This window comes from Pleurodeles waltl, chromosome 2_1 (genome assembly GCF_031143425.1).
Source record: "Pleurodeles waltl isolate 20211129_DDA chromosome 2_1, aPleWal1.hap1.20221129, whole genome shotgun sequence".
Classification (NCBI taxonomy): Eukaryota; Metazoa; Chordata; class Amphibia; order Caudata; family Salamandridae; genus Pleurodeles; species Pleurodeles waltl.
Window position 1 is genome coordinate 185,812,664 of NC_090438.1, and position 72,089 is coordinate 185,884,752.

The 72,089-nt window shown below is 43.6% G+C and overlaps 1 protein-coding gene across 2 annotated transcripts; it reads right to left on the reverse strand.

The window, feature by feature from the left end:
* Window positions 1-2,646: 2,646 nt before the first annotated feature.
* LONRF3 (LON peptidase N-terminal domain and ring finger 3) lies at window positions 2,647-51,373 on the reverse strand. Of its 2 annotated transcripts, XM_069212365.1 has the most exons (12): window positions 50,405-51,360; window positions 47,886-48,004; window positions 46,843-46,965; window positions 41,841-41,996; window positions 40,612-40,843; window positions 40,213-40,303; window positions 34,096-34,210; window positions 27,521-27,642; window positions 15,103-15,261; window positions 13,214-13,376; window positions 11,082-11,231; window positions 2,647-6,107 (listed from the first exon to the last, which is right to left on the reverse strand). In XM_069212365.1, exons 1-12 carry the CDS (start codon window positions 51,249-51,251, stop codon window positions 5,949-5,951), a joined length of 2,436 nt encoding a protein of 811 aa, XP_069068466.1. In that variant the 5' UTR covers window positions 51,252-51,360; the 3' UTR covers window positions 2,647-5,948. The 2 variants fall into 2 exon arrangements, with proteins under 2 accessions (XP_069068466.1, XP_069068470.1); XM_069212369.1 differs by lacking the exon at window positions 46,843-46,965 and having other exon boundaries at window positions 50,405-51,373.
* Window positions 51,374-72,089: the final 20,716 nt, after the last annotated feature.

Here is a 72,089-nt window from a genome sequence, read left to right on the forward strand (position 1 = left end):
AGGGATCTTTAGAAAATGTCCCTGCATGTTGGCCTTAGTTTCAAAGCAAGATATGCTCACTCAGTTTGAGGAATGATATGTCGGAGGCATACTTAGACACCTCCAACTTGCATCCACAAACTGGTTGGAGTTGGATTTAGCATAGTGAGTGCACTAAAGGACCATGAAAGATGTCTTCCTAAGCCTTATGTGGCTGGCATGGAAGCCATTTGTAAAGGTTCACTAGGCATGCGTTTGGTAATGTCCAGAAAGAAGGAGGCGGTTACTTGCCAGGTAGTAAAATGTAGTCAAGTGTATTCTGTTCACTGGCTTATGAATGTGATGGGCCCTTGCATGGTAGTGGTAAGTTGATGTGTGTACACAAATTGGTTGGATTGGGCCTGTGCCTAGCGGTATGAAAGTCTTGTGTGTGGTGCGTGAATTAGCCATAAAGCGGTTGGTGCCTTGACATGGCTTTATGGCTCACCTTTACAAGTCTATGTTTCAATATTCAGATACTTAGATTTAAGTGTTTGTGCTTTGAAGTCATCACTTCTGGAGGTGCTAAAGCCAACCAGTGTAAGTGGTGGATTAACTTTAACAAATTAGTACCAGTTTCATATCTGCGGCAGTAAGACGGTCGTTTCTAACTCCTTGTTTTTTGTCATTATGGGTAGCTGTGGATTTTGGGCCCTAGCTCAGTCGGCACATAGGAAAACCTGCACATTTTTTTAAACTAGACAACCAGGGAAGTCCAGGGTTGTATGACTTGCGTGGCTCTCACCAGTTTAGTTTTTTGTACCCAGAATCCCCTACAAAGCTCAAACTTTCTCCTTGCACTTCCTTGATAAAAAGTCCTGGAATCTGCAGGCAACCACAAATTTCCTACCACCCAGCGTTCCCCTAAGTTTCCAGAGAGTGAGGGTGGGTCTAATATCCATGACAGGGAAAGGACCAAAACGTATTGTGGAGACATCAAAATTATCTATCACAAAACGACCTGGTTTTGCAATGAGGGCCATGTCCGTTTTTGGTCCTGTACCATTTTTATTGGGAGATCTGGAGGAATGCCAGGTGGAAGGATGTTTGTGGCTCCCCACAAAGTACAGAACGTTTCATCACCGATAAGTGAGGAAAATGTGTTTTTAGTGAAAGTTCGAGGTTGGGTAGAAAAACATGGTGAGAGTTATGCAAGTCTGCCCACCCTGGATACCCCTGGGTGTCTAGTTCTCAGAAATGTACAGGTTGGCTAGTTTTACCTAATGCCGGCTGAGCTAGGGTCCAAAACCTCAAGATACCCATACTGAAAAAAAGGGGTCAGTTTTTGATGGAAAAATACGCTGCAACCAGGTTACGTTTTGGGTTGTTTCTTGTTGCGGGCACTAGGCCTACCCTTACAAGTGAGGTACCATTTTTATCTGGAGACTTGTGAGAACATAAAAGAGTTGAACATTTGTTATTACCAACTGTATTTAATTGCCATGGTGCCTTTCAAATGTAAGCCAGTGTATGAGAAAGATGACATTTTGAAAAATACCATCCAAATCATACACTAGTACAGGTACCCACAAATTCAGAGATATACAAATATCCACTAGTCCTAACCTACATATCTTATGCCCATTTCAGAAATACATAAGTATCCTTGATACCCATTTTTCACTCTGCCTATTTATTTAGCTATAAGATTTGGTCTATGCTCGCTACTCAATGAAAAACCACAGTACAGTGCAGCTCAGTTGTTGGCACTGGGTACCGTGGGTTCTTGGAGAACCTACAAACTCTATATAGTCCCACAACAAGAAGTGGCTAGCGAACATAATGGTATATTGCTTTTGCCAATCGGCCATTGTGACAAAAAGTTACAAATGAGAATGTTGTCACAAATGCCTGTTTTTTCCTTCTTATTTTCATTATCCATTTTAACAGTTATTTTCCTTAGGAAAATCTTGAGGGATCTACACATATGACCCCTTGCTGAATTTGGAACTTTATCTACTTTTCGGAAGTCTATAGCTTTTCTGGATCACCCATGGGTTTTACACTGGCTTCCACCACAAACTGGAGGTCGACTGAGAGCACAAAAAATAGGGAAAATAGGCTGCCTCTTAGAAAAATGCCAAAACTGTGGTACAACATTAGGCTTTTGGATTCAGCTATGCATGTTCCTGAAAACCATTCGTGGATGCCATTTTTAGGTAAAAAACAGACACTCTTATTTGGAGCACTTTTCTCTATTTTTCCTCAAAAAAATAAAATCAAAATTTTGCTATATTTTACCTATTTTCTCAGTACCTCCAGGGGAATCCACAAACTGTGGGTATCCTTAGAATCCCCAGGGTGTTGGACAAAGGACACAAATTTGGGGTGGATACCTTATGTGGGAAAAAAGGTTTTGGCACCCTAAGCTCGAACTACCCCAAATAGCCAAAAAAGGGCTGAGAGCTAGGGGGTGAAGGCCCAGCAGCTAAGGGATTAATGATTACTAACAACCATATAAACAACAATAAACCTCTACCTGCATCATACGTGAATTATAATACTAAGAACTCCATTATACAGCAAAAGTGGCTCAATGTTATCCTGACTAGGGCATAAATTAAGAAATTATTCATTCACACATTTTCAAGTCACTACAAAATAAATATATGAAAGCAACGCTACAAATGTTATTTCCATTGACTTTATTATGTCAATACAAATTATTTTGTATCATTGACAACAATATGAACAATAAGTAAAAAAGTAATAAAAAAACAGAGGTAGCTTGACAACAACACAAGCAGATGAGTTTGATACAAGTTCACCCTAAATGATCATAGGAGCTAGTAAAGCAAATTCACTGAATCGCAATACATAAAGAAATAAATTATCTTTCAAAGATAAAGCCAGTATTTAAGGCACAAAATACAGTATCTTCATTGGATTACAGAACAGACATTGTGTTTGAATTGTATTTCACAATTTCTTGCCCATAAGGAAGTTAATGGCATATCGTGGTGCAAACATTTAACACATTTCACATTTAACTAACCCTGCAAGGAAAAAAGTGTTTGGTTTTTAATTTAATTGGATTCCACTACTCGCATTGGATGTGAAGAAGTGGAATGGGGGCGTGGAAGAGAGGGGACAAAGAGTACTGAAGGGTTCAAAGAATTACCAAAAACACCACGTAGTGCAATAGAGGGGCTTTTAAAACAACATTTAGTTTTTAAACAGATACTGTGTACAAAAAACTAGGACATCATGGGTGACTTCCAGGTATGAATGTGGAAATCTGCATAGTTGTGCCCACCCCATAAATCTGCATAACTGAAGCTGCATAGTTCAGGGTCTGATTGCACAAAGTCAGACCTAGCAACCCGGCCTAGTGTATGCCAGGCTACTTTGGGGTTCAAACAAGGAAAGGTTAGCTCAGAGACCATGGATGCCAATTCAGGAGCACCAGCAGTGAAGTAACAGCTGCTGCCTTTAGTTTGCCCTTTGGTCCCTTCAAAATTGCCATGGCTACTCTTATCTCAGGCAGTAAAGAAGGCAGCAGCAGGAACAGAAAATAAGTAGGGTTCCAGAAGCCATGTTTACCTTATGTCACCCCAACCCTTACTTGAATTAGCTTATGTAGTTTCCAGGCCCTGCTTGCTTTAGTCCCTAGGCAGCATATATGAAATTGTTGAGTGATGAATGGTGAATAAGGGGTTAACCATATGTTATTATCAGTCGTCAAAGAGTAATGCTGTTAATTCCAATTCCACTGGCGTTTTGGTGAATTGACATCCATGACAGTGATTTACACTAGTAAGCAGCTTTCAGCTCCCTGACTCATTGTCCCCCCACTTCCGCTTTTGGACTCCCTCAGACACCATTTTAAAAACATTTAGTTGTGTACAGTTGCTGTCATTTGTCTCAGTTCTACTGAATGGTCCAAAGGAAAAAACTATGTAACTAGGTTGACACATAAAAATTAATATGGTACCCAACTTTACACTTTGGACATGTGCCAGCACAAATCCTTGGTATAGCTGCCCCATGTCAAGACATTTACTATTGCACGTAGTTATATAAAAGTGTGCCTTTTTAAAAAAAAACAATTGCATGCATTTTCTACCAGGGATTTACAGTCAAACACGCAATGGAAGAAAACATTTGCTGAACAGACACTCACATTTCCAACGTGCAAAAACGTGTATTTGTTCTTCAAGTACTATTTAACACTGCATTTTCACAGAAAAAATGGCACCCAAAATAAGTCATTGAGGAAGAAAGTTAACCGTGGAATAATGGAGTGCTACATTCAAACTATTAATATTTCCATATTCCTCATAAATGGTTCCCTTATCTTGTTTTAGCAGCACGTTCACATTTTCTTCATGAACTTTAGCACTGAAAGTTTACTGTGACTCTAAAGTTACTCTAAGAGCATCTAAATTCTAATCCCAGAAGGGAGAACATTCAGTTTTATAACAACTGTCAATAACTTTACCTAAGCAACCCCGGTTAAGGAAAATCATATGCCTACTATAGTAGCTTAAGAGTACGGTTTCAAAGCTTATGAAACACATTGCACATGCATCGTATTAATGCTAAACCTGTAAACGATATCCTACTACATATTGCACAAAAAGAAGTACAACACATATCCCACTGCTAAAGATTTCATAAGAGCTTTACAAATAAGCTACACTTTATGGTTATTTGAATACCATCAGATTCTTGTGTGTACTTTACACGAGCAGTAAATATTTGTTGTATCCTGCAAGGTTAAAATATTCATCTCAGCTTAAACGGGCAATTTGCTGGTTCACAGTTCCTTGTATTCAGCAATCTGGTTCTACATTAATTTCTAATTATCAGGTATCATTGCCATAAAACTTTCTGAGTATCAGATTATCTTCTTGGAGTAATAAGTTAAATTATCTACAACTTATTATTTGAAATATTATGCAAACCTTAAAAGGCTAGCCAACCAAAGATATGCTGCATTTGACATATTGTTGTTTTGTAATTGTTCCAATGCACTATTTCCATTTCGTTTGGCGCCTAAACTGCATATCAAATAAGATGTGCACAAATTAACATAGGACTGATTGTTACGTTGTATAATAGGTTATTTTACAGAGTGCAAAAAAATTCCAAGGGAAATTTAATTAGAGCGAGATCAGTCATATTAGAATGTACGTATTCTATATTTCTAAAAAATAACAGTAGAAGCAGACAACACAAAAAACGCACATGGTTTTAGAAAATGATATTGTGTGACAATGTGAATCCATGCATAAATAATAAATGTGTGAAGTTACTATCATTCATCGGGGTTTCTAGCCAGCCAGATTTTGGCTGTACCAATTCTGACTGTCACAATAAAAAAGTTATCATTCAGCCATGCAAAATCAATATTTGGAATGGTTTGGCGTTAACAATAACAGTTTCTATCAACAGAACAAGCACTGATGAAAGAATGGAACACATATTTGTATTAAGAGTGTTTTCAGTATATACCTCGTACTATAGCTGGTCCTGAATCAAAAGTCAACCAACAAGGAACCTACAGATTAAAGCCGCTAATTTACAATTTAAATAACACATGACTGCTTCTAAAGCGATATCATGATCAGTTATGCAAAAATAAATTACAATATACACTTTCAACAACGATATTTAACTGGGCCCATGCAAAATTTCAGAAAACCCATATGTATAAGAAGGATATCATATAAATTACACACCACTTCGTATTAAAATTAATAAGCAACCTTGCAAAGGTTAGTAACAAAGGAGTGTTTTCGTTATGCTTTTCACAAATTTGAACAAGTGCGAGAACTCAGAGAAATCACAAGTATAAGATAACTTTAGATCTAATTCTAATTTCATTAGAAATGTACATCAAGTCATGTTATGCCACACACAATTTGGCAAATCTTACTGAAACTGGATACCTTTCCTTTGTGAAAGAATAAAACATATTTTCTATATCATCGTGATCGACTGCGCGATATAAACATGAGAACTCGTCGAATGCTGTTCAGACGATCTTTCAGTGATGTCATAGCAAGAAATGGAAGTTGTGCTTTGTTTTCCAAAGGAAGAACAGCCAGAATCCACCAACACCAGGAGGGGCCATTAGGGTTAATCTGTGGCGGTACAGAAATTGCGGTAATAAAATTAGGCTCTGCAGATAGCTTACCATTTCTAAACGTGGCATCTTTACATCTTTTTAAAGCAGACGAGAATGAACTAAGGGCGAAAATGTTGCTTACCTGTAAGTACAGTCCTGCAGCATTGCCAGCTTTAATGGATTCACACACACTAATCATTTCCGAAAGTCAGGTTGGAAAGCTGTGGTAGCTAAGTAAGTGCAATCCTATACCCATACAACAATTACTACCGAAAACAAATGAGCAAATGTAAGTAGACCATATCTAGCCCACCCACCTCATTAGGAGACCTGAACTCCAGCCATGCAGGTGGAACGGCTCCAGGTTGCAACCCCAGTCTGAGGCTTAAACTGCCAAATTTTCATAATTTGTTACCAATTATACATTAACCTTATTAACAGGAGTTGAGAGGGCCGATAAAAGATTCTAATGCTGCAGAATGCAGTTAGAGATTTAAAAAAAACGTTTTCCTCTGCATCACTGTATTGTTCGTAGATTCACATGCCTGAATTATCATTACTAGAGCAGCATCTTATTTTAGTTAAGGTAGGAATGGGGCTCACCTTAGTGAAAAGGTTTGTGCAGCGCCATGTAACCCAATGCAGTTTCACTTGACATCAAAACAGTAATGCCTAATGAGGATGTGGATCAAACACCAGATCGCAGCATTGCAGATAACTTAGAAAGGTACAAATGCAAACAGCACCATGGTCGCCACCAGGCCTCTTTTTGAATGAGGTCCAATCCTACATTTCAAAAATCTGCCTGCTTTCATATAGCTATATGAAATGCATGCAGCGATTGATCTTGAAATGATCTGCTTAAGACAGAGGGTAGCCTTTGTTAGTGTTTCCATGAGAAACAAATTGTCAGTTCTTCTAAAGTCTTGTCTTCTCAAGATATAATTTATATCTAGTGAGTGTGGCGCTTTCTCTGCAGTGGTAGGCAGTTGAGGAAAAAAGGTTGGAAGATGTACTTTTTTCGTTCAGATGGAAAACTGTTGGAACGTTTAACCACGGCTTAATTGAAGAAGCATGAATTTCTCTAACCCTTCTTGCTGAATTGATGGGGAGTAGAAAGCCTTAACTACCCTGGTTGAGAATAATGAAGATGAGATACTTACAAATATCTACTTGGTGCATTCAAATAGAGGTAGATCTTAATATCGTAGTCCTGATTGTGATAAAGTTAGTAAATAAAGTAGAATTTCCTGTGCATGCTCGAAGAGTGGATTGCTTGTATTTGCTAATGTCCGCGTATAAGAGCTAGGGAATACGTTTCAGCCGGTAAATGGGCTCCAGTTGCTTGCAACATCTTTTTATAGCTCAGCAGAATCAACACAGAACATGTTTTACTGATAGGACGATACTGTGTTTCAATCACAGTGCCACAGTTGTGGCGCGTCTTAGGACAGTTGGTTGGCTCCTTCCCTATTTCCAGATATAATAAAGCGTTGTCATGTTCTTTGGTCGTACTTTGACTCTGTTTTGTATTATCATAAATAGGAATGCTTTCAGTGCTAGTCTGACAGCTCTCAGTTCCAGGATGCCGATCGTTTTATGTATGTTTTGTTCTTCTGGTGACCATACCCTTCGAACTGACATATCCATCATGTGTGCTCCCCAGCCTTTCACTGAGGTATCTGTAGTTAGATAAAAACATGTTAAATCTCAAATAGGTGTTGCGGAGCATATAAATTTGTGTTTTGTCACCACTGTGCCTCTAAACCTTCTTGAAGTGGTCAGAATCTACACTATAGTATGCAGGGAGAAAGTATCCCTGGTAAGACTTTGAATTTTCTTACTGCTATCTTGAATAGCTTTTTTCTCCTTTCTTGAGATGGATATGCTTTAAATTGATTTGTAGAGATGTTTGCCACTAAGAACAATATTTTCTGTGTTGGCTGTAGGAAAGACTTAATAATGCTCAGTGTGAAACGTCGATGAGGTTACACATTTTGTCCTCTGGACAATAGAAGCAATTGTGTCCGTCAACAGAGGCTCCTGTCTCATTGTTAAAGCCTTCATCAGAGAGGGTTTGGTGATTGACAACATCTTTATCAGAGGTGCTTTATTCGTTGAGAATGCTTTAGTCAATGACATTAGTTTGCTCATCATTTACATTTTCGAAATCAATGATAGTGGCTTCATCAATGGCAAAGTATCTTCATTGATGAAGACGATTTCCTGAGTGAAGGTGTAGACTTAGTATGCTGAGTCGTCATCAACAGTCATGTCGACAAAACTGAGTAATCTTGGAGTCCTGCAGACTGTCTCTCTTTGGCTGTTACTTTGTCAACAATGGGATGGTTGGCGACGACAGTTTCACTTAAAAATGTCAGCAGAGATACTGCTGAACTTTTATTCAGTCAAAGGAATACAATCCATAGTTGCAGATTGTGGAGGCACTGACCTTGAATTATTTTTCACCTGCGAAACTGCTGACGTCACAGGTAGAACTTCACCACTAACAAAAATATGTCTGCTTGGTGGGAGAAAGACTGGGTTCTGAAGTAGCCCCAATAGCTGCTTCCCCTGATCCACAGTCTTCCTGTTTCTGTTTTTTAGACCTCAGAACGCTGTGTTTCTGAAGACCTGGTGATTTGGTACTTAGAAGGTGCAGAAGCCTACCTCCTCTGTCTGTCAAGGTTTTGGAACTAAAAGTGGCAGATATCTCACAATGTTTGTGACTGGATTGTAGAAAGCAATAAATACATTTAATATGTAGGTCATCTATGTAAACATTTCTGGTTTCATAGTGCTACACAGCTTGTACAGTCTACTTGGCTAATTGAATTCTTCAATTGTTTATTCCCAAAAATACAACAAAACTATACTTCAGGCTTTCATGAAGATGAAGTAGTCACAGTCTTTGACAATTTCTTAGATGGGTTTCTGTCAAAACATCCAGTGGAGAAAAGGAACTTGGTAGAACACGAGGGATTTCTTTGTTATTTGATCAAAGCAGCAGAAAACCTGACAGCTGGAGAATCGGAGGAGAGTTGGAACCCTGAGCTCCTCCACCTGACTGGTCGGACCTCAGTTCATGTAATGAGATGGATAGGCTAGAGATTGTCTACTTATATTTCTCCACTTGTTTTCAATGTTAATTGCTGTATTGGTATACTGCTGTACTACTATTGGCTAAAGGACGCTCCCAGTCTGACGTCGGGAGATAGTTCAAGCAAGTGAATCTATTAAGGATTAGTTGCTACAGGAAATATGTTTACCATGGCATCACCACTTTTAGTCAATCACTTAATCTTTGCATACTTGTAGTTGACAACATTTAGCTAGTGAAATCTCTTTGGGCTTGATTCACAAAATACATTTTTTGGAGGATGAAAGGCAGAGTGATTATAGTACTACTTTGTGTACTACAAAATGCACTTTGCATACCCATGGCAGAGATCTCCACCTCTGCCTCTCCTATACCTCCCATAAGGAGATCTCTGCCCAGGTGGCAGAGATCTGCATACTTAGAAGTGGTGGAAAAATGGAACCAACCGCTACAAAGTAAGTTGGGGTAAGGGAAACTGAAGGAGTGGTTTAGGGAGGGGCAGGCTAATACAAAACACTGCATCCACATACAAGTTATCACAAATGCTATTCACAAAAACACTTCTAATTCTACTACAGACCTAATAGTGACAGGCAGTCTTAAGTATCATACAACTTGGCCTTTAAGTAAGGCAAGCACCACACATCACCAACCACTGGTAAAGCAACCCAGTCTCGTGGAAAACAATGGAGGTAGGCTTTAAACTAACCAGAAACATTCCATAGGAAATAAGACTTTAAGGGCCATACAAATGGACACGGGCTGCACATTCTGATGGTGTTGTCTGGATGACAAACACAGAACCAGCATCAATACTAGTAGAAGGCATTTTCCCCAGCCAGGTGTTGCTCAGCCATGGAGGTTCAGCTGAATCTCTGAACACAGTGGGGGTGAACGTTACTGCATTTTTGGTCCAACACTACATCCTTGGAAGAGTCATTCTTTGTCCTAGGACTGGCCACTCTTGTGCTTGAAGATGTTTGTGGTGCTTAGGGATGGGTTTGCAGAAAATATGTACAGAGAGCATCCGTCCTGGATCCCCTTGCACTTCCAATAAGGATTGAATTCTTTGAACTCCAAAGACTGTGGCACACACAAGGAAGAGGACCAAGCATGCAACCACAAGTATACTCCTGCTACACCGAAATAAAAATCTCAAAGGGAATTTTGCTTTCACATAGTCTAAGGGCAAATGGCTCTAATGCGATTGTGTGGAGTGGACAAAACAGAACAAATGCCAAGATGATGACACACACTGTTAAAACAATGAATGAGTGGCGCTGTGCAATGTAAACAATGCCAAAATAAACATGTTTATCATAGACAAACCGGGGAAACACTTAGGGTGCTGTGAACTTTGTAAGTCTGAACATGGGTGTTGGCATATTGCGATCTTGGGGTACGTGAACCCCCCCCTCCTTATTGCAGAATAATCAGTAACTGCTCTAAGTATGTCTATAATAAATGAAAGCTACAAATTAGCCACACAAAGTGGCTTTTTTCACCAGCAGTCATATTACAAAACAAATAAAATAACTAACAAGTCAGAAGCGTCATGAAACGCCAAAATGAATCTCGTTTGTACGTCAGTGCACTGTTCTGGGTTTAGAACCAAAATATTTCTGTAATCTATGGTGTGTCAATCACTGAAAACAAGCCTTTGTTATTTTCTGTTACGCATACTTCTTTAGCACGGATATAAAGTGAGAGGGGCACAGGCACTTAGTTTTGAAGCTTGAGAAAACCAACTTAAGGCAGCAAAGTGCTTTTATTGCGTCAAATATAGCTACACTTTTAGAGTTTTCATTGGCATTATGTTACTGTGGGAAGAGGCTGAATTGGTTAAAAGATATTCTTCACAGCACGTATTTCAAATAAAATAAAATGTACCTGTGGGTCAGTATCCTTTGTTGGCATTGGACCAAAGTGACCTAGAATTCGACTCTTAAGTGCTTCTTTAAGTGAGTTGAACCATGTATGTGCCTGATCATAAACAGAGTCATGTAAAGTGAGAAGTTCAGCACAATCCAATCCATGCACCTGAAAAAGTAGCAAAACAAATGGTTAGTGAGCTAGGATGCTTCCAAGATTTTATCAGGATTTTTCAAAATATTATTAATCAAAATAGGTCTGGAGCGCAATAATCTGTGCAACAAGATTTTAAATTTTAATGGACAATCCCAAACAAGATAAATAAACTGAAAATAAGATAACACAATTACCTTCACACAACAGAAATACCTGCCACATAAGAGGCAGTCTTAGAATTACTGTAGAAGATTTTAATGAACTTCTGTTTTTCCTCTCTAGTTTCAAGTGTTTTTCACAATTTTATTTAATTTTTGCGATTCAATGAACATTGCAAGAGTACAGTACAATCACGGCAGCCGCGCTCTGACATTCTTTATCCTCCTGCTGTAGCTGATACAGTATGGTTTGCTGTTGGCAACCATAAATTGGTGAAGCGGTTTATTGCTTGTGAGGTATTGCAGTGTAAACAAAAGACACAAAGTACTACAGTACTACACAATGACAAACGTGGTTAAGTTATAAACACACGGGGGACTGAGGGCCAGTCACTGAAGGAATCCTGCTGCTTAGCATACCGAAGTCCATATGTAACTAATTCGAAGGGCCCCCAAAATATAGTGACTTGGTTTCCACAATAAAACACCTATTCCAATGTTCTGGATTTCTCATCAGATAATGGAAGGTAACATGGGTTTCCTTAAAAGTTCTAAATTCCTGTCCCACAGAATTTATAACTATGTGGTGAGGCAAGGGGTTGGCGGGCCACAAATATGCTTATGTACACTTTCAAGTGTTGCAACATCTATTTCTTTACTGTCCCCAAAGGGAATTGATGTCACCAGCACGGGAGGGGGCATTTCTATGATGTGTTGGAGATTTAGGTTTGATTGTGGTTATCACATCTAATTACCATAAGTTTCCAAAGGGAGTGAAAGGGCAGTAACAATAATTACTAACTACATTGTACACTCTGCCATTTGTCTTGTTTCCAGGCACTGATAACATGTACTTATTACCCAACTCAATAGCACTCATTTTGTCGATCACTGAAGGATGAAAGAATGAGTGCATTCATGGATTTGAGCCTGTGACTTTCTCCAAAGTGAATGTATTTGTTCAATGCCAGCCATAAGAGTCTGTGAAAAGTGGGGTGCTCAATGAAATAAAAAATGAATATTGTGTTGCCACTATATAAATCACTTAAAAGTCACACCTTGAGTATTGTGTATAGAGCTGGTAAGCATATATGCAAGAAGATAAAACAGGATTAGAAACAATCCAGATGAGCATTACTGGGATGGTTCACGCCATCTCTGAAAATGATATGAGCCGTTCTGGACTTAAACCTTTTGAATACAATATACTGTAGGAGATACAGAAACATTTAAATATAGCACAGGAACTGAATGTGCTCAAGTAGTGGCATCGTTTTAGAACGGCAACATAAAAAAGCATCATGAAAAAAAATATTTCCCAGAAGGGTGCAAAATGCATGAAAATGCCATTCGGCAGCAGGTGTTATGGCAAAATCTGCAACAGAATTCACAATTGAGACAGAAATGCAGGCTATGAATGTTTTTAATAAATTGCCCAACAAGGCAGGTTAAATATCTAGTTTAGGGGTCCTGTGAATGCCATATACTTGTGGACATTTTTTTCTTCTAGATGGAGGGCAACGTTATGTTGGCTGTGACATAATAAAAGGATGGAATATGTAATGTGGTTAATAGACATTAATGACATTTTAAGAGTATACATTTGCATGTATACCGCATAGCGCAGGTTTTGATACCCACAAGGTTGACAGGCCTCTTACTATAAAGCCTTCTGATCGTGTAATCAAATCTACAAATAACTTATAAAAGTCACATGAAAATGTATGACGTGAAGGTTCTCTACTGTAAAGCTTTAGAATGATGTAAACACACGTTCTTTCTGTTATGTAAAGTTAAAGATATAGCTCATGGTTTGAAACATCTTTTTCTACTCACCTTCTCGTCTTCAATGTATTCGATATCTGCTGTATTATAGCCATCACGCTGGCTATGCTGTATTACTTTAAATCTCCTTTTCCCAATGCTGTCTACAACTGAGCGACCATCACTGAAGAATTCTACATTTCTGATCTCCAGCATACAGCCATAATCTGCAAATCTATTGAAATGCAAAACAAACAAGAGGGATCAGTTAATACCTAAAGAATGCAAGGTCACAAAATAATTAACGCTGCAAAATAAAGTCACTTATTTTAGGACTGTGAATGGGGCGAATATCATATTTGTAGACTTGTCTTAACTTACTTAGACAAACTTTCTAAAGCACTATTGAGAGTAGATGATTGCCACATAAGAAAATTGTGAGGCGCGAAGAAGTATTCAAAAGAGGGGGAAATAATGAGTGTCATCGGAGAACAAGAGTAGTAGGTGAGCCTTTCCATATTCCTGCTACTGTCACAGAAAGGGTATTGTTTGTAGTCCTTTCAAATTAGCAGCTAGTTGTGGATTTGGAGGTTTGTAGTTTGTGGTTGGGAGGGTAACAACCTACAGTGCCTATGTTTGAATATGCTGCACATCTGGTTACATTGCTTATGATTTCATTTCGAGTTACTTTTACAACAGTGTCCCAAATATGGTAATCTTGCTTGAGCGCTAACAATTAGGTAGCACAACAAGGTACCTTACATCACTGGTACACCACCAAGTGTAGGGCTGAGTGGCAAGTAGCATGTGTGTGCAAGTACCACATTAGGACAGGAGCTGGGGAAGTGGGATAGACAGATAAGGAGAAAAGGAAGAATGAGAATTAAAAATCAAGGTGCAATAGATTTGTGATCAGTGAAATACAGAGTAAGGTGAAAAAAAGATTATGGTGAAAAGCTGCAAGTAGGTGGGGCACGTACAGTGTTGTGCTGGCCTCCTGGGCAAGTTTCATGATTTATAAATGCCCTCAATAAAATAAAATAAGGATAAGCGAGCGAGAAGGCAGCAATAGGGTGCCAGAGAGAAAAGTGATCAAGGGGATAGATAGTTTGAGTAAACGAAGTAGGGCGGGGGTGTGCACTAGAAGGGATTTAATTAAATAGGAGGTGTGAACGAGTTTAAGAAAGAGAAACGTAGCAATAAGCATGAAAGGACAAGATGGTGTCAATGTAGACAGCACTCTGCTATAAACAACCCCTTTGTTACCACCACCTGTACAGGGTTCTCACTTACTCAGACTTCCACTGAGCGAGGGCCACTTTATGGTTGCATCGGCAACCTTTCACATTGGGTGTTGGTTCCTCATTTAGGCTTTACAGTATTACAAAAACGTGCTTTGCTTGTACTTACAGCCTTGAGAAAGCCCCAGACTTTCAGCCACCAAAGGGACGAAACACATGTCTGCTTGCTGTCTTTCTAGAACATCTCAATAATTAAAAAATGTATCTGGATTACAAGTACGATTTTGACTTTTGATTGGACAAGCTGCTTCTCATATCTTGTACTCAAAAGCAAACTCTACATTTGAATCTAGGCGGGCTCACCCACTTATCTATATTACAAATTAATTTAAGGAACAAGTGGTCCAAGCCTTGCGTGGTGGCCCACTGCCTCGTTGAATATGGGCATTATCTGATGGAAGAGGAGAGCTGGACTTTTGGAGCAATTCATCTCCAGTACAACAGCTGGATAAAAGTTTGAATCTTCTGGAGAAAATGCATGAAGTTTCAGGCTATTTTTAATGCACAATTTTTACCTCATTTACTTCAGCAGTGCAACGTGCCACTACGGCAAATACTTTCAGCAGACTCATTCACAGTATTAAATGAGGCTTTGCTCAGCAAAATAATGTGGTACAGCAAAAAAACTCAGCAAATACTAAATAATGGAAAATAACTCACCCCTTCACAGCGTCACTAATACACATCCCAAACTGCTTAGTGCCAGTCTCCATACATCTTCGAATCATTAGCCGGTAACATGGCTCAAATATGTGCAGTGGGCATGGCACAGTGGGGTAGGCCATCGTGCAGACAAATATAGGCACATTTGTATTTAAGCTTTAAAAAAAATATAAAACAAATATCTGTCACTATACATCTACTTTCACATCAACCTACAAGTGTGGTACCATTTCACAAAAACAAATTACATTTCTACATTATGGGATTTCTTGGAAATGCCCCTTTCTGCAGGATTATCCCCAAACTCTTCCCCTTTCTCCTATATTTCGGACCATCTTTTTGTTGACTTTGGGACTCTGGGCACCGTACCACTGCTAATCAGTGCTAAAGTACATGTGCTTTCTCCCCTAAAACTTGGCATGGCTGGCTTACACCTGTTTGGCATATTTAATTTACCTGTAAGTCCCTTGTAAAGTTGTATACCATATACCCAGGGCCTGTAAATTAAATGCTACTAGTGGGTCTGCAGCACTGAGCGCGCCACTCACACAAGTAGCGTGACCTGAAAGTGCTAACTGTTTTTGATGAAGTAGCCTTCCAAACCTGTCTCAGGCCTGCTACCGCAAGGCCTGCATGAACTGTTTACTGCCACAGTGATTTAGCATTTCAAACTACTTGCCAAGGCCTAAACTCCCCTTTTACAATACCCAAGTCACCCCTAAGGTAACAGAGCTAGGTGGGCATGGTGCTGTGTATGTAAAAGGTAGGACATGTACTATTAGGTTTTAAATGTCCTACTATTGACAAACAGTCTATTTCATTTTTCACTAGTGTGAGGGTTGTTTCTCTCATAGGTTAGCATTGGGAGTTCCTTTATATTTTAAGGGGTAATTTCTGATCTGAAAGGAGCAGCATTGCCATGTTTGGTATGTTTGGAATGGTAGTCAATACTCCTGCTTACTGGTCTAGTTGGATTTTACATAACTATTTTAGAAATGCCACTTTTAGAAAGTGGAAAAATCTCTGTGCTTATGACTCTGTGTGCCTTGCAGCTTGACTCAAATCCATGTCTAGGGTTCAGTGACAGTTACACTTTGTGCATACTTTCCAGACAGCCACAACACAGAAGGGGCTGGGTGTGACGAGAGGCATCTGCATCCATCTCATACAATCTTCCTGAGCTGGGAGAGAGGGAGGCTGGGCACACTTACATTTGTATAGGCTGTGTCCTGCCCTCACACAAAGGGCTGATTTGCCCCATGCTGATGTCTACAGCCAGGGCTGGGTTGAAAGGGGTTCTGTTAAACTTGGAAGGAGCCCTTTGAAGTCACCCCTTGAACAAAGACATTTTGGAGTATAAGTACATGTGCTCTGACCCCATGCTCTTAGAACACTTTTGGAACTGGGACTTAACCTCTGACAGAAGGATTGCTGTGCAAAGAACGCATCTTGACTGCCCTTCTGATGTTGTCCTGCTGCCTACTACTTGGTGGGTGGCACAAAGAACTCACTGGATTGCCTTTCTAGTTGTTGCCCTGCTGCCAGCTGCTTCATGACACTGGGGTACTGCTAGGAGTAACCACCCTTTGGACTACTCACTTTGTGGTGCTGACCTTCTTACCTGATAGGCTGCTGTAGAGACTGCCACTCTGCTCAAATTGACTAAGTGTGCTGGCCTGCCTGCCTGCTGCTCCCCGTGTGCCCAGTGTTCTCAAGGGGCTGGTTGGCTAGCAACCCCACACCCTATCCTCCAATCTCAGGGCCACAAAAAGATTGCTCCTACGCACTAAAAGCAGAGTTGATGATTTAGAGAGATCTAGATAAATTACACCATATGTATTCCACAATGTTACAAATTGAATGTCTCAAAACAGATTAAAATGCTACTCATTATGATAATGAATGACAATGGCGATACTTCCACATATGTGCATTTGGTCAAAGGCATCCAAAACACATTGCTATATAGGTGGGTCTTATAAGGTTGTATTGCACAGTGCAGTACAGCATTTGAAGCTGTTTGGATGTGAATTAAATTGGACACTTAGGTAGTTTGTGAGAGCTTGGTTGATTGTACTAGATAAGCTATGACAAAGGCCCAACTTTAATGGGCCAGGTATAATGTAAGATGAAAGAAAATTTGGTGTTTATTCGGAAAGGCATTTATGACTATGTGAAGTAGTATTATAGGAGTACTAATTCATGTACTCCAATGCCTTTGTAAGGAGGGCAAGAAATGTTCAACGTCTCTATTAGTAAAAGTGCAAAGAGGGCACAGTTATTTCTAATTATACTAACTGTAGATGTATATTCCCAAATATTCACATTTTATATGTCCTAGGGTCAATTCGCAAAGGCATTTAAGTACATGTGAAATATGAATACAGATATACTACTCCACATACTCATGGCTTTGTGAATCCGCCTCATGGTTTCCATGTTTCAAGGATGAAACAAGCATTAGATGCCATGCTTAGGGGACCATACCGATGAATGAAACTGTGAAGTATGAAATTCTTTCCTAATCCTGCTCAGAGAACTGATAGCATTAGGGGTAATTCTGTGAAAAAAGGAGACCTTCTAGTCTAATTTTGTACAAATTACCAATATATTATTACCTTCATCTCATCTCTAAAATGTTTTATTTTTTTAAATATATATTTTTATTTAGTTTGACACATGATACAACAAGCAATCATATAGAAGCACAACAAACTGGTACATGTGCACTTAAGTATTCCTGAGAGAGCACAGTTCAAAGATATGTCTTAGAGAATATATCATGGTACATACACAATAATAGTGGGGGCATGGGGATTGTTCAGGAGGCTCCAGGAAGCATAGAGCATTGACTGCGGGTCTAAAGGACGAATACAAATATAGTAGGCCGGGTTAAGGATATTGCGAGGAGAGCACCCACCTTAGGGATTGTAAAAGGCAAGCTGCCCTTAGCACAATGCGGAATCGTCAGCAGTTCTCCACATCAGAGATGGGATGACTGGTTGACAGGTGAATTACCGCTCTAGGATGTGGACCATTAGGGATTGGGGACTATTTTGTCGTTCAGGGTGGATAATTGTCATTCTTAGCTTCCACATTAGGAATATATGTATCCCAATATCCCATCCCAGTCTTCAACAGGCCCCTGTTGGGCAGTACTTGCAGTGTATTGGCTTTGGCTCGAAACCACAACAAAAGGGACCGCAGCCATTGCTTTATGTCCAGTGCCGTTGGGGCTTTCCATGTCATATCTATCAGATCTTTAAAAAGGACAAATGCTAGGTCAAAGAATCTGTTGTTTGGATCCTTTGGCCTTGGGTCTGATTCCCAAAAAGCAAGATTCAACGGTAGGGTGTAGGGTATGGCCCGCTATTTCAATTGTGTGTGTTGTCACTGCTACTCAAACTCTATTCAAAGGAGGACACTCCCACACCATGTGGTAAAATCCCGCATCAGATAGCCAGCATCGAGGGCTCTCAGTGTGCGTGTCTGATAACATGCTGCCAATTAGGTGCAGGGATCGGTATGTCTGATGTAGAAAACTGAATTGAGTGTATCGGAATCGGGGGTTGTGGGAAACTTCTCAGACCTAGTGGAGTGCCTGTGTCCATGCTGCATCTGTGAGGGGAAAGTTAAATACATTATCCCACCTGGTCCTAGCCCAAGCTCGTGCATTGGGTGACGTGGTCATGAGGGAGGAATGCAACATGGACACTGCCGTCTGTGCGGACTCCCATGTAAGAAATGTATGTAAGGCAGCCGACATCACAGGTTCCTTCTCTCCTGCCCACCAAGTCAGCTGCAAAAGGCCCTTGATAGCATAGTAGAACAGTCCAGGATTGACACTGCATGCAGTCCTGATGTGTTGAGAAGATAATAATGAGCCTTCCTGCAAAAAACTTCTCATGTCAATGAATCCTGCCGCACGCGTTGGTGTAAATTCGTGCTGGCGTAGTAGGCGACGCATACTCAATATATGGTCTATTGGTATGAGAGGGGAGTATGGGGCAAGAGATCTCTTTCTGTGTGTATATCGTAGATAAGAATGCAGGGCTACCTGCATCTGGAGCTACTCTTTCTGGGGACAAGATTTGCAACCTGCCAGCCAGATAAGCACAGGTGCATTGCCCATCATGTCTCTAGCCGCCGCTTGTTCCGGAGTAGTGAATGGAGAGAGCCAACTTATAGGCCATTGCAGCTGTGCTGCGCCAGAGTATGATTCGAAATGATTCGAAATGTGGGGCACCCATCCCTCCCTCCATCAGCGGAAACTGTAGGGTTGAGAGGGCCACCCTTCTTCTACCCGTTCCCCATCCCAATTCCAAGAGTAATCCGTCAAATTCCCGAAAGAAGGCTTTAGGGAGCATCACTGGAAGGGCAGTGAAAAGATATAGTAATCTCTGTAAGATCAGCATTTTGGTAATGGCCGTTCGACCAAGTTGCGACACAGGGAGCAAACTCCAAAAAGGTAGCAAGCCCGGTATAGAGCTGACTACCCACCCCAGGTTACCATCCCGAAGGGCATTCTCAGTATGGTAAATATGTACCATGATGTGTCTTAACAAGTCATGACACCACTGAAGCCTGGAGCTGGGTGCCAACCCTCTATTGTGTTCAGATATGGGTGTGAGTGGGAATAAGTAAGATTTACTCCAATTAATCTTAAAGCCGGACCATTGGCCAAAGTCGACTAGTAATGACATCAAACCTGGTAGGGTCGACTGTATCTCTCTTAGAAACACCAACATATCATCAGCATATAATAATACTATGTGATGGGACGCCAGGTCCATGATCCCCCAATCTAATGCTCGGAGATGTAGGTGAAAAGCCAGAGGCTCCAATGAAATAGCGAACAGGAGAGGGGATAGTAGGCATCCCTGTCGAGTACCACATTGAATAGGAAAGCTATTCCAGATCAAATGTTCCGTTTTAATACAGGCATTAGGATTAGAGTATTAAGTGTGTATCCGCCTCATGAATATAGCCCGAAACCCATATAATCCAAGGTGTTCATTAGGCAGTCCCAGCCAAGGGTATCGAAAGCTTTTTCGATATCCAGGGAGACTGCTACTCCACCATACATTTCAGTTGGAGTGTCTGACCAGCCGCAACAAGTGTCTAATATTCAGGAATGTATTTCGTTCAGGTATAAAACCTGATTGGTCCAGGTGGATAAGGTGGTAATAAGGGGAAGTAAGCTATTGGCAAGGATTTTCCCAGGTATCTTACAGTCGAGGTTCAATAAGGATAAGGAGCGGTATGAGCGAACATTTAGTGGATCGCGATACTGCTAATGTAAGACTAGTATTATGGCTTCCCTCATCGAGGCTGGTAGCTGGGTGGCAGCGTAAGCCTCTTGAACATCTCCAGTAGATGCTGGACAGCACTGCTGAGTAAGCTGAATAGTACTCAACTGGTAGTCATATCAGATTCGGGAGCTTTGTTTCTGGCAATCTGCGACAAGGCTAACTTGATCTCCCCTAATTGGACAGGTGCATCCAAATCAGCCCGTTGGAGGGGAGTAAGGTGGGCAAGAGGGAATTCGAGTGTACCATCTGGAGCAGAAACTGGTTCCGCTGCATAGTGCACGGTAATAGTCTAGAAATTCAGAGTAAATTCCCTGCCTTGTATTGAGCATCCTACCATCTCTACTTTTCAGTGCCCCATCAACTTGTGCTGACTATCTTCTTTGACCAGCCAAGCAAGTGGCCTGCCCGCACTGTCACCCTCCACATTAATCAAAGAAAGATGTCTTCTATAATCGTGGCGGCAAAGGTGTGTCTCCGCCTCTCTATATAGTTTCGGCATGTCTTAGAGACGAGTGGCACCCTCTGGATTACCCACCGCTTCTTGTTCCAATTTGCGTACGGAGCGCTCCGAAGAAGTTGCTTCCTCTGTGAGAGTGCGACGAACACCCCACGAGGCACAAATGTAGTGTCCTCTGACAACTACTTTATGGGCTTCCTATTCCATCGCTCTAGTGGAGGTGGATCTATTATTATTTGTGAAATATTGGCGTATACAACAGGATAAATCTGCCCTGAATGTGGGGGTCCTGTAGCGCATCAGGCTGTAGCCGCCATGTAGGAATGGGCGGGGTAGGTCTTCCCCATTGTAGTTCAACCTGTAGAGGAAAGTGGTCTTACAAGGAGCAAGGTATCTTGCTCACGTAATGGAGGGAATCAGTGCACCCGTGCCAAGTATTTAGTCTAGACATGTACGTAGGTTATAAAATGGTGAAAAAAAAGAGAGAATTCCTGGGCCATTGGGTGGTCTGTGCAAGTGTTGGCGCCACAACCAAGTCCTAAGATGTTGGGATAAGTTGATGCGGGGAGCGCAAAGGGGGTATAGAGCGGTCGAGGTCAATATCTACCACACAACTGAAATCCTCCCACCCCCCAAATAAACTGGGGGTTTGTGAGTCAGTGAATAGTCCTGGAGAAAGGGCATAAAAAAACACAGACTGATTACAATTTGGAGCGTAAAGACCCACCAGTGCGACCGGGGAGCTGCTGAGGTGACCCTCTACAAACGCATATCGTACCTCCGGATTTATGAGGTGTCTAGTGGCTACATATGGTACCCCAGGAGCAATCCATGAGTACTCCCCTGGCAAACACCAAGGACGTGGTGCGGTAAATCTGGTCCCTCTTTGTGGTGCACAATTTAAGTAATTCAGTCACTGTGAGATGTGACTCTTGTATCATAGCAATGTGTGTATGGTAGCGATTAAGGATGTGCGTGGACCCAGTAGCACTTAATTGGTGTGGCCAAACCCCTTACATTCCATGTGATAGAATTATAGCACAGTATTCTATTATCAACTGTGTCAGTCATAGATTAAGTTGGGCCCATGGAAATGAGAAGACAGTCCTGTTGCCCATCATCGAATTAGGACCACGTACCAGGTATCCCCTATGTGAAGGAGTATGACAAATGCTCAATGTGAGAGGGCCCTCTGTATGTAGGAGTGCATGCAGCAACAGTACATAACCCCTTCTGTGCCGCGGACGTAATGGTTACGTCCTGCGGCACAGTGCTCGTGTGCCCAGGACGTAACCATTACGTCCTGGGCACAGAGCCCAGAGGGAGCGCTAGCGCTCCCTCTGTGGGGTTCCCCCCCACACACCCTGTGACATCAGCGCGCGAGCGCGCACTGTTTGTCACAAGGCCTCCTCCCATCGTGCTGGAACCTGAGAGCTTCCAGCGCAATCGGAAGAGAAATGCAAAAGCATTTCTCTTCCGATCACGTGGAGGAGGCCGAGAGACTTCAAAGGGAAGGAAAGTTATTTCCTTCCCTTTGAAGACTCTCTCAGCGTTTTGGCAGCCGGATTGCAAGCAATCCGGCTGTCAAAACGCCCACTAGACACCAGGGATGTTTTTTGGGAAATGAAACTGGCATTAGGGAGCAACCCCTTGGGCAAGGGTCGCTCCCAGGGGGGGCATTTGTTTTAAAGGTCTTTTCTGCAGGCACCAGGGAGTATTTTTATTTTTTTTGTTTTGTTTTTCTGTTGTTTTATATTTTTGAGGTGGGGAGCGACCCCTTAGGCAAGGGTCGCTCCCATAGGGTGCAAATTATATTTAGGCCATTTCGGCCTATTTTTATGAGGCCTATCTGCCCCCAAGGGGGACAGAAACCACTAGACACCAGGGAGTTTGTTTTTTTTCCGCAAATTTCACGCAAGGGGAGCGACACCTTAGGCAAGGGTCGTTCCCCTGGGGGGCAAATTTATTTTATTTTAGGCCATTTCTGCCCCCCTGGGGGGGCAGATCAGCCTATTTTAATTAGGCCGATCTGCCCCCAAGGGGGGCAGAAACCACTAGGCACCGGGGATTTTTTTGTTTGTTGTTGTTTTACAGATGGGGAGCGACCCCTTAGGCAAGGGTCGCTCCCCTGGAGGGGCAAATTGTATTTAGGCCATTTCTGCCCCCCTTGGGGCCAAATCGGCCGATTTTAGGTGAACAACTAGGCACCGGGGATCTTTTTTTTTTGTTGCGCCAATGTCACACAGGGGGAGCGACCCCGTAGGCAAGGGCCTCTCCCAAGAGAGGTTTGGGGGGGGGGCAAATTTATTTTAGGCCATTTCTGCCCCCCTCCCGGGGCTGGCAGATCTAGAGGCCAAAATCCACAGGTAGGCACTTTGCAAAAAACACCTCTGTTTTCTGTGAAAAAATGTGATGTGTCCACGTTATGTTTTGGGCCATTTCCTTTCGTGGGCGCTAGGCCTACCCACACAAGTGAGGTACCATTTTTATCGGGAGACTTGGGGGAACGCTGGGTGGATGGACATGTGTGGCTCCTCTCAGATTCCAGAACTTTCTGTCACCTAAATGAGAGGAAAATATGTTTTTTTGGTCATATTTTGAGGTTTGCAAAGGATTCTGGGTAACAGAACTGGGTCAGATCCCCAAAAGTCACCCCATCTTGGATTCCCCTAGGTATCTAGTTTTCAAAAATGCGCTGGCTTGCTAGGTTTCACCAGGTGCCGGCTGAGCTAGAGGCCAAAATCCACAGGTAGGCACTTTGCAAAAAACACCTCTGTTTTCTGTGAAAAAATGTGATGTGTCCACGTTGTGTTTTGAGCCATTTCCTTTCGTGGGCGCTAGGCCTACCCACACAAGTGAGGTACCATTTTTATCGGGAGACTTGGGGGAACACAGAATAGCAAAACAAGTGTTATTGCCCCTTGTCTTTCTCTACATTTTTTCCTTCCAAATGTAAGGCAGTGTGTAAAAAAGACGTCTATTTGAGAAATGCCCTGTAAGTCACATGCTAGTATGGGCACCCCGGAATTCAGAGATGTGCAAATAACCACTGCTTCTCAACACCTTATCTTGTGGCCATTTTGGAAATACAAAGGTATTCTTGATACCTATTTTTCACTTTTTATATTTCAGCAAATGAATTGCTGTATACCCGGTATAGAATAAAAACCCTTTGCAAGGTGCAACCAGAAGAGTCCAGCCGACGTAACGGTATATTGCTTTCAAAAATCTGGACATCGCAGGAAAAAGTTACAGAGTAAAACGTGGAGAAAAATGGCTGTTTTTTTCACCTCAATTTCAATATTTGTTTATTTTAGCTGTTATTTTCTGTAGGAAACTCTTGTAGGATCTACACAAATGACCCCTTGCTGAATTCAGAATTTTGTCTACTTTTCAGAAATGTTTAGCTTTCTGGGATCCAGCATTGGTTTCTCACCCATTTTGGTCACTAACTGGAAGGAGGCTGAAAGCACAAAAAATAGTAAAAATGGGGTATGTTCGAAGAAAAATGTAAAAATGTAATTGAAAAATTGGGTTTTCCAATTCAACTCTGCCTGTTCCTGAAAGCTGGGAAGATGGTGATCTTGCCACCGCAAACCCTTTGTTGGTGCCATTTTCAGGGGAAAAAACACGAGCTGCCTTCTGCAGCCCTTTTTCCCATTTTAAAACAAAAACGAAATTTTCACTGTATTTTGGCTAATTTCTTGGTCTCCTTCAGGGGAACCCACAAAGTCTGGGTACCTCTAGAATCCCTAGGATGTTGGAAAAAATGGACGCAAATTTGGCGTTGGTAGCTTATGTGAACAAAATTTTTTGAGGGCCTAAGCGCGAACTGCCCCAAATAGCCAAAAAAAAAAGGCTCGGCACAGGAGGGGGAAAAGGCCTGGCAGCGAAGGGGATAAACATAACGGGAATCACATAATGCAAAGGATAAAAAAAACATACATTTCCCCACTGGTCAGTTGACAAACCTGTCTCCGGCCATAGTGCTCCAACAACAAAAACAATAAGAAACAACAACATAAGTTCACTTTGAAAGTTTTGGGGGGCATAGAGTGGTAAGTCCAAGAGTTTGTGCCCGTGATCTGTCACAGGGGATGTCCCATCCCGTAACAAGGGAAAACTTTACGTTACAAGATTCACTGTACCTGCACCCAATTTGTTGACCGTGAGTGTCTGAATCACCTCGGTCACAGGTCATTAGCCAATCTGGGGGTCAACGAGGGACTGTGGAGGGACACTGCCGTAGATAAATCAGACTCCTCCATGTCTGAGTTGGAGTCCATTGGGTTGGGGGTCAAAAGAATTGCCACTGAGTTGTGAAGCTTCCAGTACCGCCCTGGCTTGTTCATCAGCTGCCTGGTCGATGTTTTCCTCCGGGTCTTCGCTTCCGATGGGGTCTGCGAGGAGTCAGCCGATTTCCCTTGGAATGACTTTGGTCGTCTGTATTGCCAAGCCTTAGGCATGAAGCCATGTCCAAACGTCCTCTGGCGAGGAGAACACGTGAGTGGGTTTATCTGCTAAAACTCTCAATTTAGTTGGGAATAGAAGGGCATATTTGATACCATGTTCTCGGAGGTGCTGCTTCACCCTGTAATAAGAATTGCGAAGTTGTTGCACCTCGGCTGTGAAATCCAGATAAGCTGTGATCAAGGCATCCTCGAATCTCATGGGCCCATGTCCCCAGAAAGTTTGGAGCACCAAGTCACGATCATGAAAATTACGGGGCCTGGAAATGATCAACTGCGGTGAAGCCCCTGGGGGAGGGTGTCTGCCTGGTATCCGATGAGCTCTCTCTATGGAGAAGAATTTAAGGGCCTTCCCAGCCACCGTCTCAATCAACCAGTTCTCAACAAAAAGTTCCACACTGGACCCCTTAACTTGCTCAGGAAATCCCAGCAATTGAATATTTGTGCGAAGGGATTTACCCTCAGCATCTTCAGTGTAGCCACCTCCCACAGGATTTCACCTGGGCTTGCAGATCTTGCACTGTGGGGCATAGGGAGGTCAGTGATGATTCTGCGTAATCCACCCGGTCCAGCAGTTTGCAGTGGGCAGCCCGCAGTACATTGGCATCTAGAGAGACAGTCAATTCTTGATTCTAATGATATCTCAGTCTCCAATATCACCTGTAGAATCTTTTCAAATTGTGCAGAGTGTCCCTTGAGGGTTGTCTCCAAATGTTCTAGAGCCTCAGTCGAGTATTCTCTGAAGAGAGGAGTCGGCAAAGAGACAGTCATGTCTGACGTTTTTCTCGCAGATTTCGGTTTCACCATGGTGAGCAGCATGGGTAGGAATCACTGATGTACCCAAGTGGTGTCTGGTGCTCTAAGGGTCACCTGGGTCTGTGATGACACTCGAGCCGGCGGGCCTGATGGGTGGTGAGCAAGCAGGCTACCCCTTGAGACCCTCGTCAAATATATAGAGTAGGGTTGTTCTGCAGAGTGGTGGAGCAGTGTTGTGCCTAGTGCATATTACCTGAATAGTGAGGCCAGAGGCCGCAGCAGCACTAAATATGTGCTCGACATTGCAGCCAAACCTATGTCCACACATAAAGCACCTGTCCGCTGTTGGGAAGCAGTCGTGGTCTGCACTGCGAGGCGGCAAGAAAACGCATACCCTTCTGATGGCAATCCGGCACCAGGCTCCCCTCCACAAAGCCTCAATTCACAGGGCCCACGGTAAGGTCCAAGAGAAGTGGAGGGGGGGTGATGGCTGTATTACTGGCACCTCCAGCTTAGTGTACCCACGAGTTGAGGTCTGTCGTCTCCGAGGTCGGCAGGTCAGAGATCTGTCTCCTTGCAGGCAGCCTTGTGCTTTGGAAAAGAGCGTGCCCCTCGTAGGGCAGGTGGGCCGGGGCCTCCCCTAGTCAGGCAGGAGGCTTGCAAGTGAGGCAGTGCCACCAGGGAAGGCCTCCCCGTGGGACACAACCACGCTCTCGCCAGAAGGCAGTAGGGGCTGTAGCGTTCGCTGCGTCAGTGCTCCAGGTATCCGGGGTCAAGCTCAGGCCCCTCAGTTTGTGGGGAGTATACTCACTGCGCAGCCCCACGTAGTAGCTGTCCAGTCGTCAAGGGAACAAAGGGAGGCACCCCTTGCATCCAGGCCGCAATACCAAGTCCAAGTCTAAACACTGTGTGCCATCAAGTTGATGTTACAGCATCCCAATGGGGCAGTTGCGAAATCTGTGCAAAACTAAATAGGGAGGATATTAAAGGATAATTGGTACGGGCTGGGCATGGAGAGCTTTAAAAAGCATTTGTAACGGCCGCCATCTTACCCACACCCATCCTCATCTCTAACATCTTTACACTAAACCGGATATCTTTTCACTCAGTGCTCAAGTATTAGAAGCGATGGTGGAACCTATGCATTGAATGTACACCCAAAATACGTTTTAAATAGAGAAAATTCTACAGAAAGCACATTATAATAAGGCAATGGTGTATTCGGCAATTAGCTTTTCAGTAACAAATCTGGGTTGTTTGCATGTACGACTAGTTAATACACCTAGCCAACTGTGTTCTTTAATAGCAGTGCATGAACATACCTACCAGCCTCCCACCACCGTTCATAGCATGACTGCATCTCACCATGTATATTATATTACAGCTTTAAAAAGACCAATCTGAATTTGTAGCTTACTTACTTTGAAAGCTCCGCAACTTCCTCTTCATAAACCTTTTGTCTTTCAGTGAGCTCATCTGGCAGGTATCTGGCAATCAGTGCTTCCATCAATTCAGTTTTACAGTATTTTCGTAACGCAAGGTACTGGAATGAGAAATCAATAATCTCAAACTCTTGTAAGAAGATTTTTTTTTTAATGTCTGGTGAAATACTGAGAAACTCAGAATACATCTTTCCCTTATTTAAAGTGTCTTACTATATATTATGTAAACTCAATAAAAATGGTTATTCCTGGTTCCCCATCATAGGAATCTTCACTGAAGTCATAAATTACAGAATAATATGCTGCTGCAAACGTGGAACTCTGCACACTTCATATCAGTACATTTATTCATAGACTGAAAGCAAAGACTGGATTTTTCAATAATTTAGATCAACAAATTCCACACAAAAAACCCACCCCAGTGCAGGGACAGCCCCAAGCTCCAGGAGGCTCCCTTAGGTAGGTTGTGGGCCGAGGAGGGGTCCCTCCATGTGCTTTAAAGGGGGCGGGGGAGCCCGGCCCTCAAGTTTCTTCACCCCACTGTGCTATGCATATGTCTGTGAGTGGGAGTGGGACATTTCTAAGTTATTCTGTGGAGCTGCCTTTCGCCTCGTGGAATGGGCCCTTGTTTTTCCTCAACGGGGTTTACAAGATAGTTGGTAATACATGAATATGCAGGCCACAAACCAGCAGCCGATAGATTGTTTGGATGTAGCTAGATCCTGCTGAATATGTGCATTGTTAATAAATAACTGTCTGGCTTTACAAAGTGTCTTAGTGTTGCCTTACCCTTCTTAAATATAAGGAGTAAAGGGAGCATTCTGCTGCCCTGGGTAATTTAGGAAGTAAGTCAGGAAAGGTAATGGAATGATTAATGTGGGATTCTGATATATCCTTGGGGAGAAAAGATAAGTATTTTTTCCATTACCACTCTGTACATGATACGTGCAGATGCTATTGCTACCAAGAATATTTTTTTCCATGAAAGGTGCTGCAACGCCGCCTTGTGAATAGTCTCAAAAGGGGGGGGGGGGGGGGGGGCATTAATTTGGATAAGAGTAGATTATGTTCCCCTGGAGGAGGTGGACTTCAAGCTGAAGAAACATCTCTAAAAAGTCTTTGGTCACAGGGATTTTGAAGGACACTTTTTTGGAGTCTTGCACATGGCTGTAATTGCAGCAAGGTGTACTTTGATAAATGAAAACTGTAGGTTGGATTGTGTTAAGTGCAAGAGGTATCAGATGATGACTTCCTTGTGACAGGTAATTGGGTTATGGGCATTGTTCTGGAAACATATGCAGAATAATTTCCATTTAAGTGGACAGCAGGTCCTTGTTGATGGGCGCTTAGGTGCCTTCCTTAGAATGTCGATATATGTTGTGCCTTGGGAGGGAGCTAGAGGGCTCATTTAAATGTTCATACCGAGTGTCTGATTTCAGGAGCCAGGCTGGCAAACTCAGTGACATCAAATCCAGATATTGAAATTGTCCCTAAAGCATTGTCTCCATGTTTGGTCTGTATGGCAACCTCTGGTGTGGTATGATAGGCATCTGCAATAACTCTGGGCAGCATCACTCTCTCAGCCAGGCTGGGTCTATGATTATCACTGTCATTTGAGACATGTGGCACTTCAAAACTGCAGTTGGAATCAGTGAGATTGGAGGAAAGGCAAACAATAAAGTCCCAGTGCAACTTATCAAAAAGGGTGTTCCTCTTATCACCTTGCTCTGGAACTCTGGATGCAAAGTCTTGTAATTTTTTGCTTTGAGCTAATGTGAAATGGCCTAGTGATGGAGTTGCTTACTCTTAAGATCACTATCCAAAACCAACTTGTGGCTTTCTTCACATAAGCGGCTCAGAACGTCTGCCTGTCAATTCTGCATGCTCGGGATGTGCACCGCCTTTAATGTGAGACCTCTGGCTATTGCACACAGTCAACTCTTCTGTGCCTTCAGCAACAGTAGTCTCGATCTTGTGCAGGTAGCATCTGGTTGTTGCATTTTCCATCTGAATGAGAATGGTTTTCTTCAGCAGGCAGAAGAAAATCCTTATGAGCCAGAAGCACCATTCTCAACTCAAGAGCTCTCCTCTGATCAATCATCTGGTATAGACAGTTTTACTACATAAACTCCCCATCCCATAAGCGATGCATCTGTGACAATCATCTGCAACTGTGTTTCTTGGTGAAATGGAACTCCATGATAATTTTCTATTTTGCAGTACTATGAGAGGGACTGCTTTGCTATAAGAGCTAGCTACCGTTTGTCGTCTCAGTTGTCGTGCCTGTGCAACCACTAATCGTCTAGGCACTGTTGCAAGGGTCGCTTATTCAGTCTTGCAAGCGGACCAAGGTAATGCAGGAAGCTATGGAACCAAGAAGGGAGGAGATCTGCTGAACTGTTGGACTGGTGCTGTTCAGCAGAAGGTGACATGTGTCTGAGTTATGACAGTAACTCCTCTAAATATTTTTTTGCTTTTACTGTGTCAGTTATTGCCATTATAGGATAGTTTTGAGCAAGTGTTGATACTGATTTCTGCTGACTGACCTGGAGGCCTAGTCTACAAAGCAATAGTGGTGTCCTGATGTTTTGCTTCACCCCAAAGGACTGCAAGCTGTACTTAGTCTAGCTTTTAGAAAAGCAAAGATGCATTTCCCTGGGTTTCATGGTCTTGTGGGTAATCTGCTAGTATGGCCATGGATTTGGAAAATGTGCCCTGGGCAGATTTGAGTCTGAATGATAGAGCTACGTACTGGTAATTTTAATTTCCAACTACACATTTCAAACACTTCCAGTGGTGTTTCACTATCCCATAGTGGAAACAAGCACCTTGGAAATATATAGCACACATCTCATGTCCTTTTTTTATGCAAGGAAGGATCTGATAAAATGTATCTTTCCGATTCAATTGTTGGTTAAGCACATATCCAAAAATCGGCCTGAATTCTAATTTCATGGTGGGTGTAGAGAGATGCTTATCTTTCCCTTGCAGAAAGGCCAGTTAGGGTAGAACCAGGAACATCATGAAGTTGTAAAGGTGCCTGCACTGGAGAGGCAACCCTTCTCCAGGTTTACCACCTCCCCTGCCAGGTTGGCTCCAGACCCACTGGGGGAAGCTACCTCAAAAACTATTTTGACTGCTCACAGGGGTCATCCCCGACAACAACCCTGGGTGGGAACATAGGCTTTGCACAAGGGTGGAAGGGTCTCTCCATCTTGAATTTTAGGAGTAAGGAGCACTGCGAGATTGTTTGCAGTAGGACAAACAGGAATTGCTGATATGTGGCTAGAGTTGCCCCTGGGAACTATTACCCATTAGTTAGGGAGTAGCCAATAGTCACCCCAACTCACTAGCTGGTGGCACCCATAAATGCGGCACCCTCCTCAGAACACTTTCTGGACATGCAGAAGATCAGAAGATGGCTGAACACAGGGTTAGGAGGGAGATTGGGGGGGGGATGTGGGGGGGGGGGGGTTGTGTTGGTTCTGAGGTCATCAGGTTATCACTTCCGGTTAGCAAAGTAACACTAGAAGTCTTTATGGGTGCTGACTTAGTCTTAGATAACTGCCTATGGTAGTGATACATCTGCCTTTACCAATGGTGGTGGTGTTGCTGCTGATAAGATCATAAAGGGGACTAAGCCCTTCAAGGGTAATTTTTGTGCTCATCCGACTTGTATTGTGGCTTTAAGAACCTTTTTCTCCTCAGGCCCTACTGCCATTAGTGTATCTGCCTCATTTTCCATTTTTACAACCTTATTCTCAGTATGCTGACCAAATAAAGTGGATTCTAAGAACGGTAGCTTTGAGATCCTTAGTTTAGCATATGGTTTGTCAGCAGAAGCCATGATGTTCTTGAAAAGTAGAGTCAATGCCAATAATCTGTTGTTGCCCACTCAGCTGAACCCATTGTGGCACGGATGACTTGGTTAGATACTAAGGAGCCCTCTTTGATCATTGCTTTCAAATTTCCCTGTATATGTCAAGGGAGGTTCTATGTAAAAAAAACTCCTTTCCCTTCTAGATTTCTCTCCCGTACCTTCCAAAGAAAGCTGTCATACTGCTTTCTTGCAGTAGTTCTGTACATTTCTCTCCTGTAACATAAATGTTCTTGCTCGCTCTTTCTAGTGGTGGAGTGATCTCTGCAGCAGAGGCATGTGTTCAGCTAACTGGTGTTTCCCACCCAATTTTAAGAATTCTAAGTCTCGTTGTAGTCAATTTTATTATTTTTAAGAAGGCATTGAATTTCCACTTCTACAGAAGCTGGTTTAGGAACTTCTCTTCCATGATCTCAAGAAGGCCTGGAGCTAGAGGTAAGAGATCATGGTCAAACCCTTGGTTTTAGCACCTCAATTATGATGGATACTTCAGCTTGTGGTGCTTCTACTGGGATATTCAATTAAGCAGCACCCCTAATGAATATGTAGTGGATGGTGGTGATTTCACTCACCAGTGACATGTGAATCTGAAGCTATAGGAGACATTAGAGTGTAAGAAATACGAGTATCACCACCATCAAATTGTGACCATGATAGATATACAGGAGATCTGTGTCTTCTGCACCACTCTGGGGTGCACGGATGCACTTTGTCCCTTGACGAGAGACTGGTTCATGCTGGGCTGACCCTGCAGGTGATGGTCCTCTGGGTGCCAACGGCATCTTTCTGACAGGGGACAGCGGACATGAATTGTTTTTTGCTAGAGGCAGGTTTAATGGCCTAAGTTGTACCTGAAAAGGTCCTTTACAGGGGTGGTGGGGCCTGGAGATCCCAATGGAGCAGATACAGTCTCCTGAGGAGACAGTCTCAAGCTCTTCCTTGGTGACAGTCAATGATGACCTTAAGAACGTAGGCATCAATCTTAGCATCATGATGTGGGGGGTGAGAGAGCCCAGAATTGGGATGGGCTGTGTCACCATTGATCAGATGGACTGTATCGATGGCAAATGGGGATGCCGCCGAGCAATTCGTAGTTGACTATGCTGATGTTTCCACCAGTTGGGTTCAATTACATCAGCGATAAAGGTATGTTTCTGTCGGTCAGGACTGCCTTGACACTGAAGGTTTACATGATCTCCAGTTGTGCTGGTGAGCCACCCCCAAACCAGCCTTGGATGACGAGTATAACAGGACCCAGCCTTTGAAGTTGAGCTCTCTGACGTTAATTGGGAATGATGACGAGAATGGTGATGACTCCTTTCCAATTTGCTTGACATCTTCCCCTTAGCTCTCCCTCTACGGGGTTTATAAGAGGTGCTGACTCATTCTGAGGGCTTTTCTGCTTTCTTCCTTATGTTTTCCAACCTTACTCAGCATGACACCATCCCGATCCTTCAAGGTCCTTAGCAATGCTTTACAAAACTCACATCCTTTCACTGAATGTGAATAAGGCAGGGTTAGCGCACATACACCTTGTTGATCAGTACCTGCCTTCTTTCTGCCACAGGAGGTGCACTTTACAAAGAAGGAAGACATTGTGACAGAAAAAAAATTCTGATAAATGAAGAAGTGACACATTTGTTCGGTAGTTAGCCAGTAAATGCACAGAGTGGAACATGAAAAACTCAAAATTTCGTGGTGGAATATTACAGAAAAACCGAAGTTTAAAACTCCAGTGTGTTCTGGGATCCTCTTCACATGAGCCGGAAAAAAGAATCAAGCCTGTGAGGCAACTGCCAGAGCAAAGCATAATGGGTAGTGGAGTCTCCTAATGAGACAGCAGCTGTTTGCTACGTTTCTTCGATGCAAGCCTGTCAGGCTAAATTTTTTTCCTCAGTGCTTACACATTTTGTAGTGTAGATGCTGCAATGAGGTCCTGCGACAAGGTTTTTTCACGTTTGTCAGTCTACATTTTTGGAACAATCTTGCATTAGCAAACTCCAGGGTGTTGTACATTATATGGGTATTCACAACCCATTTGAATATTTATGGATAAATATACTGCTATGAAATGTTCAGGGATCCACACGCAGCAGGGTATTTTGTACTGTTTATAACTATTAATAAAGATCCTACAATGCAGAAAAACATGTTCAATTTGTGAAAGATGTGTCCTAATTATAGAGTGATCACATCTGATAAAGTATTATTGCAATCAGTTACATTCATTTTTAAACTAATTCCAGGGTAAAAAAAGGTGACTTTACTTTAAAAAAAAACACAAATCATCGCACTCAAGAATAAGCCAGACATACTGCCAGCTACTAAGGCAACACCAAAACCCTTCTTTTCTTGAAAAATATGCTAAATTTCAATTGCATTTCATCACATGTTTAGAAATATTCCTTCTTGCATGGCCCTGATAAAACATGTGCTGCTTTTGGACTTGGAAAAATAGTTGGAGCAGAAAGATGGATTTTATATGTTTATATATACAGTGGGAGAGTCATCAGATAGCTAGTTGGGGTTAGGTACATAAGAGCTAAATGTATACTTACTAATGGAATCTAGTAGTTTCCTTTGAACCAGAGGTTTTAGGATGGTGTCCAATGGCAAGTTCTTAAAAAAGCTTCAATGAAAATAACACAATACAGTCATCTAGTTCACTTGGCCATACCTTAGAAAGGTCTTCTTTGCAGAGTGGACATGCTGAGTTGTGATCTAGGCATCGTTCCAGGCACTTGAGGCAGAAGGTGTGTCCACAAGGTGTAGTGACTGGTTCATAAAAAAGCCTGAAGCAAAAAAACAGAAGACAACAATATCTTGCAACAATAAAGAATGTTAGGCTAATGTATAGCCTGCTTGTAGGTGCATCAATAGTTGAACTGCATTAATCAAAGATAAGATATTTATAAGACATTTTAACTACTTTACACTGCACTCTTTTCCATTAGGACATTCTGTATATTGGCACTATAATATGCGTTTATATAAAATTCTTCATCACTATAATCCTAGTTCATATAGTATGCATACTTCAGTTTTCAACACTTGAACTTGTACAAAATTGTTGCAACTGTACATGTAAAATGCTTTATGTATGGTCCCCTGGGTGCCTAAACTAATTGTGGTTGAAAACTGGGTAATGGGGATTGCAAGACAAGATCAAATATGGCTGTTCTCTAAACATGTCTGCTTGTTCCATGTCCAGATGGACTACTGCTATAGGCAAAATATCTTTGCACCGCCTAGCCATAACATGACAAAGTATGTAGGATGTGTGTCCCTAACTACACTAAAATAAGATAAAGAAGACAGAAAATACTCCTATATGAACTAGAATTTCACAATCATGAGAACATCCAAAATGTCTTTGGGACTATCGGATTCTCAGGATTATGATAATCATTTATAAAAAATGATCCCATTGACAAGCAAGAGACCAATGCTAAGAAAATGAGCATGTGCCCCCAACAAAAAGTTATTTGTAACAGGTTTAATGCCATGGGCCCTGGTGCACCAATAAAAAGGTAAAAGGGCAGAAATGTAGTGCTTCGCCAGAATGTTACTTTTTTTTAATTCATCAACACAGCCAGTAGTACTCCTGGAAAGCTGTGCCAGGTGCAAGTTGCCATGCATACTATGTGGGACTGTCATGTGACAAATCCAGCCTGTTTTTATTCCTGCTTTGTGGAATCTTATATGTGTAGAATTCTGCAGAATTCTGTAGCTTACAGTGCAAATGCATGTTTTTTCTTGTTTCCCCCCTATATGGAAAGTATTTTCCCCATGGAGAAAGGGATTTGCCTACACTTTGGCTAATCCATTGTCCTGTCCTTTTTGGAAGGGGAATTGGTCCAGATCGGCCCTAGGCTAGGGTAAACCTCTGACCAGTTCCAGGATGAAAATGCATCAGATTGGAGACTGGAGAATGCCCACAAACTTGCCTTTGAAGGAGTTCACAAACTTCCACGGCAAACCAAGCCTTGGAACAGATTTATCCACACTTGTGGAAGAGAAATCTGAAATAGCAGATGCATTTACAAGTGCTATGAATCCATATCTTTGTGAGTCGGCTTCAAAATATTTATAGAAATATCAATGGAGTCCAACTTCCCAATGTACCTGGTTTACAGAACAGAATTTATGAAAGCAGAGATTGGGTTATATGGCTATATGATACAATATGAATCTATCACAATTGTATGCAAAGTTCCTCAAGGGTTTGTTGTATCTATTTAGTCTACCAATGATTCTATACAGATTCAAGTATGTAATGTAATAGAATGTAGCTTCATTTAAAATGCTTGTATATCTCCGTGGAAATCATTTACAACAACAAAAACATCCTCATGTAGTACAATGTCAAATTTGTTGATAGAAGACTAATATGATTATATGCTACCACATACTATCTGAAGAATGTGCATCTGTCATGTAGGAGACAAAATGGGAATTATCACGAACCATCATAACTCGGGTACCAACTACATGCACCACAAGCAAAGGCATTCCAGATTCTGCTTCATCCTTTGCACTGGAATGTGTGCAAATAATATATGGTTAAACAAAATACTAAAGATGAACAGAAATCAAGAGAGAAGCAATGAACTGTAACCAGCAGAGTAATCCTGGGACTGATTGCAGAAACCACACAAAAAAACACAATAGTGAAGCACATCTACTAACATTACTAAAGCTACAACAACCTCAGGGAAACATCATTGTTGAAAAAAAAAAAGTGTGGATGCGGTTTCCTCATCCATATTGTTTCCCTGAAGTCCTTGTAGCTTTAGTATTGTCCGTTGAACCATCAATCTATTGTATTTTTCGTGTGGTTTGTATATTTCAAGGACTAAGTGCAACAGTGAAAGACTTCCTCTCTTATTGCGGTACGTTGATTGTCAGCAGCCCCAAATGTCCTAAGAGGCGTACCTACAGCAATGAATAACGTTTAGTATTCAGCCCAACCAGAGACCCATTGGCACTTGTCGTTATGAAGGGGGAAGAAGGAGCTGTGTTGTTGTAAATTCTATTCATATTCACACTTGGAACAGTGTGTGCTCCAAAAATGGAAGACTCTGATTGGCAACAATGAATAAAGCAGAAATACATCTGATGCCTCTAGGAAACTTGGGCTATGTCACAAAAACCTCAGATTGATTTGCCACCTATAATGCTCCAGGAACGAAAGCTAAGTATAACCACTCAGGGTAGAATCTGGCCATCTTGATCTCGACAGTGCTCTCAGCTAGTGTTCCGCAACTACCAATAGAAACCTGAATTGGAACATCATAGACATAATAGATATATTTAAGGTTTATGATATGTAGGATCAAAAAATGTTAACAAGGCAGTTTTAGCAACACTTGAGGATGTAATCCTGTCAATAAGCCTTGAAACTGATGATCCTTTTCAGCACAAATACACTAGTGAGCTGTGATTTTAATTACGTTCCTATAAAATATATGGTACCTTTTGAAATTGTGAAAGTATGATTGAGGATCTTGCAGTGGGACCCCAGCTGCTAACATGTCTTAGGGTACAAACAGACATGGAGGGGCTTCCTATCTAAGATGTATATTTGCTTGTGGTCTACCAACTTTGAATGTTCAAAATCAATCAGATTCTCCAGCGAGTAAGAAGCTTAATTCAGGCAAAAAGCCAATTAGCAACTCTGATTTTTTTTTTTTTTTTTTTTTTTACTAATGAAGACTGGGTTAATAAGGTCATAGAGCCATGGCTATAAAGTAAACACACATCGACAGATGGTCCTATTTGGCCCTAGATCACTACAGTTAATGCCATGGTAGGTGGAGTAGATGTTATACCTACCAATACCCGTAGGGCAGAAAACTATGTACACCATGTCCATGTATATTCAAGTCAATAGTGCATGAATTAGAAGACGTGTAGCAAACTGATATTGGCAACCACTGCAAAGAGACTGAACTATATGAACCAATTATTGCGACGTTATTTTTATATTTCACAAACTCCGAATTACATCTAACTATGCAAAGCTTTCTAAACAAGACAAAGTCCTTTGATGAAGAACATGCCCTGCTTAAGGTTAGGAAACATTACGAAATAATGTTAGCCTCCAAGCTATGACAGGTGAGATACAAAGAGTGGGACAAAACTCTAAGATGTTTCAGGAATTTGTCTCTTGGACATATTTAAGGTAAGTGGGACAGAAATGTGTACAGATGCCCATTACTGGGTCACACATTTAAGTGACTGACTCAGGTTAAAAACTTTGGTAGCCCAGATATATCCAAGAAGAAGTAAGACATTGTTTAGTGCATTCGGTTGCAGAAATCAAAAATATTATAGTGAACCAAAAGTTAAACTAAGTGCCTGGTCCAGATAACACTAGAGTGGGCCCTGAGCACACGATATCAGCACTGTTTCTTAGTAAGGTCTTTAATTTTGCTTTTCCCGGTGGTCTTGTCCCTATCTTGAGCCAGTAAGCCACTACTCTTCCAGTTCAAACAAAAAGGATAGCCATGTAAATGTCACCAATAACTCCCAAATTTACTTGGTGAATCGAAATAATAATAATAATAATAATAATAATAATAATAATAATAATAATAATGGGTAAGCTTGACTAAATCATATTCAAGGCTGGGTTGGCTGCAAAGCCATACTCTGCAATTTCGATGGAGGTTTATGAAAGGTGCTGCTGATCAGGCTATGAGGCTTTTTCTGATAAGTAGTAAATAGGTGAAACATAGCAGGGTCCCGATACACACGACTTTCATAGAAATGAATTCTGAGGAGGTCAAATTATGGGTTAGCTTGAACCACCGGGTACGCCATATATCAGTGATTTTGGCATTACAGGGTTTGCAAAGCAGAACGTCCGCTAATGTTTGATACTGGTAAAAACAGAAAAATTCCCAATCTGCGATGGAACGCACAGGGATGTGTACTCGCTCTTCATTTATTTAGTTTATTTTTTTAGTTTATTTTTTTAACAATGTCCAGGTTTGTCTAAACAACTTTGATACTGACACCCCAAAAATATATTTAAGAAAATCCCTATATTGTTGCTCACATAAGCCGATGTTTTACTTTAGCTGATGGAGCTGCCCATGCACTCTCTTCTTAAAACCACTATCCTAACAAACAGTTGACTACTAATGTTCTCAAAAGAAAATGTATGTGCTTGAAGTAATGGCACACCTCAGGACAACATTATTTAGTTAAAACGAAATACTAATCCGTGTTACCTATTTTGACTATTTGGATATCCCTGCAGATTCTAGGCTTCCTTAGGCAGGGCAAATCTGTGTACAGTTTGAAACAAACTGAATGGTCTGCCTTTGATACAGAAGCAAAGAACTGGTTAGCAGCTGAGTGCAATATTACAAGTTTATTGGATGAAGGTGGGGGGGCCGCATCAATTTAAGGTAGCACAGTACAGCATGCAGAGCATCTGCTCTTAAACCTCTTCATTGATGTCTAGAAGACTCTGGTAGGTTCGTTCTTGAATTATCTACCTCCAAGCTATTTTTCCATCAGAGCCCATATCCCCTAAGCTTTTAAAGCTTAAATATTCCAGTCACTACTATGCAAACAAGAGCTGAAAATCTATAGCCAATGTTAGCAGGGCGGCTGTCAAAACATCCTCTGGCAAAAGGAAAAAACGTGAGCTACACATCCTCCTGCCGTCAAAGAGCGAGATATGCATCCTCAAATTCCTCCTTTATCCTACAGACAACACATTGCAACATGATTTAAGTCGAAACTATCTAACTATGCCACAGATGAAGGATTTTTCAGTGCTAGCACAAAATATATAGCGAATGCCAAAAAATCAACCCTCACCCAAGAATATTACAAGGACAGCAGAATGCACGAGTCGTATGTCAACCCTAATCATAATCAAATGGTTAGACATGTGCAGGAAATGTTCAAAACTGAGAAAGTATTACAGATAATATGCCTATACCGTTATTACCGGTAACTTATTGTTTACCTTGCTGCATGACAAATGCCCTCCCATTATCCTAAAATAGTTCGATACCAGCAATATGGGTCACCTGCATCTTCCTTGTGAGTGCACATTTTCTTTTTTGTTAACATGTTTTTCGTGGCACATGCTTCTGTTAAGGTTTTTTGTGTCCCTAAAATCTTCACTTTTAAGTTCAAATCATTGAGCATTCTGATGTTTTGCAGAGATGAGTGCGCAGGAAAAGAACAATAGATAAGCTTAAATACTACCAGCATTTCTTAACTGGTGTGGGATGGTTCTACTTATTGTGGGTAAAAACATCAAAAAATATACCCAGTACATTGATGGCTCACGGTGTTGGGAATGATGGCAATAAAACCCGTTGCATTAATTCAGGTTGTGCCAATTGGACGTGGAGTATTCAGAATCAACCACAACGTAATATAGTTAGAAACACCTGTCAGAACCCTACATTTTGCAGTAAATCACTTCTGAACTCTCACCTTTGACGTAAGACCATCTATCAAGGTCAAAGTTCTTGTAGGACTGAAAAAACTATAACAATAATAATGAGAAACTGTGACCCTAAATATCGATAAAAGAAATGAAATCAAAACACCCAGCAGTCTGACCTCTCCTGCACATAGTTAATTAATTTGTGATTATTTCAAATATCACATTGCATATTTGCTGCATTAGCTTTACACCATAATCATTGGGCACTGATTGTAAAGAAAACTAGTTCCTAATACCGAATTAATACAAAAAGGAAATCGACTGTGATAGGTGTAAAACACAGCTCAGGGACGCTCAGCGGGCAGAAATTGATACCTCATGCATAATGAACAGTCCAGGTCGGCTGGGTCAATACATTCTGCCGGCATGGGGTGTTCTGTCCCGGAACTTTTTGGACCACATACATCTAAAATGCAAAATTGACAAACCGTTATAATAACAATATTTGAACATGCCCAATACAGTAATATTTTCTAAATTGCCATTTCAAGCATGGCTGCAGCCTCTTAAATCTACATATATGAACACTGCGTTTCAAATATTTCAAATTTTCAGGTTTCAAATATTTACTACTACGCAGATCTACATCATGTTTGGACGTGCTAAAAATCTGCATTCAAATGCCATTGTTCTTGCAAATACATAAAATACAAGCTAATTCTGGGAAAAGAGGCAGAAAGTACACAGAAAGCAACATACATATAATATAGTCACCTTTTCTCATAAGCTTTCTGGGTATTTCTAAGCTCCTCGAGTCATTTGTATTATCAGAGCAGTGTTTTCTTTTTAAAAAGTTGTGACTCGCAGACTCCAGTGGAAAAGACAGTTTCTCTCCAACGTCCGGAAAGCTCCTCTTGTTTTCCTTCGGTACAGATTTCATTAGACCATAACTGGTAGGTGCTGGAAGTTCTTGGCTTTTCGAATCCCTTTTTTGCTCAGTGATAACCTAGATGAAATACACTTTCTCTTTAGGAGATGGTAATTTGGATACAGAGACGCTGCGACTGTGTTCTCTCTACATAATGCATCAAGCATCAAGTCCTCTGATCACAAAGTTGTGAATACAAAATGCAACATTCTACTATTCATTGGACCTACTCACACAATGTCAATAGGCACCAATAAGTGATACTGCCTCCGAAAGAATCAGTTCAAAAATGAAATGGGTTAAACTGCATAGGGTTGGAAAGTAAGGCAAATCTCTCAAGATACTTAAAAGGTATGTTAGTCCTACACCCAGAGTTGAAACCATGGACTAAGAAAGTCTCATCCTTAATTGTATGCTTCCCACACCTAGTATGCGAGTTACTCTGAACATGAAGGCTAGAGAATTAATTGTATCAAAAATACAACCATAAATAAAGCATGCATCTCACATATAACGAGTATAGCTACTGATTCAGAGATAATATAATACAAGTTCTTGCTAGGGTTCTCGTTATTTTCATAGCGCGTTTGCATGCATACCCACCTTGCTTATGTTGGCTAGCAGAGTCAAAACACTAAATGGAAGACTGCTACAAACCCTTCTCCTATCCAGTTAGGAACTGGATGACATGAACCTAAATAAAGCCCTGCCAAGAAATGACAACAGCTACAGCTCTGCAATAAGAGGATATCTCTTGATAAAAGAAGAAAAGAGAATGAAGTATTCCTCCGTTTTAGAAAAAAATATATATATTTATATTTCCCTACTGCAAAACAAATAGGGGATGAATGACCAACGGTAAAACACACACATCCTTATTCCTGGTAAAAATTCAAATACTATAACTAATAATAAGCAAGTGCTACCCATTGTGGGTAATGCCCACAAATATGTGTTGTTTTTCACAGTCAATATACAACACCTATTTTCCTTTAAGCATCCCTCCCATTACTTTGCACAACTGACCAAAAACGGCATGAAAATGGAAAACGGCTAAGAAGCTAATGTGACTTACCTTTAACGAACTAGGTGGATAATTGCTGGCGCCACCAAGTGACCAGGAATTCAAAATATTTCCTTTTAACCTGGAATGATGTGAAAACACCTGCAGGATATCTGGTATTTGCCCTTGAGAAGTTCCAGACAAGAGTGAAATTAAGTTAAGAAGGAGCTGTAAAGAAAAAAAGGAAAATACAACATTTACTTTATCCTAGTATATTAACTGTATATATTGGTCAAATTAGAGGTAAACCTGTGCAGACACTGATAATTTCAACTTGGCCCACCCATGCTGCCTCATTGAACAATATTAAGGCATGTAAAGAATGAGAGAGAGAGACCCTTAGTGCAATCAGGGCCGGCTTTAGCGCTGGGGCGTCTGGTGTGACAATCTCTTTAGGTGCCCCTCGCCCTGCATACCCCTCACACTGTCTCCATAATCTCTCCGCAGCCCCACTGTTACATACATACATACATTTCATTTGTTTTAAAGCTCCGGTAAAGGCTAGTTTTACTAATCCACTCAGCTGTCCATCTTCTCCGCCAGCAAACACGTCTTCTTCAGCCACACCTCTGCTCTACACTGGACCGACCACAGCTGTGTACATTTCACATTCCGACGCGAGACCCGCCACCTTCGCACTCAACCCATCCCTCGTCGACAGTGGAACAAAATCCCCGAAGAGCAACTCTTCTCCGCACTCGCCGTCAACCAACCTACCCTCACCACCGACCCCAACGACGCAGCCCTCAGCCTCTCGAACTGGATCTCCATCTGCGCAGACAACCTTGCTCCCCTCAGACGCACGCATCAACAGGCCACCACCAAAAAACCTCTCTGGTTCTCTGACACCCTCAAAGAATCGAAGAAAACATGTCGTGCCCTCGAGAAGGCCTGGCGCAAGGACCACACCGCCGACAACATGACTGCCCTCAAAAACGCAACCTGTGAACACCACCACCTGATCCGCGCAGCCAAAAGGAACTTTTTCACCGACAGACTGGACAAAAACAGCCACAACAGCAGAGAACTTTTCAGCATAGTCAAAGAGTTCTCCAACCCCAACGCCAACGCCGTCACGCCCTCACACGACTTGTGCAACTCCCTCGCCACCTTCTTCCATCGCAAGATCAGCGACCTCCACGACAGCTTCGGACACCAGACCCAACCAAGCATCACCGAACCCACACCCCGGCCATCACCCTCAACGACTGGACCCACATCAACACTGAAGAAACCAAAACCACCATGAACTCTATCCACTCCGGCGCCCCATCGGACCCCTGCCCTCACTTCATCTTCAATAAAGCCGATGACATCATCGCCCCGCACCTCCAAGCCGTCATCAACTATTCTTTTTCTTCTGCTACCTTCCCCGAAAGCTGGAAACACGCCGAAGTCAACGCCCTTCTAAAGAAACCTACGGCTGACCCCTAGCGACCTGAAAAACTTCCGCCCCATCTCGCTCCTCCCCTTCCTTGCCAAGGTAATAGAGAAGACCGTCAACAAACAGCTTACCACCTTCCTGGAAGACAACAACCTGCTCGACCCTTCACAAACCGGATTCCGAACCAACCACAGCAATGAAACCGCCCTCATCTCAGTCACAGACGACATCAGAACCCTGATGGACAACGGTGAAACAGTCGCCCTCATCCTCCTCGACCTCTCGGCTGCCTTCGACACCGTCTGTCACCGCACCCTAATAACCCGCCTCCGCTCCACCGGGATCCAAGGCCAGGCCCTGGACTGGATTGCCTCCTTCCTCTCAAACCGATCTCAAAGAGTTTACCTCCCACCGTTTCGCTCAGACCCCACCGAGATCATCTGCGGCGTACCTCAAGGCTCATCGCTCAGTCCGACACTCTTCAATGTCTACATGAGCCCCCTCGCCGACATCGTACGCAAGCACGACATCATCATCACCTCCTACACTGACGACACCCAACTGATACTCTCCCTCACCAAGGACCCCACCAGCGCCAAGACCAACCTACAAGAGGGCATGAAGGACGTCGCAGACTGGATGAGGCTCAGCCGCCTAAAGCTGAACTCTGACAAAACAGAAGTCCTCATCTCGGCAACACCCCGTCCGCTTGGGACGACTCCTGGTGGCCCACGGCCCTCGGCACCGCACTGACCCCATCAGACCACGCCCGCAACCTCGGCTTCATATTGGACCCTCTTCTCACCATGACCAAGCAAGTCAACGCCGTGTCCTCCGTCTGCTTCCTCACCCTCCGCATGCTCTGCAAGATCTTCCGCTGGATCCCTGCCGACACTAGAAAAACCGTGACCCACGCCCTCGTCACGAGCCGCCTGGACTACGGCAACACCCTCTATGCTGGGACCACCGCTAAACTCCAAAAACGCCTGCAACGTATTCAAAATGCCTCAGCCCGCCTCATCCTCGACGTACCCGGCAACAGCCACATCTCCGCACACCTGAGACACCTGCATTGGCTCCCAGTCAGCAAAAGGATCACCTTCCGACTTCTCACCCACGCACACAAAGCCCTCCACAACAAGGGACCGGAATACCTCAACCGTCGCCTCAGCTTCTACGCCCCCACCCGTCTCCTCCGTTCCTCTGGCCTCGCGCTCGCTGCCGTCCCTCGCATCCGCCGCTCCACGGCGGGTGGGAGGTCCTTCTCCTTCCTGGCAGCCAAGACCTGGAACACCCTCCCCACCAGCCTCAGGACCACCCAGGACCACTCTGCATTCCGGAGACTCCTCAAAACCTGGCTTTTCGAGCAGCAGTAACCCCGCCTCCCCCCTAGCGCCTTGAGACCCGCACGGGTGAGTAGCGCGCTTTATAAATGTTAATGATTTGATAAAAAACACAGATCTGTTTTTTGCAGCAGGCATTTGCGCTACTTTATGGAGAGTCAAAACTGCCCCTTTGCTCTGTCACACTAGCAGGAACATTTATCACATGAGTTATCTTGACATATTTATTGCCGCCTGAAAGCTGGACGCACAAAGAACTCTGCAGCAGATGCTTTTAACTGTAAGTTATTGCTAAACACAGTGCCCCTCTCCTTGAGGTCGAGGTCAGCGCCCAGTGAGGCCGCACCGGTCCCACTGCCCTAAAGCCGGCCCTGAGTGTAATTAATGTCTTTGGCTGACATTGTTAAGAACTTAAAGTCTATCATTCCCTTCTTAAATATTGCCGATATTTGCCACAGTGGAACATCTCAGCTAGCAAACTAGGGGTTCAATGTACAAAACCCATTTGCACACCAGGGTGTAGTCTGCACATTGACTGGTTTGCAAATTAGCGAGGAGACCTGAGTAGTAATACCTTGCAATGCAAAATGTACATTTGCAGGGAGGTCAGAAAAAGGCACGCCTTATAAGGATTAATTGAGCCAGGTTGAAATGTGTGACTCCCTGTAAATGGCTGCAAATGTACGGATGGTGGCATCCAAGGGACAGCGCACCACCAACCATCCTTGCATTTGCTTTTCCAGCCAGAAAACATTGTATAAAAAAGCAACCTGTGTCCATTGAAAGGAAAGGTGCTATTTTAAAAAAATAAAATAAAAAAATAAAGTTTTTCCATGTGGCAACACATCGAGTGGAAAGGGGGAACACTGGACAGCTGCCTGCCCACCCCCTTCCCTGGTGCTGCCTTACGTGATTACTAAATATCACAAAGGCTTGATACATTCTGCTGCAACTTCCAAATAGGAGGGAAATTCATGGGCCCTCATATTTACGATTTTTTTTGGGTCACAAATCCCCTGGTACAAGTCAGTCTTTTCGGACTCTTTAGAAGGGTTTAGTATATAACAAAATGCTCCTTAGCGGTTGCAAAGCCTGTTATCTTAATTTATGGAGGCTTTGCCATTGCAAAAGAGGTTCATACATGAGAGCCTAGCTTCTCAAATTATTAGTCATATATGTGGGTACAGTATTCGACACAACAACCAATCAAGCAATGTGCCAATTATGCTTTACCCGTGTGTCAAATTGTCTTAATCATAGGATAGTGCCTCGGACAGATACTATGCTGGCAAACAGGGAGGTACAAAAATATCAAAAATTTTCATTTTATTCCAGTGCTAAATGTCATTTCATACTATAACAGAAACATGGATCAGCCATATACAAATGTATTTAATTACACTAAAAACAGAAGAAACGCCACAAGGGCACCATGGCAGAGCAGATAACAGTAAAGGAAACACACTTGTAACCACTGCTGAAGCATGTGGTGTGCAGACACTGCAAATCCGACCACAGGGAACTCGCTATGCATCCAAACTGGCCACCCAAAAACAAAAAAACTGAATTCGAAAAAAAAATGTTGACAGTCAGAAGGTTTGAGGGCATGCACCATTTACCAACAGTCTCACAAGTACATCAAGTAGACAACTGGGCAGCAGCAATATCAGTGACTTCACTCTTGCTAGATTAGAACAATTTCCTGAATGTTTTGTAAGAAGCCACGTGCAGCTAATCAGCAAATCCCAATTACTTATGGTCAGTTACCCTGGAATAAGACTTCAGAACAACGATGTATAGCTCCATTGCTGTGTTGTATTATTCAGTCATAAAATTTGCATGAACACCGGTTGTATGTTGGTATCCTGGGTCCGCTATTTAAACAATATTGTGTTAAGGTTGTTGTCTGTAAATTCATATGTTCTGTAATATTTAATTTCATTATATCGTTTATTCAGCTGTATATTTGCTTTCTTCTAGACACACATTTATTTCAAAAGTGAATGAACATGCAAGCAGGCACTGGAGTAAAATAAATCTCGTGGATACCTCTTATACCCTACACTTTGATTCAAGGTAGCCTACAACAGACGTGCTTCAGAAAGTGTTATACACGGGTGGTAGACTACACATATAAATAACAAATTTCTTACATTCAGTGTGTGTGTTACATCTGCCTACTGAAAGTCCTGGACTAATAAATCCTCTTAAGCTATATAACAAAATGCTAGGAGTTAGTAGCAATTTCTCTACCTTTTTCACTGCAAAAGGGCCAGTGAAAACTCACCTTCTGGGACTCCGTCATGGCAGTCTTGTTACTCATGTCTAAGGCGAGGCAAAACAAATACTCTCTTAGAGCTTCTTCAGTCTTCCCAAGTTTGGCTAATGCTTGACCCTTTCTCATATGACCCTAGAAATAATAATTTACAATTCAAATATATATTTCAATACATGGAGTTTGCAGAGGTGTAAAGGGGAAATCATATATGTGGGTCCAGCAGTCTTTTTATAACATGCTGCAGTTGTTTTTGGTGCAGCACAGATAATAAGCTGCAATTGCAATTAACATTTTGTCCATTACCTTTACAGTGTGGGTATATTAATGCTTTGAAATCAGTCACACAATTGTGCCTCCCTGCAGAATTTTCTTAAGTCTTAAAGTTACCATATTTTTACAGTATTTTAGTGCTCAGTACATAAGATCCCAAAACACTGATTTAAATGGTGATAGAAAGTGTCCCTTGGAGTGGTCCTTTTTTCATTAAATAAGAAGTCAATTAACGTTCTACAAGAACGCACACAACAAATTTCATAGCATAGTGCGTCTACCAAAGGATTAAGAAACGACAGAGAAACTGAAAATTAAATTTTGCATTTATTTCGTTGTACAGGATCTGACCCACTTTTGGACACATGAATTAAAAATTAGGATACTCCCAAAACAACATGTGATCACGGACTCATGATTGACCCATATTGCTAGAACGCTGTGACCTAAATACCCAGATTATGAGGGCACTCCCAAACGGTTTAAAGTACACTCAACAAAGTAAACAGGGACATCAACAAATGTTTAGAGTCAAAGTCTGGCATCATCTCTATGCAAAGATTCCAAGCCACCCCATGTTCCTCCTATTTTGTCCAACTCAAAAACTACTGAACACATTCTGAGTCAAATAGTTCAATGGTTGGACACAACTTTTTTCTAATATGATAAACGTGGAACAAGAGAAAAAACAGGCCTTACAATAAAAAGTGCATACGTGCAGAAAAGGATGATGGTGCCTAGTGATGGCATGGACACGACAATTGTTTTCTTCATGGGCTCACCTTTAACCACAATGGCTGGATTCTGCACACAGTTTCAGCATCATGCAATGCAGCTTCAATACACTTCAGACTCATATTGATCTGGGAACGGTTGCTGTGGAGCACATGGTCATTTGGCGCTACAATGAATAGAAAACATGGAAAGGATTATGCTTGCCTTTACAATACTAAGAACAGCAGATAACGTAAATTCCCGTAAACATATCTCTAGAAAAGACAAGGTGCCACTTCTAGTGAAAGTCACAACACGTCCACTTTGGTTAAAGACAATTCCAAGGAATTACCAGGCATCATTAACCAGTTAACGTTCAAAGATTGCGAAAACATTTTTTTTTCAATAATCTGGTTTAAATAATAAAGCAGATGGGTTCAGAAAAAACTGTACTGCTAGGGCCCACTGTGCAATAATAAGTATCGTACGTTACAGGAGTTGTGTCGTGAGCAAACATACTGACCCAACAGAGGGTTTAAAAGGTCCATGTAAACATCCAGTGTTTCATACAGCATCCTATTTCTAAACCCCGCTAAAACCAACAAACAATGACAGAAGCAAAGGGAGAAGGTTATTCTCATCATTCGGGGATCTTGAGAAGTCTAGTTTCGGTCTGCCTTGTTTCACACCTGATCATTAACCTACTAAGCCACGTGTCTTCCCATTAACCATGGTAATGGCCTTGCCAGTGATATTCGGCGCTTTTACAAAGCATGAAGTCTCCATGTTTTCAAGAGAGAAATGGTACACGTGATGATATCCGCACGCCACTATGAATATAGCGATTTCATTTTGGGTCCCGATTCAGTGTCTGTAGACATTCTATGGAAAGAACAACCGCTCGGCAGAAGACGCGGGTTAGTCGTCATTAAAATGCGGCAGTTTCCCGAGCCTAGCCCATGTGATGTCTTTGTTAGCATGCGAGTTACACAACCAGTTCACAGGCGGGCAGGCAATCCAGAGCAGCTGCTTACGCAACTGGGATGCTGACCTAGTTTCACCTTTCGCTGAAAAGTTATCACTGCGAGCTCCGGGGATGAGGCCTATTGTCCCTCTCGGTTATCATGCCTATTTTTAGAGTCATCCCGCCGTTACCTGACACACTGTCGCATATCATTGCGGCTCTGGCAGGACTATGCCGAGCATGGAGCATCCCGGGACACAGACTGTCTTGGGATTGTTTGCTGTCTACCAGACGCTGCAAACACACCGCAGGGCAGTTTCACACAGAAAGGACTCCTTACGAGTCCAAGTTTATACTTACTAAGTTCTTGAAATTTATATATTTTAGGGATGAACAAAAATCTCCATGTGTAAACACAGTTAAACGCAAGACGAACGTGCTAAAAACGTGTGCTGTGGGTGTTTTTTTTCCACATCCATCTCGCACACCCTCTTTCTGGTACTAACTGTAGATGTGCAAATTGGGTCTGGAAACTATTGGGAAGGTTTGTTTTTGAACAAGTATTATGTTCACCACATTCCAATGTGACCTCACTTCCCTTCTCCTGTGTATAGCCATGTCCCCACTACATAACCCTAAAGTACGGAGCAAGGACAATCTGCTATTCGAGAATATTTTTCACATTCATAAGATGCATATGCGGACATAAATATCTCATGGTAGTCATTCTCTTAAAGCATAGTCTGTCGATTGTGCTCGTAGATGGTATTTTTGGGCGCACTCACAGCAATGTCGGTTGCATAAAAGCGGCGTGAACGTGCACAATGTGTATGGAAAATGAGGGCAGGAAAGAGAAGGGAGCAGTCAAATTTTATTTGTATTGTACAAAACATAAAAACAATAAGCACATCAAACCTTACCGTATTTGGAAATTGTATTCTGCTAGTCCATGTGCCAAATGAGTAAATGCCAGATTTACTCACAAAATAAAAATATTCAAGGTCCTCTTATGTGCAACAATTATGACCATTTCACAATTTTTTTGTCACAGGAGATGTAAGGAGAATTATGTTTCAGTAAACTACGAATTACAGCAACTGAATTCGTTACTGGGTGATTTCAAATTAATATCATGAGTATGGGTTTTGTTTTACTACTGGCAAGAAACAACCCGCATTTACTGCTTGCTTAACATGTGAAAACGTGTGGCAACTGTGAGAAATACTACAGCCCAGCTCCTCTGACTTTAAAATTAAGCATTTGCTGAGTGGCATAGGGCTGAGATAACCAGCACTGGTCCATTAAGGCCATTATTTCGACAACATCCACATCGGAACAATTTGCGTGCAAAGATTCTAAATTGCAATCATTACATGGTTCTTTTGTATTTTGTCCAGCCTTGGTGGACAAACATCGGACACCCCTCTACCTTAGGATCAACTCCCACATTTTGTGGGCGGTTGAAGGAAGCTCACTGTCAGGCCTGACTCAAATGTGAAATGCAGTTTACTGCTGCCTGGGTCCATCACTCTATTATGACTATGGTCAGGTCATGTAGAATGGGTAAGGCTGTAAATGCCCCATACAACTGCAACGTTCATAATAACTCTCCCCAGCATTTACCTAAGTACAAGGCCTCGTCATACTTTTGAAGGGCTGCTGCAAACTCCTTCCGTTTATAGAGAGCGTTTCCTTCGTGCCTGAGGTGCTGGGCCTTCACCCGAGAGGGGAACCACTTGGTCAGCAGGTGGGTGAGAACTACATTGGTGCGGTAGGAGCGGACGGTATGCGGGTTTACAGGCTCCCTGCACAGCGGGCACACACACTGATAAGAATCCGGGAGAGCGCTCCCCTCAGAGTCCTGGGCCAGGGGCCCCCGTGCCAGTTCCTGCACCGCGGGGGCGTGACTTCCCTCACAGTCCATTTCATCACTGGCTAACTCTTCCGCGGGGGCGTGGCCTCCTTCGCCAGGTTGACCATTGACCGTGTGGCTCACCCCTGGGTCGAGCGGCGCGGAGGGTCCTCTTCTAGAGGGGTCTATCTCCACCGTCGCGGGGTCCTTCTCCAGACAGCATCGGCAAAAAGTGTGCCCGCAGGGCAGGGACACCGGGTCGCAAAAGAAGCCCCCGCAGTGCGGGCAGAGGAACTCCGTCGCGCCCGCCAGTCGCTCCCCGCACACGCCCTCTCTGCTCCGTACGCTGTCAGCCAGGGACAGCACCAGCGCCTCCAGCCCGCCGGCTCTCACCTCCCCGCAGGCCGCGGCCCTCTGGTAAAGGGCCAAGGCCTCGGGTACCCGACCTGCCCCGCAGAGGGCATCGGCCGTACGCAGCGGCAGCTCCCAGTCCCAGCCGGCTGCCTCTCCGCGCTCTCTCCACTGGCACTCGTAGATCTCGGCCGCCAGCTCGAAGTTGCCGGCTTGGAAAGCCTCGGCGGCGAACTCTAGCATGAGCTGCCCGTCCTGCTGGCTCATGGTCAGGGCTGCGGTTGGTGCGTGCTAAGGCTCGCCTGTCCTGTCGCGAGGCCACCCCAGCTCTCCGCCGAGCCCCATCCCACCGGGCTACTAAATAACCGTCACTCGCAGAAGGGTTACATAAAAACTCGAGCACGTGACCGGCGGCGCCGCTCGCGATTGGCCTTCGGGGAGCCGCGCGCGACAGGTTATAAAACCACTGGCGGTTCAGCAACAAAGGTGGTGGCGGCGGCTTCGCAGCTGTTTTGTAAGCGGAGTACACAACCACTCAGACCCCCTCGCTCCTCTGCGGTGTGTGTTTAGGTAACCGGTGAGGTAAGCACTGCAGGCATCCCTGTCCTGCCGTTACGTATCACACATTCGCCAGAATGAGCAGGAATTGATGTCGAGCAACACAGTTATGTATGTACATCTTAAAAAATATACATGAAACTTTATGGAGCTCTGGTGACCTATGGGCCAGTTATGTCCGGAGAATGCAATATAAGCATTAAAAAAAACAAATGCTTTAAGTATAAACCTTTCTTGTTTCGTTTTTCATGATTCCTGCACTGTTCCCTACAGCCAGTTGTCGTTAAGGCATCCAGCTGCAGAAAATGGTATTGCTCGGTGTTACACGAGAGCCTAACCCTGAATGCCAGCTGGACCACAATAGCTGCCTGTTGAAAAGCCGCATAGTTCCCCCATAGATGCCAGAATTTTAACCCCTTCGCTGCCAGGCCTTTTTAGGCTATTTGGAGCAGTTCCAGCTTAGGCCCTCATAACTTTTTGTCCACAAAAGCTACCCAAGCCAAATATACGTCCTTTTTTTCCAACACCCTAGGGATCTAGAGGTACCCAGAGTTTGTGGGGTCCCCTGAAGGAGGCCAAGAAATTAGCCAAAATACAATGAAAATGTAAAAATAAAATAGAAAAAAGGGCTGCAGAAGAAGGCTTGTGTTTTTTCCCCCTGGAAATGGCATCAACAAAGGGAATCAGAAAAATCAATTTTTCAACACAATTTTGTCATTTTACTGATACATACCCCATTTTTACTTTTTTTTGTGTGTGCTCTCAGCCTCCTTCTGTGTTCCCCCAAGTCTCTCGATAAAAATGGTACCTCACTTGCGTGGGCAGGCCTAATGCTCGCGACAGGAAACGTAACATGGACACATCACATTTTTACATTGAAATCTGAGGTGTTTTTTGCAAAGTGCCTAGCTGTCTATTTCGGCCTCTAGCTCAGGCTGCACCTAGGGAAACCTACCAAACCTGTGCATGTTTGAAAATTCCTAGGGGAATCCAGGATGGGGTGACTTGTGGGGCCCTCACCAGGTTCTGTTACCCAGAATCCTTTGCAAACCTCAATTTGGCCAAAAAAACACCTTTTCCTCACATTTTGGTGACAGAAAGTTCTGGAATCTGAGAGGAGCTACAAATGTCCTTCCATCCAGCATAGCCCCAAGTCTCCCAATAAAAAAGGTACCTCACTCGTGTGGGTAGGCCTAGCACCCGTGACAAGAAATGCCCCAAAACAAAACATGGACACATCACATTTTCCCAAAGAAAACAGAGCTGTTTTTTGGAAAATGCCTAGCTGTGGATTTTGGCCTCTAGATAAGCCGGCACCTAGGGAAACCTACCAGACCTGTGCATTTTTTAAAACACCTAGGGGAATCCAGGATGGGGTGACTTGTGGGGCTCTCACCAGGTTCTGTTACCCAGAATCCTCTGCACACCTCAATTTGGGCAAAAAAAAACCACTTTTTCCTCACATTTTGGTGACAGAAAGTTCTGGAATCTGAAAGGAGCCACAAATTTCCTTCCACCCAGCGTAGCCCTAAGTCTCCCGATAAATATGGTACCTCACTTGTGTAGGTAGGCCTAGGGCCTGTGAAAGGAAATGCCCCAAAACACTATCTGGACACATCCAAATGATCAAATACAAAACTACCTGTTTTTGCGGGGGGCATACAGGGAAACTTACCAAACCCAGACATTTCTAAAAAACTGGACACCCGAGGGAGTCCAGGGAGGTGTGACTTGCGTGGATCCCCAGTGTTTTCTTACCCAGAATTCTCAGCAAACCTAAAATTTAGCTAAAAAATCTAATTTTCCCCACATTTATGTGTGGGATAACCGAACCGGGACAAATTTCCTACCACCCAATGTTCCCCTCAGTCTCCCAGTAAAAATGATACCTCATGTGTAGGTGGGCCAAGTGCCTGTGACAGGGAAGAGCCAAAAACATGTTGAAATTGAGGGGGAACCAAAGCGGGTCCAAAAGGGCAGTTTGGAAAAAAAACATTTTTAGGCTGACAAGTGGGGTAGAATTCTTATCGGTATAGATGAGACAATGCTGGATGGTAGGAATTTTGTGGATTCCTGCAGATTCCAGAAGGTTCCATCACAAAAATGTGTGATTTCCAGCAAAGTTGGAGGTTTGCAGGGCATTGTGGGTAAGAAAATGGTGTGGGGTGCATGTGAAGCACACCACCCTGGACTTGCCCAGATGTTTAGTTTTTAGATATGTCTAGGTCTTGGATTTTTCTACATGGCAGCGTCCCAAAGTAAAAAAAAAAGTGCAGCCCTCACCATTCCAAGTGGGACGATTTTGAGAGTTAGCCAAGTTCTCATGACCCAAATATAAAACAGATACCCAAAATAATCAAATGTCCTCCTGCTTGCCAAGGGATAAGATATTTTAAGGGGGGGGGGGGCTGAAAGACTGTTACCCCCTTCCATGCCCAGACTAGTTGATAGCCACCACCACTCAATATTTTTGTTGTTGTCAATTCCCAGGAATCTAGTAGACTTTCTGCTGCTCCCCCCCCCCCGGGGTGTGGATCGGGGGTAATTGCCCCATCTGCCCACTGGTGGGCAGAATAACTTTGGCCCCATTTATTTGGGGTGGGGGTATGGCCATACCCGCACCCTCTTATTTTGAAAAAAAAAAATCTTCCCTGGTGGGCTTTCTGGACCTTCCCAAAATAGGCCGATCTGCCCCCAAGGGGGGCAAATATGGCCAACAGTAATGTGCCCCCATGGGGAGTGACCTTTGCCCAAGGGGCTGCCCCCACAAACAAAACACACACATACATACACACCAATCCCTGGTGCCTAAGTGGTTTCTGCCTCCCCCCCTTCCCAGGGGCAGATAGGTCTAATAGAAATATGCCGATCTGGCCCAAGGGGAGCAGAAATGGCCTAAAATAAATTTGTCCCCCAGGGGAGCTCCCCTTGCCTAAGGGGTCGCTCCTCTTGCGTGAAATTGGCGCAAACAAAAATTCCTGGTGCCTAGTGGTTTCTGCCCCCCTGGGGGGCAGATTGGCCTAATAAAAATGAAATGGTCTAAAATAAATTTGCCCCCCAGGGGAACGACCCTTGCCTAAGGGGTCGCTCCCCTTGCGTGAAATTGACACAAAAAAAAATATCCCTGGTGTCTAGGGGTTTCTGCCACAATGGGGCCAGATCAGCCTAATTATAATAGGAGAAAAGGCCTAAAAATATTTTGCATCCCTGGGGAGTGGCCCTTGCCCAAGGGGCCGCTCCCCTCATTCAATAATATAATAAAAAATAAAATAAAAAAAACCCTGGTGTCTAGTGGTTTGTGAACCCCCACCCCCTGGGGACAGATCGGCCTAATAGGCCGATCTGCCCCCGGGGGGGCAGAGATGGCCTAAAAGTAATTTGCCCCCCCTGGGGAGTGGCCCTTGCCCAAGGGACGGCTCCCCTCATGCCAAAAAAAACAAAAAAACTCCCTGGTGTCTAGTGGGCATTTCTGCTGCCCGATCGCATCCCGACCGGGCAGCAGAAATGCTGAGAAATACATCAAAGGAAAGGAAAGGCCTTTTCTTTCCTTTGATTCCTCTCTTGGCCCCTCCACGTGATTGGAGGAGAAATGCAAAAGCGTTTCTCCACCGATCAGTACTGGAAGCTGAGCTTCCAACGTAGAGCGGCAGGCCTCTGATGAGTGATGTCATTAGACGCCAAGGGTGGGTCAGGGGACGCGATTCCCCTTCCATCCCTGCCCAGGGGAGGGGGTTGCCAGCGCTTCCCCAGAGGGCCAGTAGCTGGACGAGGTGGTTATGTCCCTGGTGCCTGAGCGCCACAGCAGCGGACGTAACTACCTCGTCCCGGGCACCTGAGGGGTTAAAAGAGGAAAGTGGGAGAAAAAAAAACCCAAAAAACTATGCACTGTGTAGGCGAAACCTACAAAAAAGTGCATGGGGAACAGCGTCACAAGAGCAAGGGTGGTGAAGCCAAGATCTGGATTATAATCTCCCCATAGTTGCAAGCATTTCAAGATTGCTTTTAAAATGCACTCTTGAAATGCGTGCAGCCACTGGGAGATTAGATAAACAAGCACAGCGTTGTGCTTGTTTACCTAATTTCCCAGTGGCTTCATGCATTTCAAGCGTACATGTTGAAGGCAGTCTTGAAATGCGTGCAGCCACGGACAGACTCAGTAAACAAGTACAGTGTACGCGCTGTGTACGGTAACTCTAAAAATAAGCACAGCGAATGCAGGGTGCAGCACATAAATAAAGAGCACAAGTGCTGTGCAGACAACAACTTTAAAAAATGTCCCATGAAGCAGAAGGAAACAGTATTTGAGGCCTCCGGACACTGATAAGAGCGAACCTACAAGAAATAAACATTGGTAAAGGCAGGAAATATGCTACAGCCAATGGAAACAGAGGCAAAGTAAGTGGCAAGCACAGGAACCAATGAAAAGCAAGGGCGGGATGTAAGCCCATTTTGAGGTATATTTAACACAATACATTTCCCAAGCACAGCGCAAGCACTTGGCAGGCGAAACCTAAAAATTATCGGGAGATCGTATTTCTCCCATTGACTTCAATTGCAGAAGAAGCAATTTCAAGACAGCCCAAATTAAGTAATTTTGGGCTTAAAAAATCGGGTCTGTTGGCGTGTATGTTCCCCTTGTTTGCTGCTGGATGTCCTGCCTGTGACTTGCGGCATCAGGTAAGGCAGGGCACATGGCTTCTTGGAACTGGCAGCATACGGCATGCTCACTGACTTGTGGAGCAGTAGGGAATATTCTCACTGGTGCTACTTTTTATCTTTGAAAAAAAAATCCCAGTTTAGCTCTTCAAAAAGCTGGGAAGTTTAAAAAAATAAAATTGCTAAGGTCCACGTTTTGAAACATCCTACACCCTTTATAAAAGCATAACACAAATTTGTTCATTATTTATCCTCCTTAGATACGCATAAACCTATAGATATTCTGGAGGTATGTAGGAGGCTGGTTCTGTTTATGGTCTAAACCTGTGGTGTGGCACCCTATACTGAGTCCAGGCAACCCTTAGTGATAGAGAATAGGTGTCTAGATACCAAAAGCACTCAAGGGGTAGCTGAGTCGAGAAGCTAAACCTTATTCAGGAGGAATGTAAAGCACTTGCAATACCACAGTAGTCAGGCAATAACTTATAATCACACAAATGTTGCAAAACTTAAGGATACTTTATTACAGCAATACTAGCAATACTACCATTAATGTATCACCCTTTGGAGATACTACATACATCTTACACATAAAATAACCACCAAAAGCAGCATATAAAAATACAGGGCCCTAGGGGAGGGCCAAACCATATACTAAACAAGTGAAATGTAAAAGTGGAAGTCCAAGCAAGGTAAGTGTGGTGGTTAGCTAGGGACTGGGGCCAGTTAGAAACACCCGAGTTAAGTACAGTAGGTGACCCCAGCAACCAGTAGTAAGTCAGTTACCCACCCAGTTGTCCTTTAGGCTAACACAGAAAGCAGTGGTTGGAGTTTGTGGAAATCAGGACCCTTTCCAGCAGAACCCGAGGAACCCAGCAGGCAACAGGATGGATGGAGAGTACCCCTACCCCAGAACACCCAGAAGACAGTGGTACCTACACCAGGGACCCAGATGCAGAGGGTAGAAGGAACTCTCCCAGGACTGTGGATGCCTTGGATTGTCCAGCTGCTGTCACGATCCACTGCCGGTGGAACCCAGGGACCGATTCCAGACGTGGAGGACCTGCAAAGGAAGGGGACAGAATCCAGCACCTGAGGAGGTGCCCAGGCGGTGCAGATAGCAATGCCCACCCTCCTGAAGATGAAGTTCCTGCAAGGCTTTGGATGAAGTTGTCCAGCTGAGGGGCCCAGAAGTTGGGGAAGACTGCCTACGAGCTGTCCTTCAATGGTCGCCGGATTGCAGGAGAGTCAGTAACCAGCCAGGTCACCAACAAGCACTGGCAAGTGCAAATGGAAGCAGAAGCGAAGTTTGCAAAGTTGTGGGGGGACCAGCAAGGTCCAGGAGACTCTATCCCGGAGGTTGTGGGGAATCAGAGCTGGCTGGCTCTCAGCAAGAAGGCCAACAGAAGTCGATGGAGTCACAGCCATTGGACAGGGAGTCACATGGAGGCCTTACCAGCCCAGCAAACCAGAAGTCCCACGTTGGAGGACAGGAGCTGATCTTCAGTTCACATAGTGCTGATGGCCGGGGCCTCTTGGAGACAGAAGATCTCCCAGAGGACGAGGCACCAAGCCTTGGCAAATGCAACAGCTGCAGTGCACAGGAGAGATGGTCCAGTGGCCTACTGTTTCCCAACCCCAACTTGGATAGAAGACCAGCAGGACCCAGAGGAGGCCACAGACTCACCACTTGTGTTGCTGGATCTTCGGATGTCCAGAGACAACAGACCCCAGCAACCAGTCGATAATGCCTTGAGGTGCGTGCGGTTGCAGGGGAGTGACTCCTTTACTCCAAGGGAGATTCTTTCTTGCTCCCTGGTGCAAGCACAGTCCTTGTGGCCCTGGAGGATGCACAGCCTTGGATGTCGCAGAATTCTTGCAGGATCTGGAGAAACAATGTTGCAGTCCAACCAGGAGCAGACTTGTTCAGTTCCAGGCGAAGACCAGCAGCAGTTCCAGAGGCCAGGGGTAGAAGATAACTTGCAGAGAGTTCCTTCTAGAGTCTTGATTGATGAACCTGAGGACCCACCCACGAGGGAACCCTTAAATAACTCTAAAAGGGGGTTGGTCACTCTCTGCAGTGACCTACCCATTAGAGGGGGTCAGGTACGTCACTTGTCTGGCCTAGCCGACCAGATGCTCCCAAGGGCCTCTGCTCATCTTATTTTCAAGATGGCAGAATCAAGTGGCCACCTAGCAGAGTTCTGGGAACCTCCCTAGGGGAGGAGCTGGACAGGGAGGTGGTTACTCCCCTGTTGTTTGTGTAGTTTTGTGCGAGAGTGGGAACCAGGGGTTCCTGAACTGGTGCAAACCGGATTATGCAAGGAGGGCACCAAATGTGCCTTTCAAAGCAGTCTGGTGGCGTTCAGAGGCCACCCCACCTCAGCCCTTAGACACCTAATATACAGGAAGAGGTGGTCACACCTCTCCCTTGCAGGAAATCCTTTGTTCTGCTCCTCTGGCCTGAGCCTGGCTCCTCAACAGGAGAACAGAACAGTGTCTGGGGTCAGCAGCAGCGCGGGCTGGCAGCTGGACCCCCATAGTTTAGTAATAACCTCATAAGTGCGGGCGTTGGCCACTGGAAGACGCCCACACTACCTCCCTGGTGCGGGTCACGACCAGTGGCCAACACCAGGAAGGGGGTTGAAAAATCCTCCGGTCTGTTGCACCGAAGGATTTTTAAAATTTTTATCCCCTATCTGGAGACTTGAAGAGCTTCCGTGTCGCTCCACCCCACCTGCCCCTTTGTGACGTCAGCACGCCACGAGGCGCGCTGACGTCACAATCTGTTTTCCCCACCAGAGCAGGAAGCGGAGGTAGGGCCGCTTCCTGTTCCGGTGAGGAAAATGGGCCCAAACGGGCCTCCTAACCGTTCGGGAAGGCCTCCTTTGAAATGGGAGATTCTCTCCTTTTAAACAAGGCCTTCCTGAAACGGGCCAGGAAACCCCACTAGACACCAGGGATTTCACTTGGTGGGGAGGGGGGTTCTGCCCCCTCTGAAAATGCCCCCCCTGGCATATATTTAAAAAAGAGTTTACCCCGGGGGTGGGAAGGGGGCGCGCAATCGCGCTCCCCCAGGGGTTAAAAACGCCCGTGAGCAGGGCGACCCCCTGTGGGGGCAATAAAAAATAAATAGTTGGATGGTTTCCCCAAACAGCTATTATAAAAATAGATAGATCTGTATATATTTGTGTGTGTGTGTGTGTATATATATATATATATATATATATATATATATATATATATATATATATAGCAAATGAAACCAGAATACATGCAGCACTCCAAACAACTTTGTCTTTAATTTTTCATGAATGATCAACAAAAAATGAAGGGCTTGCTTCTTAACGGCTACGCGTTTCGACCAAACGGTCTTCTTCCAAAGCCTCAATCTTAGCAAAAAGCCCCACCCTATCCCCATTCTCATATATTTTTTCATTACTAAACATAAAAAAAATACTAATAATGTTTTCACTACAAGAAATTAAATCCCCAGCCAGACCTTCTCCAGGACTATTAATTCTTGTCATAATGCAATATAACAAATATCCCTTACCAATTGTTTTTTTTTAAATAAATACCATCCAGGTCAATCTGTAAAAAATATTAATAGAAAAATAAATAAATGGAAATATAAAAGTATGTTACATATAAATATGGTCTAAAGTACAGAATGAAATATAGAGAATAACAAATAGAAATCATAAAATAAAGACCCATATTTTACAAAGTAAGGGCCAGATGTAGCATTATTGCAAGTCGCAATTTGCAATGCAGAACAGTGTCTCAGACCCACCTCATTAATATTAATGAGGTGGGTCGCAAATTGCGGCCCCATAGCGACTATAGGCACTCGCAAACATGGAGGCCTGCTGTAATCAGCAGACCTCCATGTTCGTGACTGCTTTTAAATAAAGCATTTTTTTTTTTTTTAAGTGTAGCCCGTTTTCATTAAAGGAAAACGAGCTGCACTTAAAAAAAAAAACGAAACCTTTAGTCCCTTGGACCACTACCTGCCCTGAAAAAATAGTTTTGGGTCCATTCATAAAGGGGAAGGGGTCCCATGGGGACCCCTTCCCGTTTGCGAGTGGGTTACCATCCACTTCAAGTGGATGGTAACTGCGACTCTATTTGCGACCGCATATGCAGTCGCAAACGGAATTGCATTCCACTGCGAATCGCAAATAGGAAGGGAACACCCCTTCCTATTTGCGATTCGGAAATGCATTTTGCGAGTCGGTCCCGACTCGCAAAATGCATTTCTGCATGGGAAACACTCATTTGCGAGTCGCAAAGTGTTTCCTGCATCTTGCCCTAAATCACATAATCCAATCCATTTTATACTATTTTCCATTTAACCCAAATATTTCCTTTTTCTCTAGATTTCCTCCTATTACTCCATAGCAGACATTTCCTGCCGTATCACCAACCGATGAGACCTGATACTGGCCTGTTTTTTACTTTGTCGTATTATGCTATTTTAATAATGACATTTAAATTATATTTTCATATGATTCTCAGTCCTCAATTCTTGTCCAGCTGGGTGTCGCGTATCTAGGCCAAGTGGCCATTTGCCTTCCGGATTTTATATAAATGGGCATAACCTAAAAACAGAAATTACCAAATACACTTCCCTTCCATACACTAATAATATCAAGTAAGATTCCCAAATCACTTCCCTTAACACAGATGAACAAAAAGTTCCTCGTCCTTATTGAGACCCCATGGATGTTTGCTGTTAATTTGTATTATATACTCTCATCCTTCTCAGTATTTGTTCCCTATCACCCCCTCTTGGTGTCAGTAGTACCCTATCTATTCCAAAGAACACCATATTCTCCACTTTTCCTCCCTCTACTAGGTTACAATGACATGCAATCGAATATGTTGTATCATTATTCTTGATTGCTCGCCAATGCTCCAAGATTCGTTTTTTCAAAGGAAAGGTCGTGCTGCCTACATACTGTAGGCCACATGGGCATCTTATCACATATACGGCAAAGTCAGAATTACAATTCAGAAACTTTTGAATCCTGTCTGACTTCCCTGTGGGTAGAACATATTCTTTACAGTTTGAACTATATCTACAGGCTTTACATTTCATGCACCTGTAAAAACCTTGGTGTTTTCCAACAAACGTCTCATGATTCTTCATTTGATAACTGTGCACCAAAATGTCCTGTAGGGAACTGCTCTTCCTAAATGTCACTTGTGGATTTGGAGTAACTATTTTACCAATAACTTTATCTGCCTGTATTGAGTGCCAATATCTCATTAGGACTTTCCTAATCTGAGATGAACATGCATTATAAGTTGTAATACATCTCAAAGTGTTTTGATCTCTCCCTTTCCTGTTCTGGTTCAAAAGAGCATCTCTCTGTATTTTTGCTACCTTCTGACATGCATTCTGAATGACCTTATTGGGATAACCCCTAGATTGAAATATTTTAATCATTTCAAGTTGTTCACTTTGGAAACTCATCCGTGTGCTGCAATTTCTCTTGGCCCTTAGTAGCTCCCCATATGGTATTCTCCACTTAAGACTTGGCGGGGGGTGATATATATATATATATATATATATATATTGATATGTAGATCTCTCTCTCTCTGTGAACCCTTACTAATCCCAGCAACGCGTTGTCTAAAAAAACACACACACAAGTCCTCAGTGTCTAAAGAAACAAGTTACCATGACTCTAATGCACCAGCGTGTTTATTAAACTTCCAAAACAAAAAGAATCCTGACGTGCCTTGGAGCCTCCGCGCCTTGTTCACAGGTTACAACTGTACAATACACATTCAGTGATTAAATATCCGCACAATACTACATTCTCGGCATAAACAAGAACAACGGACTAGTACAGAGCTACAACCTTATATGTGAAAGTGTCGGCCATCTTTGAATGTATTACATTCTTATTTTCTTACTGTTATTCACTCAGCATTAAAAATAAAACAACATAATTATCAATTTCTAAACACATAGCTGAAAGATTCTACTTATAAATTACATAAATAAAACCTTTTTAAATTTCAACCATAAAATAACTTACTTACTAAAACTAAATACTCATGCTGAGGATATGTAAACATCATGTAGCTCCTAAATGTTATACATACTATGATTTATATCACCTTAAATTGTATACAAAAACCTTAACTTAAAAATTATTTTTAAGTCACCAAATACTGCGCTGACCAGTCCTTCGATATAATAGCTCTTATGCCTTAGTCAATGTGCTTCCATTGCCGAAAAATCATCCTAATAAACAAGAAAACAAACATAAATAATCAAAATTTACACTACTAACTTGAAACTTAATATACATTGTGAAGCTAATCAAATATCTAACATAACTAACGCCCCTGATACATTGAGAAAACCAGTTTCAGAAGAACTAAATTTCTCAAAAGCATATCAAATTTCCAAATTCCAAAATGCAAGCTGATAAAACTATTCAAAAAATAAATATTTATTGCTATTTTTTAAAAGTATTTTTAATATATTTCATCCCAAATGTACTGATAATTCTTCATCAAGAATTAATCCTCCCGGATAAATTGTTGCATATTTGATAATAAACTTTGACTCCAATCGCCTAAGTTCCTGTTCTCAATTTCCTCCTCTTACTTTGGTAGGAATGTTATCTAACACACATAATCTTAGTAAATCTATGTCCTTTTGATTAAATGTAGCAAAATGCCTAGCAATGGGGTATGATCTGTCTTGTTTGGTAATAGCCCTCATGTGTTCGAGCACACGTTTTTTTGCCTTATGAATTGTACTACCAATATAACATTTGTTGCATGGACAACTCAAGGCTTAAACACAATATTCTGTATTGCAATTCAAATGCTTTTTAATTATGAAAAGACGGGTGTGTTGTGATAACTGAATTTGTTGACAGTTCTTACTACCCTTACATGCTTTGCACATTCCACAAACAAAAAAACATTGAATTGGAGATTTTCTGCACTCTTGTGTAGGAAGGATCGGACTAGTACGTAGTTTGTCTTTCAAAGAGGGGCATCTCCTAAATGTAATTTGAGGTTTCTGATGGATACAACTACCTGTGGATTCCTCACCTAATTAATACTCCCATGGCGCCAGCATTCGACGGAAATCTTCTTACTAGTCTCTGCACGTCGACGAGGACGTCACTCTAGCCCACGCGACGCCGTCTGACGTCATACAGGCAATAAGAGGTCCTCGACGACGTGCGGACGTCAGTTCCCTTTTTTCCGGGCATTCAAAACGGTTATCTTCGAGGGAGCAACTGTTACTTTTTTGGTTACAGTGTATTTTTGCTGCGTAGTCTTTCGCTGTGGTAATAATGTCGCAGAGAAAGTCTGGATTTAAGCCTTGTCGTGAGTGTGGAGGCAAGATGTCGGTGACGGATCCTCATTCCGATTGCCTTTGGTGTTTGAGCTCCGACCACGACGTCTCGACTTGTGATTCATGCCAGCACATGAATCCAAAGGCCCTCAAGGAACGTGAGGCGAAGCTGTTTATGGCAAAATCGAAGGAGAAGCATCACAAGAAGTCTTCTTCTCCAAGACATCGGCGTCATCGAGACTCCCGGCGCCGTAGAGAATCTCGGCGTCATTCGAAGGAGACTCGTTCCAGGTCTTCGGATCGGCGCCGAAGGACATGGGAGATCAGTCCCACGGTTACGCCGCATCCTTCGACGCCGTTGCCCTCTCCGGCGTCTCCAACTTCACCTGGACAGGCGTCGGTGATTGAGGTATTGGAGCCTCAGGTGTTTTCTCCGGCGCAGACGTCGAGGCCGGCGTCGGGGTCGCCTCCGAGACAGGCACCTCAGTATCCGGCTTTTCCCACCCCTGGAGCCGATAGTTCCGCATTCTTGAATGCGATGTATGCCATCTTCCAACAGATGGCTCCAGGGGGTGCTCCGGCTGGGCCTTTGGCCTTTTCTTTGGGTGATCCTGCGCCTCTTCGGCCGGCACCCTTTATGCCCTTTCTCCCTTTTGGGAACGTGGGCTCGGTGCCAGTGTCGGTGCCGGTGGCCGCTCCGGTGGCTTCAGAAGGATTGGCCACGGGGATTTCCATCCCGTCGACGTCGGGATTTCGGCCTGTGACTCCGGTGGGTCCATCTGCTTCAGCTGCTCTTTCGTCGGCGCGGAAGTTACCTGTGGCGCCGGACGCGGCGTCGGTGGCTTCTGAAGATCGGCGCCGATCTTCGACTTCGGCGGAGGCATTGTCGACTCCGCGTATTGAACAACGACTTCATTCCAGGAGACGTGCTCTCCGTGTATTAGAAGAGCAGGAGTACCAACGAGCCCTGGAGGAAGGAGAGCTAGAGGACTCGGGTGATGGGCTGCGTGGACTGGAGTCGGCCAGTGGGCTGGACACTTCCCCTGAGTGGGATCTTTCGTCCCCGGGGGAATATACTGAGGAGGCTGCTTCCTTTCATGCAGTGGTACGGAAGGCAGCTAGTTTTTTGGACCTGCCTTTGCCGGTGGTGGAGGCTAAACAAAACCTTTTAACAGAGGTGCTACATCCGGCCTCAGCTGCGGCGGAGCCTCTGTTGCCATTTAATGACGCTCTGCTGGATCCGGTGTTAGAGGTGTGGAAGAGGCCGGCATCTTCCCCAGCAGTTCACAGAGCCGTGGCCAGGAGGTATCGGGCGGCTCCGACTGACCCTGGTTTTCTATCTAGGCACCCTACGCCGGAGAGCTTGGTGGTGCAGGCCTCCTGTTCATCCAAGTCAGCGCCTGGTTCTTTCCCGACGGTGCCTGGGGACAGAGATTCAAAGAAGCTAGAGGCGCAGTCGAAGAAGATTTTTTCATCCTGCAGTCTGGCGTTAAAAGCCACCAATGCAACCTGTATCCTGGGGAGGTATATTCATGCTCTGATGGATGACATTTCCTCATCGTTTACAGAGCTTCCCCAGGGTCTTTTGGATCTTGTCTCAAATGCCCAGGCTGCTGCGACCCAGATTATCCAGACGGGACTGGATACCACCGACTCGGTAGCCAGAGCAATGGGCACAACTGTGGTGGCAAGGAGACAGGCCTGGCTCCGTAACTCGGGCTTTTCTGCAGATGTACAGTCCACATTGTTGGATCTCCCGTTTGATGGGGACAAACTGTTTGGAGCCAAGGCTGATTCGGCCTTGGAACGTTTTAAGGAAAGCAGGGCCACGGCTAAGTCGTTAGGGCTCCAAGCTCCTTCTTCCACGGCCTCTTCCAGATTTTTCAGGAGGTTTCGTGGATTTGGGCGTGGCTCTTCCTCCTCTTCCTTTCGGGAAAGATATCAGCAACCTGCCTCTTCCCATCCCTATAGATCTTTCAGGGGGAGAGGTAGGGTCCGCACCAGAGGAGCCTCTCAGCAGCACTCTGCCTCATCCTCTGGCGGGGTGCAGCAGGGGAAGCAGCCTTAGGCTTCCACCATTTCCCACTCACTCCTCTCCTGTAGGGGGAAGATTACAGCATTTTCTCACCAAATGGAAGACTGTTACAACGGACACTTGGGTTCTCAGTATTGTGGGAAAAGGCTACACCCTTCCCTTTCGGGAGTTCCCGCCCCTCATCCCGCCCCGCCCTTCTTATTGTTCAGAAGAACACCTCCTGTTGCTAGAACAGGAGGTACAAGCCCTCCTTTCCAAGGGCGCAGTGGAGTTGGTCCCAGAGCAGGAAAGGGGTCGAGGATGTTACTCAAGGTATTTCCTGATTCCCAAGAAGGATGGTCGTTTGAGACCAATTCTGGACCTGAGGATCTTGAATTGGTTCCTCAAGCAGGAAAAGTTCAAGATGCTGACCCTAGCACAGGTGCTTTTGGCGTTGAACAAGGAAGACTGGATGGTGTCTGTCGACTTGCAGGATGCTTACTTTCATATCCCGATACTCAAGTCACACAGGAAGTATCTCCGGTTTGTGGTGGGATCGCAACACTATCAGTTTGCGGTCCTTCCGTTTGGTCTTACTTCAGCACCTCGAGTCTTCACGAAGGTGATGTCGGTGGTTGCGGCAGAACTCAGAAGGAAGGGGATAGCAGTATTCCCTTACTTGGACGACTGGTTGATCAAAGCCAAGTCCCCGGAGCTTGTGTCGCATCATCTGCAGTCAACAACCCAGTTGTTGTTCGACCTGGGTTTTTCGGTGAACGAGCCCAAATCTCACCTAGAGCCCTCTCAGCGCCTCCTGTTCATAGGGGCAGTACTGGATACAACATTGGGTCGGGCCTTTCCTCCGCCTCAGCGGATTCAAGATATTCAGGATTTGGTTCCAATGTTTCAAAATGGAGCGGTAGTTCAGGTCCTCAAGGTCCTTCGTCTGCTCGGTCTTTTTGCCTCCTGCATTCTGTTGGTCACGCATGCTCGCTGGCACATGAGGGCTCTTCAGTGGTGCCTCCGAAGGCAGTGGTCTCAACACAAAGGGGATCTAGAGGGTACTGTCAAGATCTCCAGAGATGCTGCTGTGGATTTGAAGTGGTGGATTGCAAGCAACAATCTTTCACAAGGAAAGCCGTTCCAGCAGTCGCCACCAGTGGCCACAGTCATAACGGATGCTTCCACTCTAGGGTGGGGAGCTCATCTGGGGGATCTGGAGATCAAAGGTCTTTGGTCTCCAGAGGAACAGATGTTTCACATCAATCTGTTAGAGTTACGGGCTGTACGTCTGGCTCTCAAGGCCTTCCTCCCTTCCCTTCATGGTCAGTCGGTACAGGTCCTAACGGACAATACTACCACGATGTGGTACATAAACAAGCAGGGAGGAGTGGGGTCGTACCTTCTCTGCAGAGAAGCTCTTCGACTATGGTCCTGGGCAAAGGACCATCAGATTTGCTTGATAGCAAACCATCTGGCCGGAGTCTTGAACGTGCGTGCGGACAGTCTCAGTCGCCATTTCTCGGCAGACCACGAGTGGCGTCTCCATCCAGATCAAGTCCGTTTAATCTTCCAGAGGTGGGGGTTTCCTCGGGTAGATCTGTTTGCCACTCGAGAGAACGCGCATTGTCCGTTGTTCTGCAGCCTCCAGTATCCGATGCAGGGAGCGTTGGGAGACGCGTTTCAAATAACCTGGTGCGGCCAGTTGCTTTACGCGTTTCCTCCCATACCCTTGATTCCTCGAGTATTGAGGAAGATTCGCCAGGACCGGGCTCTAGTCATCCTAATAGCTCCGGATTGGCCAAGGAGGGTATGGTACTCCGACCTTCTCCAACTCTCAATGTGCCCTCCGCTCCGTCTCCCTTTCAGGGCAGACCTCCTCTCGCAGTCGCAGGGGCAGGTTCTACACCCCAACCTCCAGAGTCTGCACCTACATGCCTGGAGATTGAACGGGGCAACCTGAGTTCCTTCTCTCTCCCGCCTGAGGTAGTGGATGTAATATTAGCGGCCAGGCGACACTCCACTAAATCTATCTACGCTAATAGATGGTCTAAATTTGTTGCGTGGTGTGGAGAGAGGCAGATTGATCCTTTGCATTCTCATCTATCGGACGTTTCGTCTTTTGCTCTGTCTCTAGCGCAGAAAGGTTGTGCAGTGGCTACCATTAAGGGTTATTTATCGGCCTTGTCAGCCTTCATATGTCTTCCAGATCAACCATCTTTATTTAAATCCCCTATTGTTATCAGATTCTTGAAAGGTCTTCTAAATAAATATCCTCCAAAGCCATTCGTTATGCCGCAATGGGATTTGTCCTTGGTCCTGACTTTCCTTATGGGGTCCCCTTTTGAACCTATGCATTCTTGCCCCTTAAGGTATTTGGTTTTAAAAACAGTCTTCCTGATAGCTATAACATCAGCAAGGAGAGTGAGTGAGTTGCAGGCCTTATCAGTAAAGCCCCCTTATACAACTTTTTATGGGGATAAGGTGGTGTTGAGGACCAAGGCTGCTTTCCTCCCGAAGGTTGTTTCACCCTTCCATTTGGCTCAGGCAATTACTTTGTCCACGTTCTATCCTCCGCCTCATCCTTCCAAAGAGGAAGAAAGACTGCACCGTCTGGACCCAAAGAGAGCGTTGAGCTTCTTTATTGATAGAACAAAGGATTTCAGGCTGGAGGATCAGCTGTTTATTGGATACGTGGGCAAGAGGAGAGGAAAGGCAGTCCACAAGAGAACACTATCCAGGTGGGTTGTTCTTTGCATTAAAATCTGTTACTCTTTGGCAAAGAAGGATCCTCCTGAGGGCATTAGAGCTCATTCCACCAGAGCTAAGTCGGCCACTTCGGCCTTAGCCAGAGGTGTTCCTGTGGTCGACATCTGCAAGGCCGCAACTTGGTCGTCCCTTCACACTTTTGCAAAACATTACTGTTTGGATTCTGAGGTTAGAAGGGACGGCCATTTTGCACGGTCAGTGCTGCAGGATTTCTTGGTTTGACCACCGCCGGGCGTGGTACTGCTTTGGGACTCTATTCATTAGGTGAGGAATCCACAGGTAGTTGTATCCATCAGAAGAACGAGTTACTTACCTTCGGTAACGAAGTGGATACATTAGCTACCTGTGGATTCCTCACGGTCCCACCCGCCTCCCCGTTGCCTTTCTGGTCTTACCAAGTAATCCTTGAGTACGCTCCTCTTGGTCTTTGAGGGTGCAATAGATGTTGTATATATTATATTTATATATATGTATATATCTTTGTGTATATACTTGATGTGTATATATTAAAAAAAAAAAAAAAAAAAGAGAGAGTTATATATATATATAAAAGATTTACAGTTATTCATGCAATGTTGTGTATTTTTACAATGTAATGGGATGTTGCCTTGCTCTTTCATTGCATTGCCTGGTTGTTCTCATGCACGTAAAAAATGATTGGTACTGACGTCCGCACGTCGTCGAGGACCTCTTATTGCCTGTATGAAGTCAGACGGCGTCGCGTGGGCTAGAGTGACGTCCTCGTCGACGTGCAGAGACTAGTAAGAAGATTTCCGTCGAATGCTGGCGCCATGGGACTATTCATTAGGTGAGGAATCCACAGGTAGCTAATGTATCCACCAGAAAAGTCGTTACCGAAGGTAAGTAACTCGTTCATTTGTCCTATTACATCTGCCAGATGTTCATCCATTCCTAATATGTCCCAATATTTGTTTAAACTCCGTTTTACCTCCCACACTTGACTGTGGAAAGTAGTAATAAATCTTATAGTTTGGTTCTCCTCCACCTTATCTGTAGTCTGCGGAATCAATAATTTCTCGGGGTCCAACAGTATCACTTTCTTACAAGTATTGTCAATAAGACTTTGTGGGTATCCTCTCTCCAGAAATCTGTTCCTCATAATTTCTACTTCCAAAAGAAAGTCATTGTCATCACTACAATTTCTTTTAGCTCTCAGTAATTCCCCGTAGGGAATACTCCGTATTAAATTCTTAGGATGACAACTTTTCACATGCAATACACTATTCCCCGCTGTTTTTTTTACAAAACAGTGTACTTGTTAATCTCGTACCTCTGACCTGTAATTTAAGATCTAAAAATTCTATCTCAGAGGGATGTATATGTGCTGTAAACTTAAGATTCATCTGGTTGTCATTCAGTTGTTTGACAAACTACTGCTTCATTCTCACTACCATTCCAAATACAAAAAATATCATCAATATAGCGGACCCATAGGACCGCGTTGTAGTCAAACAGACGAATATTATATAATACCTGCTCGCCCCACCAGCCCAGAAAAAGTCCTGCATAGCTGGGGGCAAAGCAAGTACCCATCGCTGTCCCTTGTATTTGTCTGTAAATGTCATTATAGAAAATGAAAAAAATATTAGTTAAACATGTCTTCATCATTTGTAATAATATATCAGTATGTTGCAAAAGCGATATTGATCTTGCTCTAAAGAAATGTTTACATGCTATGATACCTAAATCATGGGGAATGCATGTATACAAACTTCCCACATCTAGACTGAGTAATAAAAAGTGTTCATCCCATGGAACATCATTAATTCTTCTAAAAAAAATCCCTGGTATCCTTGATATAAGAAGGTAAAGCTTCAACAAAAGGTCGAAGAAAATAATCAACGTATTTTGACGTGTTCTCCAGCATGCTACCTCTAGAGGAGACAATAGGTCTACCTGGTCGATTAACAGGATTGTTATGTAATTTGGGCAACAGGTATAAAACCAGGAGCTTAGGATAATCACATTTCAGAAACAAATATTCATCCTTTTCAATAGTTTTTTTATCAAACCAAATTTGTAATTTCTCCAAATACTCCCTATTTGCTGTAAGATATTTTTGTGTGGTAGCTCTTTCATATTGCTTCGTATCCTCAAGTTGTCTCAAACCTTCCTCCAGGTATTTATCCAATGGCCAAATCACAACATTGCAACCCTTATCAGATTGTTCAATGACTATATTGGTATTATTTTTTAACTCTGTTATAGCTTCAAATTGCTTCTTTTGTAAATTGTACGAACTATATATATATATATATATGCATATATATATATATATAGAAAGAGAGAGAGAGATAGAGATCACTTTTGTCAATGCATGTGTGGTTTCCCTGGGTAAGATCGGCCCCCAGGAAAACCACACCCACATATAAAAGGGATCTCTTTACACATATGTCAATATATATATATATATATATATATATATATATATATATACACAGGCCACCAGTTCTCTTCCAGTTGCAACTTGTGTCTTCAAAGCAATGCACATACTTCAACTGACGCGTTTCAGCTGTAGCTTTTAGGCGCACTAAAAAAGTCAAGTAACCCATGTGATTATGTTTCTGCTACAAAAGGATCTGGCCTTTGTCTAGTGGCAGTTTTGATGCCATAAAGTAGCGCAGAAGGTTTATATGCCTAAAGCAAAGATCAAATCTGTATTTTATGTAACTAGCTGAGTGGATTAGTAAAGCCAGCCATTACCTGTGCTATAATACAAATGAAATGTATTTGCGAGGGGGGATATGGAGAGATGAAGGGCACTTTTGCTGGGTGGTAGTGAGGGAGTCAAGGGAGTGGGAGCACCAATAATGATTGTTGGACTGGGTGCCAGAGGCGCTAAAGATTATGATGATTGGTATGTGACAAGGTGAAGTAATAGTGTGTCGAAGGTAAGGTGACGTACCTTTACTGTTGCACACATCACACACACACACACCAATGAGCAATTTTGTGACTGTCTACATAGGCTAGTGTTTTAGAGCGAGAGTTTAGCCAGTAGCAGTGGTGGTGTCTCATTGGATGACTGTTGCTCAAGCCCTAACTCGGGTTATAGTGGACAGCTCTGACGTAGGATCAGAGACTGAGACAGCAGATACTGAGACAGCATCTGAGAGATAGGAAAATGACGCAGATTCTGAGCGTGATTTTTCCAACAACTCCTCTACCAGTGATTCTGAGGGAGGTGATGAGGACAGTCCTGTTGTCCCTTCACAAGCACAGTTTGTGCAGCGGGACAATAGCGGGTTAGCCCAACCCAGAGAGCAGGTGCATGTGGCGGCAAGCACAGAGTGTGCTCTCTTGGGAGCTCCCCAATTTAGTTCAGCCCCAAATTTCACCACCCAAATAGTATTGTGGAGACATCAAAATTATCTATCACTAAACAGCCCGGTTTGGTAAGGCAGGCACCTGCGTTTGTGGTCCCGGGCTTGGCGGTCATATAGGGAAACCCACCAAACCCAGACATGCCTGGAAACTAGACACCCGGGGGCGTCCACTGAGGTGTGACTTGTGTGGATTCTCCAAAGTTTTCTTACCCAGAATACCCTGCAAAGGTGAAATGTTGACTAAAAACAATATTTTTTTTCTTGCATTTCTGTCACACAAACTACAGTAATATACTGGGATCCACAAAATTCCTACCACCCAGTGTGTCCCCACCTGTCCTGATAGAAACACTACCCCACTTGAGTGCCTGTACCTAGTGCCTGCGTCAGGAATGGCTCACCCCAGGGTCAACAGTTGCCCTCAT

Excerpts from the sequence above, each read along its gene's own strand:
- LONRF3 (XM_069212365.1), bottom strand. The coding sequence starts at position 51,251 with ATGAGCCAGCAGGACGGGCAGCTCATGCTAGAGTTCGCCGCCGAGGCT. Across the intron at positions 13,377-15,102 it reads ATTAGTGACGCTGTGAAGGG|ATTTGCAGATTATGGCTGTA; the intron begins GTGAGTTATTTT and ends GCATTTCAATAG. Across the intron at positions 6,108-11,081 it reads CAAAGGATACTGACCCACAG|ATTAACCCTAATGGCCCCTC; the intron begins GTACATTTTATT and ends GTACCGCCACAG.